This window comes from Lacerta agilis, chromosome 12, assembly GCF_009819535.1.
Source record: "Lacerta agilis isolate rLacAgi1 chromosome 12, rLacAgi1.pri, whole genome shotgun sequence".
Classification (NCBI taxonomy): Eukaryota; Metazoa; Chordata; class Lepidosauria; order Squamata; family Lacertidae; genus Lacerta; species Lacerta agilis.
The window spans coordinates 35,842,278-35,911,429 of record NC_046323.1 but is presented as its reverse complement, the minus strand read 5'-3'; the positions used below and the strand labels follow the sequence as shown (position 1 = coordinate 35,911,429).

The window sequence follows — 69,152 nt, the reverse complement described above, 5'->3', positions numbered from 1 at the left end:
GTAGGCTAATGGTTCTGCTAATAAAGAAAAATGTCTCCCACACTTCAAAGTTTCTGGTGGTTTAGTAATCATTGATTGCTGGGCACATTCCAAGGAGCATTTGGATTATACAGGAGGAAAACCACAACAGAGCAAACCACTCTGGCAAAACATTGGTATCCAATGACGTCAGCCGCAATGCTGCGCTAACAGCTACTTTACTAAATATAAGACGGGCAAAGACTACAAGTGGAACATTTGCAAATAGTGAAGGAGGGAGCTATAGACCTACTTTCCTTCACCCTGCCTGCTCCTTTGATGAATCCTGACTTATGCCCACCCTATTCCCTTAGCAGTTGTTCTTTTTGTTTATCCAGCCTATCTAATTTATATGGTAAATAAACAGCTTGGGCAAAGATGTGTCATCTGTGTTCTGTAAATACCTTGCACAGTGTTGCAAGCAACTGAATGTCGAGCAGCAGTTGTCATATCAGCAAGGAATGTTACATATTGTTTTGTGATATACCCACTTCCACAAAGGGCAGCAAGCTGCTGGAGCCACTGTATATTGCAACCATTTTCTTGTGTTTTACAAATAAAAGTATGGGCCCTAATGAAAGGAAGGGAAAGAGTGAAACTTGCATTACAAGAGGTTTCTGCAACAAACTGTTGCATTGTGGATGTAGTGTTCTCTTGTCCAAGAATTCAGCAATGCCCCTTGCATGGATACTCCATTCTATTCCCTCTCCATCTGATCTTCTATTTTCCTGCCCTCTGCCTGCCAGCTAGCATGAGCATTATTAGCCATCATTGGGCTTTTGGTGTTCTCCCCTGCCCCAAATATCATGTAGGTTTCATTTTCTCTAAAGGTTTTTATGTGCTTCTGCAAAGCCAGGGATTTCCAGCAGGCTCTTCTTCAGTGCATCTGGCTTTCAACCAGAAGGTTGGTGGTTTGAGCCCACCCAGGGATGGCTATGGGCAAGATTCCCTCGGGATCCCTTGCAACTCTACAATTCTATGATTTAATGCTGATGCCTCTTTTTGGACATGGATGGTGCTGTTCTGGCTACAAAAGGACTGGCATCCGAAGAATTGGGCTTCCTATTAGTATATATAAGGATGACTATATCCAGGGCAGTTTAACCATATTTTTTGTTTCCTAGGTAACAACAGGCAAAAATATGATTAACCATTATCAAATTGTGACTTAATTATTACATAATTAATGGAAAACCATTATTATTTATTTATGTATTGAAATTTCCTTGTTGCAAAATTGTAGAGACAAAATTGTATGGACTTAAATAATAAAATATGACGTGCCTAACAAAAAAATTGGTCACTAGGGGGATAAACTACTAAGCGTATTATTTTACAGTACATAATAATGAGATAATTACTGTAAACTGGTAAAATGAGTCATTCAGAAAATCAACCTGGAAAACAGGAGGGTAATAGGAGTGAGCTAATGAGTGGTGCCTGCTTATGCCATACTGCAATATATGCTGCAAGTATTTGTCATCTGTGTGTTGTTTCATTTGTATATTTAATAAAATCACACCATACAGTGTAAAAATTATCTTTGTTTTTTCTCTCCCCTTGCCACCTTCAGTTTTTGTGACAGCTTTTCTATTATGGCTGTTTGCCAGATTATATTATACTACTGATCAATATTCATCAAGTGGAAAATGATTCTAAATTATATTTAATTATGTAACCTTACAAACATGCTCCAGCACATCATCCAGTTGGTGCTGACCTTTAAAGCCATAAACAGCCTCGGTCCAGTATACCTGAAGGAGCGTCTCCACTCCCATCATTCTGCCCGGACACTGAGGTCCAGCACCGAGGGCCTTCTGGTGGTTCCCTCACTGTGAGAAGCAAAACTACAGGGAACCAGGCAGAGGGCCTTCTTGCTAGTGGCGCCCGCCCTGTGGAACACCCTCCCACCAGATGTCAAAGGAAACTACCAGACTTTTAGAAGACATCTGAAGGCAGCCCTGTTTAGGGAAGCTTTTAATATCTGAAGGACTATTGTATTTTAATATTTTGTTGGAAGCCGCCCAGAGTGGCTGGGGAAACCCAGCCAGATGGGTGGGGTATAAATAATAAATAATAATTTTATTATTATTATTATTATTATTATTATTATTATTATTATTATTACTCTTTATGTTGCCACTTAAATATTCCAAAATCTATCACATATCCTTCTGAATTTGAATTTGAATACAATGAGGCTGCCATGTCCAACTTGTTAAAAAGTTCATCTGATTTCAGTAGAAAAGCTGAACACCCCCATTCACATCAGGAGAACTTTAAAGAAATTAACTTTGGATATATATATATATATATATATACACACACACACACACACACACACACACACACACATATAGTTAACAGTGCAATCCTATACATGTTTACTCAGAAGTAAGCCGCTCTTTGATTACAACAGGGCTTACTTACCTGAGAGTAGAGGACTGCGCTTTCCTGGGAGTCTGAGTCCCATCAATCTCAACGGGGCTTAGTTTTGAGAAGACACACACAGAACATCAGTGCAACAAAAACTTTTGGGAGAGGCTGCAATTCAGAGGTATCAGGCTGGGAAACATCACTGTCTGCAATGTGAGAACTATTGCCAATCAGATTAGGCAGCACAGAGCAAGATTAACCAGTGATCTGAATTATGATAAAGCAGTTTAATATCTCATAAATACTGTTCCATTAGTGGGGGCAGGGAATGCTTTCATCCTTCTTAGAAACTAGGAATCGCTCTGTGTGGTGCTATAAATATGTCCCAGGGATTCAATAAATGGTAAGTTATGACAAATAACAAGTGTCCTCCAAATTCCAGTTAGCTCTTGCTATTCCTGTGCTAACGTTCCACTTTGAAATCTAGCCCAGCATCCTGATCTCATGGTGGGCAACCAGATCTGCTTGCGGGAAATCTGCAAGCAGGACATGAGCGCCAGAGCACTCTCCCCTTTTACAGTTGCCACCAACTGGAATTTAGAAAGCTTTACTACCTCCGACCGTGGAGGCAGAGCGTAGCCATCATGACTAGTAGCGATTGAGAGCCTTATCCTCCATGAATTTGTCCAATCCTCCTTTTAAAGCCACCCAAGTCAGTGACTCTGACTCATGTCACACCAGGTGAAGTGCTAGCTCAATTGGTGGAACATGAGGGTTGTGGGTTTGAGCCCCACGTTGGGCAAAAGATGCTTGCCTTGCACGCAGTTGGAGCAGATGACCCTCGTGGTCCCTTCCAACTCTACAATTCTATACAACAACATCTGGAGGGAGCCACGTTGGCTTCCCTTGTCCTAGTCTACTTGAGAGCTGACCCCATTGAATGCAATAGGACATTTTTCTGAGTAGACATGTATTGGATTGCACAGTAAGGCTGCAGTCCTAAATACAAGTACTTGGGGGCCAACCCCAGTGGATCCATCGGGACTTACTTTAAAGTAAACATCCCTAAACTATCTTCCTTTTGGGTAACATTTCTAATGCATAATTTGATCCATCAGTCAAGTAGATGGAAATAGTACAGTGAGGCCTCTAGCAAGCACACGTCCTAATAGGTGCTAGAAAAATATCCCTATAATGAGAATAATAATACTTTGAAGACATTCTACTCCACCAAGAATGAGAAGGCACACCCTCAACTCTCCTGGCCAGCAAATAGTTTTGAAAGTTGGGATGCTTTAATCATATAACACTTACATTGCTAAGTGATGTATGTAGGTTAAAAACCCCCCAAGACAAACGTGTTTACATTCATGCATAGCATTTTAATGTACTGTAACTATAATTGTGTTTATCTGTCTGAGTGTCTATAGAAACTTTCTGTCCAACATGAATAACTAAAGTCAGTAGCTGCTGGGAAATGGTTTGTTTCTGGTGTGAAATATGCTTCATAAATTTCACTGCAATCATTAATATTAATAGTTAGCACAATATTTCTCTGTGACTTGATCGCTGTAACTGATTGCTATCATGCTGTGCATATTGGGTGAGCTGGTAGTGTTCAAGTGTCATATTCCACCTTTCTCCATACATAAATTATTATGAAAGTATTATGCACTGCCTATGATCACTGGAATCCTCTCGCTGCCTCCTGCTCTGCATTATAGTGGGAGATATTGGAACCTGTTTGCTCTGCAAGAACTCATGGAAGTGCAAAGGGCAAGGTGGAAGAAAAGGATCTATTACAGGCTCAGAGTATAGTAATCCCACCCATACCTTTCCTTATGTTGTCATAAACTATTGTACAAGCTGCTGGCTATAATGCTAGACCTTCTCCCTCGCTGCTCACAACCCCAAAATGCAGCGCAAGTGGGTCCTGCAACAAAATGTTGTATTGTGCCCCCAGACACTGACTGCTAGCTAGGCAGGTCCTCTGGGAGCAGGGAGTGTGGGCTGAATATGGCCACAACTTTTTTGGTTATAATTATATCAAAATTTGATGCAAAGGTCCACTTATCAAACAGCCTGTCTACTGGAATAGGCTGGAGCTAGTCTACCTGCTGGACCCACCAAGAGGTGGTTGCTGGACTCTGGGTCCCACCAGTGTTGCCCATAGATTGTGGTTCCTGCTGGCCACCTGGGTATGGGGGAACCTGCCCAATCCCCTGAGGCATTCAGTTCCTACCTCCTCCAGACCACCTATAAGGATTCCTTCACTGCCTATGGATCCTGCCTAATGCACACCCCACCAATGAGTCATGAGAGGCTCACACAAAAACCACAACCAGCAAACATACCCTTGCTATAGGAAAGGCAGAAATATTGGGGATAATTCAGACTAAAATTCCCAAGTGTCAAAAAAAGGTTATTTATGTACCGTATTTTTTCGTCTATAAGACCCTCCCATGTATAAGATGCTCCCTATTTTGGGGGACTCAGATTTAAGAAAATGGGAGGAGAAGTATCTGTGTATAAGACGCCCCCCCCCCCAGTTTTGACATTATTTTTTAGGAAAAAAACCTAGTCTTATACACGGAAAAATATGGTATGCTGCTACTGTGGAAATAAATGGAAAATGAGCAAGGTCCCAAATAAAGAAGAATGGCAGATTTAAAGCTTACAGATTTAACATATAGAATAAGAGAACAAGAAGAACATGTGTTTAGAGAAGATTGGAAAATGCTTATTGAATATATGGGGGGGGGATTGTGTATACTTCAAAATGTTGGCAGCATTAAGATAAATTCAACAGTGTAAATAAGTTTTGATGGATGTAATAATGGGATACTGAATGGTTTAGTTTCTATAAAATATGCAGGGATTTATGATATGCAAAATGAACCATGGAAAGAGAAGAAAGGAAGTCATTGATATTTCAAGGGTGTTTAAATGAGTATTTTAAATTGTAAAACAAAATTATACAAAAATTACACCCCAAAAAAAGGAAAGGCAAAAATATAAACTGCAGTGTGAACAAAAAAATAAAAACCTCCCGGTTCCATTAACCAGCCACAAACTATCATCCAAGCAAGAATAGTTACAACGGAGAAAGGGTGGGTGGGGAAGAAGGCTGTGTCATGGCCAAGGTGGCTGAAAGAGCCTAGGCATGGACCAGAGGAAGCAAGTCTTCCCTCTGGACCAGGGGTCAGCAAACTTTTTCAGCAGGGGGCCAGTCCACTGTTCCTCAGATCTTGTGGGGGGCTGGACAATATTTTTTGGGGGGGAATGAATGAATTCCTATGCCCCACAAATAACCCAGAGATGCACTTTAAATAAAAGGACACATTCTACTCATGTAAAAACACGCTGATTCCCGGACCGTCCACAGGTCAGATTTAGAAGGCGATTGGGCCGCATCCGGCCCCCGGGCCTTAGTTTCCCTACCCATGCTCTGGACCATGCCCAAGCCCTGCCCACTGCAGCACAGCAGACACTCAAATTATCCTGCCCCTCTGACAGCCTTGTTCCAGGCTTGTAGCACAACTGTGGCGCTCCGTGGAGTGGCAACAACTCAGGAACTGTCGCGTGCTGCTGTTGAGAATTAAAGCTACTCCATCCCATTCATTTCTCTCTCTCCCTTTATCCCATTCCACTTGCAAATGCCAGTCAGCACTGTATGGTCACTTTGCATTCTCAGTCCTTACTTGCCTCTTTGGGGAGTTCCCAGCCCCTTAGCGATTCCCCCCACCCATAAAGATGGTTTGTTTGCAAGCCCTGGGGTTTCTCAAGTCTATGGATACCTCTCTCCAGTGAAAGGGTTTTGGCTACCTAAGTAACTGCACTCACAGCCTGAACAATAGAAATGGCAGGAGCAATGCAGTTATAGCACCTAGTCCTAGACCATGGGTAGGCAAACTAAGGCCCGGGGCCTGGGACCGGCCCAATCGCCTTCTAAATCTGCCCCGCGGGCGGTCCGGGAATCAGCATGTTTTTACATGAGTAGAATGTGTGCATTTATTTAAAATGCATCTCTGGGTTATTTGTGGGGCATAGGAATTCATTTCCCCCCCAAAATATAGTCCTGCCCCCCTACAAGGTCTGAGACAGTGGACCAGCCCCCTGCTGAAAAAGTTTGCTGACCCCTGTCCTAGACTCACCTACAAGGCTTGAATGCTTGTGCCAGCATGCTCTAGTATGGAGGATCTGGCAGCAAATCTATTACTCTCCTTTAAATACTAGGGCCAGCATCCTGCCTCCCCCCCCCCCCCGCGTTTCATGAAACTGAGACCTTTCCAAATAGAGATCTGTGCTGGTTTTCAAAAAGTGAACCTCTAAATCATGTTCACACCCACGCCAGAAATTATTGCAGATATTATAGCTTTTTTACCCATTTCATTAATCATATACATTTGCATTGCTATAGTTACGTGCCTCTTTTGGAAGGAAGCAAGTAACCATTTTGTAAGTCACTTTTCCTCACAGGACACAATGAAAGATTAATAAATGAAATGTAGAAAAAAAAGACATTCAACACCAGTAAATACAGGAAGACACAATTATGTCATTAATTCTGTTTGCTGTATCTAAATTCAGACACTGCATGTAGACTCGTCCTAAGCTACCTTTAAGGCAGAAAACTGTGTCATCAGAACGTTCCTTGAATGGTTAAAAATGGGTGGTTATTCAAGCTTGGTGTAAGAAGGCCTTGTTTGATCTGCAAAAGATTTGCTGCAAGACTTCTGCTCTGGGTGCAACAGGTCTGAAGTGGAGTTCAAATCCCATGCAAACAATATAAAATAGGTGGTGTTGGGGGGAAGGGCCTAAGTTTGGTGACAGAGCACCTACTTTGCATGCAGGAGGTCCCAAGCTCAGTCATTTGCGCCCCACAAAGCAACGCTAACAAAAGAATCACTTTAGCACAGCAATGGAGGAACCTCAGACCTGGGGACCAAATGCTGTTGTTATAATGTATATAATATAAAGCAGACGTTTGGGGGAAAGATCCATTCATTGCTACTATGAGCTGAATAAAGAGCATGAAATTCACACTTGATTCCGAGTGTATTTCACCTGTCCTCTTAACATCTCTATCTGGCCCAGGTGACCCTGCACATGCCACACTCGCTTCTTCCTTAGCCACACCTTTCACTGGTCCTGCTTCACACTTTCCCTAGGTGATTTTGCTTGGTTGCAATGTGTCCTTGAGCTGTGGCAATGCCTCCTGCTTCCCTGGATGGAGGCATGTGCATTGCGGAGCTGGTTAATCCCCTGACATTTGGGTGGCTGCAAAATAGCTTGCTCTACCAAGGTAGGAGTCACATGCATTGCTCTGCCTACTTTTGCCTCCAGCCTCACCCACCCTTGGCATGTGGACATAGAGGGTTGTCCACAAAAGAACAGAAGCTGCCCCCTGACCACCCCTTACAATGCTTCTGGCTGTCAGAAGAGACCATACTGGGTTAGAGGCCAACCGGTAGCCTGACTCAATATAAAGTACCTTAATTCATAGTGTTTATTCTGTCTTGTCAACCACCACCTCAGTCCTGTCTGTAAAAACAGAACAAAAATCCTACAGGCTTGAGTAGGCCCAGAAACTGTGTTCGGTACTGCAATAACATAAAAAGATTAAGAGGGTTTCTTTGAGAACGTACAGAGTACACTCCCTCAAACAGATCGGAGGGTTTGAGGATATGACTCTCAACTTGCAGAGACTCAGACCCCAGGCAGCCAATGCGGAGCCTGAGGGAAGTGGCCTCAAAACCCACCCTCCATTTTAGCCTTAGGCACGGGAGTGATGTGAGGCAAACTCTGCATCTGGGAGGGTAAGGTAAAGTTAAAGGACCTCTGTCCAGTTGAATTCAACTATGGGGTGTGGCACTCATCTCGCTTCAGAAAGAGGGAGCCAGTGTTTGTCCACAGACAGCTTTCCGGGTCATGTGCCCAGCATGACTAAACTGCTCCTGGTGCAACGGAACACTGTGACGAGTGCCAGAGCACATGGAAACACCATTACCTTCCCACCACAGCAGTACCTGTTTATCTACTTGCACTGATGTGCTTTCAAACTGCTAGGTTGGCAGAAGCTGAGACAGAGCAACAGGAGCTCACTCCATAGCGGGGATGCAAACTGCCGACCTTCTGATCGGCACAGCGCCACCCGCTCCCTCCAATCTGAGAGGATGGGCAGAGGTGCCCCTGGGTGATTCTTCATACCCATTCGTGGCTCCATGAATGGAGGGGGAAAGTAGACAGAAGGGGGGGAAAGAACTCTGCAGGAAATAATCATTCCTCCTTCCTAGAATGGAGAGCAGCAGCCCCTCCCTGTGAGTGCGCCCTGCTTGTTGCCATGGCACCCCCATCATTAGCTCCTGGCTAGCGTTATTCCTCGCAACTCTGGAAGAAGAGGAAAGATGGCCCAGGCCCTGTCTCTCCCCAACCCCCCCTTCCATGAAGAAGAGGACATGGGCGCCACTGAGCGCGCACGGGCCCTGCAATCCACGCGGAGGCTGAGCATGTACCCCAACATCCTTGAGCTCCTGACAGTGTGTTCCAGCTTTGATGAGTTGGAGCTGGACTACCGGTAACGCATCTGAGCTGCCTGCAGGGGGCGATGGGGAGGACATGTGAGAAGGGAAGCAAAGTGAATTCTTCCTCTCTTCTCCTTCCGATGAAGCTCTGTGGGGAATTCTAAAGCTTGCCTTTATATCTCACCACCATTTTCTCCAAGTGGCTCAAGGAGGCGTGAAAATGATTCTCCCCCATTCTATCCTCACAACAATCCTGTGGGGAAGGGTAGGCTGAGAAACTATGACTGGCCCCAAGTCAGTCAGCTTCATGGCTGACTGGGGGATTTGAACTCAGGTCTCCTAGGTCCTAGTCCAGCAGTCTTACCGCCATACCACAATATAATACACCACACGTAATTGGGTCTGACTCTGGAGCAGATGATGCTGGCTATTCATAGCTGCTAATATGTGTTTTACTTTTTAAAATATTGGTTTTATTTATTTATTAGAAATATATACCGCTTAACAAAAATATGTAGTTTACATAAAAAATAATAAAATTATAATAAAATTTCCTTAAAGCTACATAAAAACCAAACAAAAGTATATATCAAAATGAAACTGAACAGTGTTTAAAAGAGAGAGTTAAAAATTAAAGAATCAGAGTCTAGGAAGTCTGGATAAATATAATTTATAAGAGACCTTTAAAGGTCATTACTGTCTTATCAAACTACCCAAGAGTGTGCATTCCAGAGGAGAGGTGCATATCTTTATCCTGTGCTCCATATTCTATGTTTGTGAGCCGCCCTGTGTTCCTTTTTTAAAGGAGGGGCAGGATATAAAAACTAGATGATAAATAAATGGACTGTCTGGAATGAGGCAGCTTCCCATATATTTCTTCAGGTTTTTTCCATTGAGTCTTGGAACCAGAGAATCGTCCTACCAGCTATCCCTCATTTAAGAATTAAATAGCACAATGTATTGCAAATCCTGTCATACTGAATGACTACATGGACACTCCAGATTTAATTGGCAACTCCATGCTTCCTTGTGGAATTCCTGTGGCATCAGGCTGTTAGTATGTCCCATTAATGCTGTGCACCAGAATTAGTTTCCTGGCATCTCCAGTTTATTCTCCCAGTGTAGAATGGTTTAAAACTGAATTGTATTTCTGAGCCACTTTCTGAACCAGGAAATGCCTCTATCATCCTTGCCATTAAAAATGGATGTTAAACTTTCTCGCGTTTCTATTTAAAGAACTTGTAGATATGATGAGACTTACAAACAGGGAACACTTGCATGTTGCAGAAATGCGATCAGGGGAGTGGTTCTGAGAGATGTTAACGCAGGAGGCTATTTTTAAAAATCGAACTGGCATTTGTCCCCATTTGTCCCCCTCCAAATGTGCCACGTTTAGCCTGGGTGACGTACACATTGACTCAGTCTCATTCTACAGCCAAGAGACTAAGCAGCTGCCTTGACCACCTGTTCCCTGTTGCTGGAAAATCCAGTCATGTTTAGAATAGCAGCCACCTCCGGAAGATTTGCTTGTTGTCATTTCACCCACCTTGTTCATCTGGGCTTCCAAAACATTGCCACAGTGGAAGTCCAGGGAAGGAAGGGGAGACCCCTATAGTACAATTGAAGAGTGCACATGGCAGATGTAACCACATGGCAATCCATTTGTGCCCCCCAGAGAAATAACATTTTGAAATCTAAGCAGGGCTCAGCTTGGTCAGTGCCTTGATGGGAGAATGCCTAGAATCCCCTATGCTTTGAAAGCGGGTGTGAGATAAAAGTGAACTCAATAACTCTGTGAGTGATGGGATTTCCTTCTAAAATTATTCATTATTGAGGAACATATATAAACCCTCTTTAAACTTTATACATACAAGTAGTGTGGAGAGTGGGGACTGTCACTTTTTTAATCTCCAAAATTTAGAGGGAAAACTCTGAAGCAGGGAACTTTCTGTACTTTGTGGAGGATACCCACACAATTTAAGACCTTGATCTGTGCTCTACATCAGGGGTAGGCAACCTAAGGCCTTCTCAATCTGGCCTGTGGACGGTCCGGGAATCAGCGTGTTTTTACATGAGTAGAATGTGTGATTTTATTTAAAATGCATCTCTGGGTTATTTGTGGGGCATAGGAATTCATTCATTCCCCCACCCCCCAAAAAAATATAGTCCGGCCCACCACATGGTCTGAGGGACGGTGGGCCGGCCCATGACTGAAAAAGGTTGCTGACCCCTGCTTTACATTTTGAAAGCAGCTTCCACAAGTAAAGGAGAAGAGGCTGCTGGATCAGGCCAATGGCCTATCTAGTGCCGCATCCTCTTTTCACAAATGGCCAACCAGGTGTGTGGGAAGCCTGCTGTCTGCATCTGAACATCAGAGAACTCCTCGCTTTTACAGTTTCTAGCAACTAGTATTCAGAAGCATCTAGGTTGGTGGCCATCATTGCCTCCTGTGGCAGTGAGTTCCATAGGTTAACTATGCTTTGTGAAGTAGTAATAATAATAATAATAATAATAATAATATACAGTCATACCTCATTTTGCATACTCTCAGTGTTGCGTACGTTCAGGATATGCATTCCCGCACCCCAGAAGTGTTTTCTGGAGCGCACGCAACTGTCGGATGCGCAGAACGCTTCTGCGCACTTTGCGCATGCACAGAACCGTTGAAATTGCGCGACTTCCAGTTTTTCGGGTTTTTAAAATGTGCGTTCCAGTTATGCAGTTACGGAACGGATCACGTGCATAACCCGGAGTTCCACTGTATTCCCCAGCCACTCTGGGCGGCTTCCAACAAAATATTAAAATACAATAATCCATCAAACATTAAAAGCTTCCCTAAACAGGGCTACCTTCAGGTGTCCTTTATCCTGAATCTTCCAACATTTAGCTTATTTGGATGTCCACGAGTTCGGGTGTTATGAAAGAGGAAGAAAAACTTTCCTGTATCTACTTTCTTGTTGCTGTGCAAAAATTTTATAGACTCCTGCTTCAGAAGTTCACCCTCCAGCTCATGAAGAATAGGGAGCGGAGCGGAGCTTCACATGCCTGTCCCCTCTCTTGCATTGCTTTTACACATGAGTAAAACACCTGAATGAGGCAATAACTTAAAAGCTTAATGGATAGTTTAGCAGTTTATTGCTACTTTAAGCTTCACATTTGTTTGTATAATATCTTTGCTGTTTCAACTAACTATATTTCAACAAAAAAATCCATAGGCACACGATTTCAGATAACCTGAAAATAGGTTTTGGGATCTCAGATCATGCTACTCAAACAGATACAAGTGAAATAGGAGATATAAAGGTCTTTATAGAAACGACAAGAATTTTATTAAAGGTAAGCTGTTTTCTGCCCATCTCTCAAGCAGAGCTTTGCTGGAATACATACATGGCACTGTAGCTGTTTACATGGGACGTGGGTGGCACTGTGGTTTAAACCACTGTGCCGCTTGGGTTTGCCGATCGGAAGGTCAGCGGTTCGAGGCCCCACAACGAAGTGAGCTCCCATTGCTCTGTCCTAGCTCCTGCCAACCTAGCAGTTCGAAAGCACACCAGTGAAAGTAGATAAATAGGTACCGCTCTGGCAGGGAAGGTAAACAGCGTTTCTGTGTGCTGCTCTGGCTTCGCCAGAAGCGGCTTAGTCATGCGGGCCACATGACCTGGAAAAACTGTCTGCAGAAGCAAACAAATGCCAGCTCCCTCTGCCTGTAAAGCAAGATGAGCGCTGCAACCCCAGAGTCATTTGTGACTGGACTTAACTGTCAGGGATACCTTTACCTTTAGCTGTTTACATAAAGTAGCTAGTTCTTATTTTGTGCCAACAGCCATTTTTAACCATTCTAATTTAACATCTGCATTCATTCTTGCTTTAGAAATCTTGGCTATTTTTTTCATTCCTTTTCTTGTCAATGTCCTTATTGCCACTTTTATCAACTGTAGATAGCATATGCAGGGGGAAAGTGAGATCAAACTGTTTATGAGGCATGTGTGCGCAAGCCATGGGGAAGCTAGGTTTGTCCTTGTAATGCTGAGCTGTAGCTTAGCACAGGTGTGACAAACCTCTTGTCTCCTCCAGATGTTGCAGGACTACAATTCACACCATCCCTGACCATTGGCCATGCTGCCTGGGATTGATGGGAGTTGTAGTCCAACAATATCAGGGTGCCCCAGGCTCCCTATCCCTGGTTTTTGCTGTTCTGTCCAAACTTACCCACTGAAACAGGTACGCAATTATGGCAGGTGTCTGGGTGTGATTGTATTGGGTTAAGATGCCCATCACACATGGACTGGCACAGTCTATGTGTGGTGCTGTTTGTTTAATGTGCTGAAGCAGCTTGTTTGTTAGCTCTGTTCTGTTCAACAGCCACATAATAAATCGTTTTGAATGAGTGTGCCATTAATCCTTTTGCATTTTCAGTTCACAAACACGCTCTACAATGATTTTGCTATGTACCAAAAGATCCTTAAAGCGCAGTATGAGGAAAGAATACAGGAAGAGGCAACCAAGCTCTGGCTAGCCATAAATGACAGGCTAAAATACATTGACGACTTTTACAAGCAGGTACAGGGCAACTTTCCTCATTCCTTTAAGCATTGAAGTGCTGAAGTGTAAAGGATCAATGTGTAATCTGTGTGAAGGTTTTGTGTTTGTTTGCTATTTGGTTAAAGCAGAGTGTGTGTTTGTGTGTGTGTCATATGCTGGCAGCTAGCAGTGCAATACAGAAAGCACATCTACACTGTTGATTTAAGTGGTTTACCCTGTAATTCCCTCGCTGGGCTATAAAGCGCTAGAGAACTCAGCCTAAGAACCAGCCCCAAACTGGAGCTCTTTTTTGTTGTTGGCAGAGTGGTGAGAGAGAGATTGTTGAAATTTTCCTTTCCTCTCTTTTTAAAATAAGTGATTACGTTTATATGTTTTTGTTTTTTAAAAAAATCAGCCTTTCAGTTTGGGCATGTGTTACAGCAATTGTCAGCACAATCCCGTTTACTGGTTAATCAAAAATAAGCATGAGCTGAGTTCCATGAGACGTAGTCTCAGGTTGGTGTCCATAAGATGGCTCTGCACCATTATTCTGCAATGTTCCAATTGCATCCAGAACAGTGGGATGTACACTACAGATATGATCCAGGGATTGATTGTGCTGAGCCCCAGCAGAGCCAGCACAGGCAGCTGAGCCCTAGCAAGCCCTGGGCATGGTCTGGTATCTGCAGGGTCCATGTGCAGTCAATGCTGAAGCAGCAGGGGACTGGACAGAACAGCTGCCTAGTCCCTGAGAACAGAATGCTGTGGGCTTGTGGTTCCACCTAAAGGCAATCCATTGTAACTGCTTCTACAGTACCAGTCACAACCTTTCTCCAGAACTTGTGTGCTTGGTTGTTGCAAGGGCTAAAGGTGTTGGAAAAGGCAAAAACAAACTTGAGGATTGTACCTTTGCTGCAAAGAGCGAAGATAATGACAGAATTGTTTTCCGTCCTTCCGTCCTTCCGTCCTTCCGTCCTTCCTTCCTTCCTTCCTTCCTTCCTTCCTTCCTTCCTTCCTCATTCTCTCCTTCCTTCTTGTTGCATTTCTATCTCACCTTTTTCTCCAAGGAGGTCAAGGTGGTGTACACAGCCCCCCCTCATTTAAGCCCCCTAAATAACCCTGCAAGGTAGGTTAAGGCTGAGAGGTAGTGACTGGCCCAAGGTCACCCAGTGAGTTCCATGGGTGAACAGGAATTTGAACCCTGATCTACCTTGTCCTAGTCTGGCACTCTAGCCACTGTACCACACTAGCTTGAATACGTCTTTTTTATTTTGAAATTTACAGTTGGGCAGCAACTTTTTTATTGGGACCAACCAAAACATCCTAAGAAAGGCACTGCCCAACAGTGGACTTTGAAACATTTCCTTACGGGCTTTACCTTTTACTGTTTTGATAATCCGTAAAAAGTTAAATCTCCCCCTTTAATTACAGAAAGAGCTGAAAATGCGATATAGCTACCAGCAACAACTATGTGATGCACTTGCAATTCTCAAAACAAACTATACAGTGAGTTTTTGAATAATCGCTACTGTGTATATTTTATTTATCTGACGCAGCGCAGGGTGCAGCACACCCTGGTTTGTTTGGTTAAGGAACTCAGAGTTGGAATGCCCCAGCTAAAAACCTGGCCCTGTGAGCCAGGGCACAAAAGAGCAGTTCTTGGGGTCAGGTGCAAACGTCATGCAAACATATGTGGTATCCTTGTGCAGGCTCTGGGATTCACCCCTGCTCCTGGGTGAGCTGTTCGTAAATAGCAGAAGCAGCTACTGGTACTGGAATGCAGGTGCTCCCCACCTATCCCATTCACCCATCTGATCATAGCTGTAGAGTTGGACCAAATGGATCATGTAATCCAACCCCCTGCAATGCAGGAATCTTTCGCCCCACCTGGGGCTCGAACCCATGACCCTGAGAGTCTCATGCTCTATCAACTGAGCTATCCGTCCAGACACATCCCTCCCTTCCCCCACACCCTTCCTCTGCTACCCCTGACTACTGAAATAAAACAAGAAGTTTGCTTTGTGGCTGTGTGCCCAGGTAGACTATGGTGTCCATTCCCTTGTTCTCCTCCCAAAACTGCAGTTCCCAAAGCTCTCTGTGAAGAATCTGGGAATTGTAGCTCTGGGAGGGGACTTGTGGGGCGGCCTACTGACAATGCTCAGCACCCTAAACTACAGCTCCCAGAATTCTTTGGGGGAAGCCGTGGTTGTTTAAAGCGGCACCATGGTGCTTTAAATGTAGGGTGCGGATGTAGCCAAAGTCAGGCATGATTTAGTGTTACAAAAAACAATCCAGCGGTTGTGAGGCTGCCAGCTGTTGCTGCGGTGCCTTCTGACTGTGATCAAGTGCTTTGTGTCTCTCATTCATGCTCCTCTTTCCTTGGCAGAAATATTTCTTACTTGACCCATCTGAAGAAGGTGGAGAAACCGTACTTTCAAAGCTACAGATACTGAGGGGCAAGCTTGAGGAGCAGGCTGCTACAATTGAAAGTTTGGAGGCAGAGGTAACAAGGCTTAAACAAACGTCCCCTGAAAAGGTAGGAGATATTCCAAAGCCTTTAGCACAGGGATGTGGGCTTCCGGACACTGTTGTTATTGTTTGTTGCTTTTATATCTCACCTTTTCCTCCAAGGAGGTCAAAGTGGCTTACTTGGTTTCCCCCTCTTCATTTAATCCCCACTGCAACCCTGTAAGGTAAATTGGACTTAATGGCCCAAGAGGTCACCCAGTGAGCTTCATGGCCAAGTGGGGATTTGAACCCTGGTCTCCCTGGTCCTAGTCATATCAGTCTGCCTCAGGACACCCATCCAGATCCCCATAGGAAGCTGCACTTAATGCAGAATGCTGCAGTACAATGGCTGACAGAAGTGAGGCCTTGTCAGTATATAACATCTGTGCTCAGAGATCTGCACTGGTTGCCGGTTTGCTACTGAGCCAAGTTCAAGATGTTCTTAGTTCTTAACAACTTGGGACCAATTTACCCATGTGTGCCCACTCAACCACTCTGATGGGCGGAATTGGCACTACAACAGGGACCACATAATACTCGTTCCACATTTTTAAGGACACAGTCGTTTAGTGTGGCAGTGTGGGAATGTTGCAGATAGTAGGAGAGGATATATTGATTAAATATTATCCTTCTTCACTCACGCTAGTGAGCTAGTAACAGAACACATTCCCTTGCACATTGCTGGAAGCAAGTTGATGGATTCGTTAGAATCGTTTGAGTTGAGCAATCCAGTCTGGCTTGTCCAGATTGGATTGTTCCTGGTAAATTTCCCCTTTAGTTCCCTCTTAAAAACAAGGATGACACAACAGTCTTCTTTTAAAAGTAATGATAAAGTTTACTTACATTCAGTTCGCAGTATTGTCCTGAAGGCAGGCTTTAATCTTGTAGTTACAGTTAAAGTTGTAGAGAAAATAAATCTGAGCTAGGCCTCAGACTTTCTATCTTGTGGCTTCCCTCCTCTGTAAGGATGAGCCATGTGCTGCTGGCTAAGAACCAGCAGAGGAGTCTGAAAGTTGAAATGGAAAAAAAAGGTGGAAAAGAGTCAAAATAGGAAGATGGCTGCTTGACTGGCCCTTTTATAGGGTCTGCTAGGGTCACGCCCATCTACCTGGTCACACACAGGGGGAGAAGGCTCCAGAGCAGGTTTGACAGGAAGTCCTCCCTGTATGGAGCAACATGCCCCTGTGTGTCCACTCTAGGAAACAGGAAATGTTGTATTTGACTGCTACAGTGAATGATATATCCCACAGGCAGCACCCAGTGCTGGATTACCAAATAGGCAGAGTAGGCATTGGTCTATGGGCCCTACGCCTTTTAGGGTCCCCACAACAATGGATCAAAATAATATTAATTTGATCATGAAATAAAATTACAATCAAGCTTTCTTAGTTCAGTGTGAGGGGGAGCCTGAGATTTCGACGGCCATGGAACTCCCTGCCTATTGAGATCAAGCCTCCGCTGAACTCCTTTTGGCACCTGCTAAAAACCTCTTTGCTTAGACTAGCCTACCCAGATGCTTAGAAAGTTAAGGTAATTTTAATCTTAGTATTTTAACTTTTGTGTGTTTCAAAGTATGGTTGCAGATTTTTCTTGATTTTCTTGTTTTATCTTTATGTAAACCGCTTTGAGTTTGTTGTTTTTTTAAAAAAATAATAATAATCAAGCAGTGTATAAATTGTATTAAATAAATGAAATAAAAATAAATAGGAGTAGCTGGTAAATGTTGTTAGTGTAGAAAGGCAAATGTATTTCCCTCTAGGACTGTGAGTTGCTACAGGGGGAGCATTGCATAGTCATAGCTGTTCTTGTGTTATTCTGATGATACTCCATTATGAAAGTCTCTGGACTGGGTTGTCTGCATGGTGAATTGGGTCTCAGTCCTGTTTCTAAACAATAGATGATTAAATAGCAAATGTACCCTAAATCCCATCAAATTTACTCCACAAGTCATACTGGGGTTTAAAGATGAAATTTTTAAGCACCGTCTCATAACATACAGTTTTGCAGTGGGTAAATTGCAGCATGAATTTAGCAACTCAGAAACTACATAGGGTGATAAAGCTTCAAAGCCTCCAAAGGTTAACGACTTAGGTTTTGACGACCATCCACATTCATATTTTGTATCTATCTTCTAAGCCAAAAAAAAACAACCTGTTGCTTTGGGCATATGGTAGGAAGAGCCTCACCACAAAGCCTTCCTCCCAATCTGTGACAAATAGCTGCAGAATGCTGCAGAAAACCCTCCCTTTGCTCATTTTGATAACAGAGTGTCCTTGCTGCAGAAAGGCTAATTGTTTTATTTACAGTTCTTATTTATGACAGATGGTGGCGCTAGAGCTATAGATTCACCATGCAAAGCCCACGAAACTGAAGCTACAACACAACTAGATTTTAGAGAACTGTCTCTTACAAACAGACCGCATTTGATTTTAAAACATTTTTTTCAATCTGTGTAAATAATAGATTACAAATAGTTGCTGTTGTTAATTATGATGGTGTTGGTGACAAGCATTGTTATCAGTATTATTATTATTATTATTATTATTATTATTATTATTATTATTATTATTAATGTCTCCTTCCTCTCCTCCCACCACTGCCCCCTATACTCTGGCTCTGCAGCAGATTTGGGGTGTGTGTGTGTGGAGTGTTGCTGTAGAGAGCGGGAATCCAATTTGCTATATAGTAGAATCATAGAATTGTAGAGTTGGAAGGGACCACAAGGGTCATCCAGTCTAACCCCCTGCAATGCAGGAATCTTTTGCCCAACGTGGGGCTTGAACCCATGACCCTGAGATTAAGTGTCTCACACTAGTAGTAGCAATAATAATCTATATGCCTCTTTTTAGCCCAAAGGCCCCCAAAGTAATATGCAGCTGAATTCAAGGCAATAAGATAACAAGATAAAACTAATTTCAGTTATGATCCTTTGTGGCTCACGGTGCAGTGAGCTGCTGATACGTGAGTTCTGCCACAGCTAAGGAGCTAGCCTCTTAAGCCTCTTAAGTCCTGAAACATTTCTTTAAAAGATCCTTTGAAACTGTGGATTTACTGTGTAACCACATAGAGTGGAACGATGTCTCAGGGGACTTTTGACTAATTGTTTCTTTGTACTGCGTGATGTTTATTAACACCCTCTGGCAGATCCTTAACTGGAGAAATCCTAGAGGGTTTTGGGAAGTATTTTGGGGAGTTAAATAAAACAAAAAGGAATCGCTTCAAGTCCAATGAAGCAACTGGTAAGTAAGAACAGTTTTCTGAAACCCATGGCTTATACCGAGGGTGGGGTGGGGAGCGATGCTAGGGACTCAACTTAAATTGTGTATCTGAAGAAGTGTGCATGCACACGAAAGCTCATACCAAGAACAAACACAGTTGGTCTCTAAGGTGCTACTGAAAAGAATTTTCTATTTTGTTTCGACTATGGCAGACCAACACGGCTACCCACCTGTAAATTGCCTGTTGTGAGCCCATGTGCTTCTGGAGGGTTATATACCAATTTTAGCTTCAATAATTGCTTCTGTTGTTCAGTCGTTCAGTTGTGTCCGACTCTTCGTGACCCCATGGACCAGAGCACGCCAGGCGCCCCTATCCTCCATTGCCTCCCGCAGTTTGGCCAAACTCATGCTAGTCGCTTCGAGAACACTGTCCAACCATCTCATCCTCTGTCGTCCCCTTCTCCTTATGCCCTCCATCTTTCCCAACATCAGGGTCTTTTCTAGGGAGTTTTCTCTTCTCGTGAGGTGCCCAAAGTACTGGAGCCTCAACTTCAGGATCTGTCCTTCCAGTGAGCACTCAGGGCTGATTTCTTTAAGGATAGATAAGTTTGATCTTTTTGCAGTCCATGGGACTCTCAAGAGTCTCCTCCAGCACCATAATTCAATAATTGCTGCTGCTTCCTAATTAATTGTAATTATTTCTAAAGAAGAACAGCTGCAGATTAATATAACAGATGACTTCTCACATCTCTGCATTTTGGCCACTGATTCCTATAGACTTGAATGGGTGTCAAGTGCTTGATCACTGTGATCATTGCCTACTCCTGTACTTACATGATCATCAGCACTTAGAATTTATTTTTTTTGCTTTGAGCTTTTTTATTTTGTGTAAAAGCCCAAAGTTTACACAGGTGGACAGTATACAGGTGGTGGTGGTGGCGGTGGCTTTTTATTGTAAACTGTGTTTTATTATCTGTGCCCAGAGAACTTGGTTAGATTAGATAGCATACAGAGATGATGAAGATAAAAATACAACCTTGAAACAATCCCTTTGATTTCAATAGGATTAACTCGACAGCAAAACTCTGTGTACAGCAATATATGAATATCCTACTTCACATCCCAACCCTAAATATATTTTACTTGGAGTTAGTCCCATTTTGTTCAGTAGCACTTCCTTTTAGCAAGTGTGTTTGTATTTTAACGTAACTTACTCAGATTCTCCTACAAATTATTCAACTTGTTCAGTTCTGGTTTGCAACCAGTTAAGCCAATGCAGCCACTTCACAACATGGGAGAGAACTGTAAACCATTCCATAGTCTGGGCTGATCATAATGACAACATATACCAGACATAGCAGCATTCTGAGCTAGCATTCGACACCCAGTTGTGTTCTGATAGAAACACCTTGTGGTTGAGACAGCCATGTGGACCATCCTGGGAAATTATTTGAGGGGATGAGTGTTGTTGTTCAGTCGTTCAGTCGTGTCCGACTCTTCGTGACCCCATGGACCAGAGCACGCCAGGCACGCCTATCCTTCACTGCCTCTCGCAGTTTGGCCAAACTCATGTTAGTAGCTTCGAGAACACTGTCCAACCATCTCATCCTCTGTCGTCCCCTTCTCCTTGTGCCCTCCATCTTTCCCAACATCAGGGTCTTTTCTAGGGAGTCTTCTCTTCTCATGAGGTGGCCAAAGTACTGGAGCCTCAACTTCAGGATCTGTCCTTCTAGTGAGCACTCAGGGCTGATTTCTTTGAGAATGGATAGGTTTGATCTTCTTGCAGTCCCTGGGACTCTCAAGAGTCTCCTCCAGCACCATAATTCAAAAGCATCAATTCTACGGCGATCAGCCTTCCTTATGGTCCAGCTCTCACTTCCGTACATTATTACTGGGAAAACCATAGCTTTAACTATACGGACCTTTGTTGGCAAGGTGATGTCTTTGCTTTTTAAGATGCTGTCTAGGTTTGTCATTGCTTTTCTCCCAAGAAGCAGGCGTCTTCTAATTTCGTGACTGCTGTCACCATCTGCAGTGAAGGGGGGATGAGGGGATGAGTAGGAATCCCCATATGTCAGGGTGGAGACAGCCTCCCCAGGGGCCTTCCAGAGAGGAGGAAGGGGCAGATAGTATAGATCTGGAGGGCACAGGTCACACCCTAGGAGAAGAAGAGGGAAGAAGTTGGGAAATAATGCAATACGAGGAGCAGGAACCAGGTAGCATAGAACAGGCAGAGCCTGAGCAGAAGCTGACTGGCACACTGTCACTTGAGAGTATCCCATTACCTGTTCCCTCCCCAAAAACCAAGTTGAGAATAGCAGAGAAGAGGGCTCAACAGTTGGTGGCACTTAACAGCCGCCGTAGGAGGGAGGAGGAGTCTGAGGAAGTGCCGAGAAGAGGAGGTGGAGCTTCACCCGAGGCAACGTCAGATAATGAACGGTGTGGATGAAATTTTGCCCTGGTAATTCTAATAATAAAAAGGAAGTGAAAAGCTCACTTTTCCCCTGTCTCTCTGCTTTACTGGGTAGGCAGCCAGTAGCCGCCGACAGCAACCTAACACCAGGGAGATCAATAAAATTAATTGAATAATAAAATTAATCAAATAAACCAGACTCTTTGAAAAGTTGGTGCTGCACAGAGCACAAGTCCGAGTGCAAAGGACAGCCACCCACTTTCACCTGCACTTGAATCTTGAGGCCAGCCTCAGCTTGGTGGCAAAGTTGCACTGCTAGATTGTAAGCAAGCTTAAGATTTTGTGATGGGGCTTCGCATAAGTATAGGGAAGTGGGGCCCTACCACCAGGCCTGCCCCCAAAGTTGTGTCCCTCCTTCCAGTTCCAACCAGTTCCTTCTTGCATGGATGATCTCTGGTGCATACCTTGGCTGCATGAAGGTTCCCATCTTACATGTGCTGCATGCATAGCCATGGGTAGGCGGGTGGGGGGAGCTTTGTTGACGGATGTGACCCCATTCCTCCTTTGACACATCTTGTGAACACCCCTGGTTGCACAGGGCTTCTGATCACATAGAGGAGCTCTCACAAGTACAGGTCGTGAACCATGCAGACCTTCCCTCAAGACATAGAGGCCAGGGGGGATGGATCAGGGGGACGGATAGGTCGGTGAGGTGGAGCTGGTGGACAACATCCGGCTTGCCTTTACTCAGATGGTGTCAGGGTGCTGCCGATGGCTGCTGGCTCACCGCCCAGGAAATCAGATGCAGAGAAAGAGAGAACTTTTCAGTTCTTTTATTTCTACAGGATCTCAAGAAGACACAGGAAGAGCACCTTACTCTAAAGTCCATGTTCCTCATAGCAAAGCTCCACCCCCCTCTGGCTGTTAATTCCTATCATTCAGACTCCTCCTGCTAAGGGCAAACTTCCTTTGGGCTCTCTGTTCAGCAATTTGCATAGAACGTCTGCTTCTCGGAGAGGGAGAGGGCTCTGGTAAACTGTTCAGAGACAGTGTGTCACTTGGCTGCTGCACAGATTCTAACACAGCTGACTCCTGCCTCTGTTCAATGCTACCTTGCTCCTGTTTTTTCATCACTCATTATTTCCCAACTTCTGTCTTCTTCTTCTTCTTCTTCTTCTTCTTCTTCTTCTTCTTCTTCTTCTGTGTGACCTGTCTCAAACCACAAGTCTAGGTCTATACTCTCTGCCCCTTCCTTCTCTCTAGAAGGTTCTTGGGGTTCCTCCACCAGTCCTCCTCACCTGCCCAGTCCCTGACAGATGGAGCCATTGCATGCAATACACACGTGGAAGAGGCGGGCAGGAGGGAGGGAAGGTGGGAGACCAAAATCTGTGACGAGCACAACCAGGCCTTTCTCTTCATACACAATGGATGCCTGTTGAATGCGTGTTTTACCTGATCCAGCACAACAAGCAAACAGGGAGATGGTTCTGCTCCACCAGCTTAGGGCAGGGTGCCACTTCAGCTTCATTGGTACAAAACTCTGCAGCCAACCAACTGAAGCTCCCCCCCCCCCCCAAGAAATGAAGCTGCTAGAATTGTATCTGTTGGAGAGAGGGTGGACAGTAGCAGTTTTAATGAAAAGGAGAGTCCTCCCTCCCCAAATCCTCAAGGGCTCGCAATCTAGCTGGCTAACATGAACACCAGCCATGCACAAAGGAGGACAAAGAAACAAAGGAATTGGGACTTTTTAGTAGTGAAGGGTAAGTGAAGGGCCTCTGTGGATGCTCTGTGTATAATAGTGCAACAAACACACAGCTGTTGTACATCGTTACTTCTTCTTCTTCTTCTTTTTTAATGTCCTGAGATGGCAGAAGAAACCAAGAGCAGGGGGAAATACCAAGAAAATGTGCAGAAGGAATATCTTTCCTGGGGATAGAGTTGCTGTTGCATGTTGACCATGTTTTCCTAGCGTTCAAATGTCAATCCCTTGTTGCTGAAAAACACAACTCTCCTGCTGATCACCAGTTAGTGCACCTCTTGCAATAATTTGCAAAGTTTGGTTCAGAGAGTTTGCCACGGATACTTGTCCTGTGGCTGGAATGTTCATTCCCCCTCTTCAGTACTGAAGTAAACCTCCTCTGTTGATGGCAGAGGATGTTGTTGCTGTTGCTGCTATTGCTGCTGTTATGAATTCAGCTTATACAGGGCAGTTTTTAAAAATGCAGGTGATTTACTACATAGCTGTCATCAATAGTTAAACATCACAACAATATTTTTTTAAGATCCATTCTCAAAATGTATTGCAAAAATATCGCCAGCAGCTCAGAAGCATCACTAGTATGAGCCCATAAGAACCAGCTCATCATATTTCAGCAAATTCCCTGGAAAAAGATGAAAGTCCTGGTGCTAAAATAATATTAATGTCAGCATCTGGCAGGCCTTGCATGGGAGAGCATTCCCTACAAGAGGGGCAGCTGAAATGGCCTTCTCCTTTGTCGCCACCCTCAAAAATTCCCATGTCAGAGCCCACCTGAAGAACATACTCAGGTGCCGATCTTAGGGTCCAGGAATATCCATGTCAAAAGAGACATTTCATCGAGTATTTGCATCCCAAGTTTGAATATTGTTTAATAATATTTTATTTGAAGGACGAGATTGGCTTAGGCCCTCCTCTTTCTAACTTTCCCTCTCTCTTAGCTCACTGCTTTCTTCATGTACCAATGCCAACTCGGTTTAATTCAACATGAAGTGAGGCAAGACATTTCAGAATATAATTTTCCGAGAAAAACAATTGGGGGAAATTCACCTCTCCCTTCAGAAATATTCAGCAAAATTTCTTCCCACCCACGCCACAGTTTTTCGGCCCTAAATAGCATAGAACAAATTGGGCATTTCCCCTTAGCTCTAAACTGGGCTATGAATTGTACTTACAGCAAGCACAAAGGTTGGGAAACTATAGAATTTATTACATTTTAAAAGTGTCACCCTTCTTTAAAGAAGTGTCTTCTGTTGTATCTCACAACAACCCTATGGGGTAGATTTGGCTGAGAGAGGGTGACTAGTCTAAAGTCACCCAGTAGGGTTCATGACAGAGTAGATATTTAAACCCAGATCTCTCTGGTCCTAGCCCAACACTCAAGGCACTTAGTGTGGAGGGGGGCAGGCTTGGAAACAATCAAGATAAATCACATTTAGGTATAAATATGTCCCAGGCAAAGTCTGCTAGTTTTCTTTCTTCTTTATCTTCAGATGATCTTAAAAGGAGAAACCTGCTTTCAAAACTAATCAAAAAGACTCGTTTCCTTTAAATAATTACTAGCCATAATGTTACTAGCTTTGGGACTTTTTTTTCTATAAGGATATCAGAAATCCACATGATATTCTAGTGGCCATTGCAAAGTCGCGTTTCAACTTTCTTCTGAGAGCTTTTTTCTATCTTGTTGAAAAGAAATATGCGGCAGTAAAAATCTCGACAGCCATTTGACAATCTATGCAAATGTGCTAAATAGCTTTGAAGCAGACAAGAAGAAAGGGTGGCTCTCCCAATAAGCTTGGATGCATACGAAGTCCTTTCCATAATGAACGTGGCAAGATTTTAACAAAGGGCATGCATAATAAAAATGTAAATGAGTTTGCTTTACCAAAAGTATAACTTTAAAGTCTTTTGTTGCGTGCTGTCCTGGAACTTTCCTACAAGGTTATCACTGTTCGCATGGAGATTTAAACCAGAGTCTTCAATGGCGTAAAAAAAAAAAAGGAAACCCTTGGACGGCCTATGTGTGACGTGCATGCAAAGTTATCTTAATGTTCAGAATATGAATTGCCTCTGGGTGGCTCCGGCATGAAGCAGAAAAACCAACTGTGTTGGTATCAGGCTGCCTGATGGACTCCATGTGGCTCCCAGCCTGGAAATTTCACCGATTTGACGTCTGATGTGCTCCTCATGGCAATGGCAGTGCTGTCACCGAGAAACGGCACAAAAGCGACAAGCGCCCCCCCCTTTTCTCCTTAGCCGCGCACTTTGCAACCCCCTGGAGTTGCCTGCCCATGGCTTCTCTTGCCTGCCTAGTTACGGACAGCACTTCATAAGCACAGAGAGAAGTGTGGGTGGATAGGCCCCAGCTGCCTTCCTGGATGCAGGCCCCACATTAAATTGGCCTGAATGATGAGGGCAAACAAACAGTATGATATGCATTATTCCTGTCAATAACGTGTCCCCATGTGTTACAGTCTTTGTATGTAGGGTTCCGCAGCCTTTCTTCCGGAAAGTTCTATTTAGTCCCCTTAGTTTCCCCTCCCATTCATATTATAACTAATATGACAGGATTCAGAAAAAACGATATGATAGCTTGCATTGTATAATTACTGTGTGCCGCCCCGCCCGCCGCGGCATATTTACATTGAGTGTTTGTGGTGGTGTTTTTCCTTTTATGCCTCACGATTTGAAAACAGGCGGCTTCTTAATCTTTCAGGTCGTACATGATTTAGTGATTGAAAAAGAGTTGCTTCAGCAAGCAAACTCGGAGTTGAAAGGAGAAAACGCTAACCTGCTTGACAAGCTTAAACGCGCTCAAGAAGTTATAAAACTCAAAGCGAAAGAAATGTCTAATTTAGGTAAACTTTCCTTATAGAACAAGAAACTGATTTTATTTTATTTTATTGAAATTTTGTGGAAATTATTCGGAGCCTAAATTGAGCCAATAAGCATAGCATGGTAATTCTTGTTTTCCCTCCCACATTTTCTCTGTAATTTGAGGTGGTCTTGAACTCTTTCAGAAGTAGTAGAGAGTAACCTTGTTTCAGTGTATGTTTTCCTTGTATTTACCATGGGGGGGGGAGAGAAAGGTTTGTTATTTACACAAATGTTGAGACTTCTTATATTTACAGTTCCAAATGATTATGTTGTACTGTATTGTGAAAGAATTTTCTCTTCATTTTAACAAATATCTATTCTTCTAATAAAGCAATAGCTCATACCTGCTCCTATGTAGTACCCATCTGACGATGAAGTATATTTCTATCCATGTTAGTGAGGTGTATAATAGACATTACAATAAATCTGCTGCAGGATAAAATGCTATGTTTTGCTAGTTATTTCAAGGCAGAGCTGATGTCCCAGAGCCTTAATTAGTTATATATTTTACCAATTCCTCTTTTAGAAAAGGCTTGAATTTATGACATCTTAAAATGTGTGCATATTTCTTTTTTATTTCATAAAATTTATATACCGCTTGAGTATTTTTTTTAAAAAAAACCCATCAGAATATAAATATGCAAATGCTAACATGCTTTTTATTGTTGCATGCTGGAAAGTCAGAAATCTCAGAGTATAGAAGGTTGTTTTTTATAAAAAAAACAACAACAACACTTTTCTTTTTTAAAATATATCTTGCCTTCTGGTCTTCTAGGGGTTCCCAATGCAGCTAGCATGCTTTACATTGGTAAAGTGCTTATTTATTTATTTATTTAAAAGTAAGAACATCCATCCTAACAATAAAAATGAAGTCTTTACGACAGCATTAATTGGATTAAGGGGGATAAAAACAGCAATGCCGTTGGACAAGAATAAAGCACGAAGCCAGAATTATACTCAGTGCTTTTTTTCTTTAAAAATATTTAGGGGTACTCTCATTTTGACTCAAGAAAACCACCATTTTATAGTTCATATTGGGAAAAATAAATACAGTAAATGGACAAAAGTACAAAGATTCACAAAATGTTTAGGGGTATGCATACCCCTGCATTCCCCCCCCCAAAAAAAGAAAGCACTGATTATACTAATGTAATTTCATCACCTCACATTATGGTGTCTTCTTCCCCCCGCCCCAAATGCTGCCCAATGCTCAGAACCTTGGTCTGAGCAATAAAGAACCACCTGCTAAAGCACTTTGTATTAGCTGTGACTAACAGCAAGGATGGGCAAGGCTAGTATTAATGAAAAGCAATGGGCGTCCAGACACACTTGGCTCTTGAACTTATTTCTCTCTCTCCCTCTCTCTGGCCAGCCAGCTGAACAGCAGGGAGAAGGGCTGCGAATGTCAAGGGCAGTTGTGAAGGTCACCGGTCTGCCACTGCCTCTCCATCCACCCTGCATTCCAGTGGGCTCACAGACTGACCTGTAGTGCACAATATGAATCTCTTTAAATAGCCATGTAATTTCATGGTCTGCTTTATCCCACCACCCCTTTTTCCCTGCTTCTTTCAGAGGCTGAAATAAAACATATGCAGGACAAAAGGCAAAACGATATGAAGACAATCGAGAAGGTACTGTATTCCTTTATTTATTTATTTATTTATTTATTGACAGTGATGGATTAACTCATAGAAAGATGCAAGAGCCTGGGAGTCATTTGCCCCCATATAGCCGAAAGGATGTTCAAAGGCTGGCCATCCTCCTGCCCCAGCTTTTGAGCTACGTTTTATATTAGCCGCCTTATTGTTCGGAGATCAAACAAGCTGGTGTTCTTCCTTTTAGAAAGACGCAGCTACCGAGGGGCTTGAACTGGGAAATCTCAGAGTCCCAAAGCTGGTAGTTACCTGGGTCAGGTGCGCAAGGGAACAAGCTTGTGAAACTTCAGTACAGTACCTGCAATTAGCAGGGACATTGTAAAAAAAACATGGATTTGACATGTCTGATATCATTCTGTCCAACAGCAAACTCAGGCTGCTGAGTGTCTGTGGTGAAAGTGAAATGGCTCCACCACAAAATACAGTGGTGCCCCGCTAGACGAAAATAATTCGTCCCGCGAAAATTTTCGTCTAGCGGGGTTTTCGTCTTGCGGAGCGGCAATGGGAGCCGCGCTCCGCAAAAACGAAAAGAAAAAAAAAAGACGAAATTTTTTCGTCTTGCGAGGCAGCCCCATAGACTTTTTCGTCTAGCGGGGCAGCCTCCCGCTAGACGAATGCTTTCGTCTAGCGAGTTTTTCGTCTAGTGAAGCATTCGTCTAGCGGGGTACCACTGTAACAGGGTGGTTTTTAAAAACTTCGTAGGAATGCAGTTTGAAAATCAAATGAAAAACAATGTTTTAAAGTCCCTCAAAAGGCCTGACAAGCAGCTGTGTAGTCTCAGAACTTACAAAATGTTGATATTAGCCGGGCCTATAGAGCGGGGAGAATGCAGAAGGTGGGGAAACTTTTTGAGCCATAGGGCTGCATTCGCTTGTAGGGAACTTTGCAGGGACCAGTCTCCTGAAGAAGGAATATTCAGGGATGCTTCAGGAGGAAAAGAAAGAAAAGGAAGATATTTCCCCTTTCCCATGGGCTTCCTATCGCTGCTGTACCAGTTACACTGGCTGCCTGACTATTTCCGACATGAAGGTTTACTAATCTTAGACAACACTTTGATTTTGGTGGGTCTACAAAAGCATGTTGAGCTATAAACCCTTACACAGCTCAGGAACTCAATACCTTAAGGACTGCCTCTCCCCATATTAACCAACGTGGACCCTGCTCTTGCCATCCAAGGCTCTTCTCTACGTCCCCTCCCCTTGAGAGGTTCAGAGGGTGGCAACATGAGAATGGGCCTGTTTTGTGATGGACCCTCCATCTGTGGAATGGTCTCCCCAGAGAGGCCATCATTACATGTCTTTAGGCACCAGGTGAAAACATTCCTGTTACCTGGGTCTTTGGCCATCAAATAATCTATGCTCTGTTAACACTGTGTAGCAGGGGGACTGTTAGTATGACTATTTTATTATTATGCTTTGTTTTTTGTTTTCATTATTACTCTCTATAAAATATATTTTTAATGTTGCACACTGCCTTGGGTTCTTTTGATAAATGGCAGTATATAAATCAAATAAGAAATCAAATAAAATAAGCCCCACCCCCACCACATGTCCTTCATTATTGTTTGTGCTCATGATGGTATATGCGATCCCACTTTCAATACTGTCTGCTCCTGCAAAAGTTTTGGGGATAGACATACTGCTTAGTTTCCTATCAGTGCATGTCCCATAGATTCCTGCTGAAATCCTATAACTTTTAAACCACAAATGTTAAAAGGTGTTTTGTTTTGTCCTCATTTTCTTGTGTTCCTCCAGATGGCTATAATGTGGTAACATTGGGGAAGCAAAACAAAAATAATAAAGCAGAACAATGATACGTGGATGGTACGGTGTGAATCCATCTGTAATGCACTATTATTGAATACCCGGGGGGGGGGGGGGACACCAGTCTAGAGGAACTCTTTGGATGCAGCTCACAGTGGTACCCTCTTATAATCTGAAACCTCACAATCATGTTTTACATTTTAGCTTCAGAACACTCAAGAAATCATGAAACTGGAACTTGATAGGGAGAAGCAGAGAGTTCTAGCTAAAGCTCTGGTAAGTTCCTAGACAAAAATATTAAGCTACTAAACATCATGTTTGCTGGGTCTTGTTCTGATATTGCATTATAGTACCTTGTGCATTTCCCCTCATCTTTCTCCTCCCAGTAATATGGCTGGAAAGATTGAGCTGGTGTCCCAACGTGAAATGGAGAATTCATTCATAAATTTAGGTCAAGCTCCATTGTGACCTCTCAAGCTTATCGGCATTATTATATAACAAAACGTGCTTCCCCGCTTTCTCAGCCCCCTTGAAAATGGGAGCAGAGATGGTGCGTGATCCTGAAGTTTAAAATTCCATTCTGAATATGTACACAAGTATCAGATTACAATCCCTTAACTGTTTATTTTACGTCTCTCTTCTGCTTTTGAAGACAAGTCCAAGGGTGGCACTAATGTTTGAACTTGGAAATTAGAATTCTACTCTGAGTGTGCATGCCAGATTTAGGTACAGTATCCTAATCTTCACTTCAGAAAATCACATTGTTACATATTCTGCATTTTTTACCTTCTCCTTTAAAAATGAGTGAGGGGTTCAAGTTGGTATTTAAATATGAAATACAGAATTACATTCATCATTAATGTACATACGGAGTCTCATTGTTATATCTGAGCGTCCACGGGTATTCTGTCCCAGTGGTCCCAGCCAGGTAACAAAGTTCTAGCCCAAATGGGGCTATGTACTAGGCATGTTAGCCGCTTTGAGACTCCTTCTGGTAGTGAAAAGCGGGATATCAAATCCAAACTCTTCTTCTTCTTCTTCTTCTTCTTCCAAGTGTATTTAACTTTTTCTAAGCTAAGTCTGCCTTCTGGGATCCTGTTGTCTTATAGAAGACTGTATTTTGTCTTATCTTTTAGGAGGGAATAAAGGGGAAAATACCAGGACAGTTATTACAGAGGCTTTAGCAAGCCTGAGCAACGTATCCACTGTGTAATTTTAAAAGGGAATGTTACTCTGCTAATATTGTTGCATCCCTGAACATTCCCACATGTATCTGCATAGCCTACAAGCTGAATGTATATATCAACATCTGGAACTGTATTACTGAAGCTTTTTCTTTGGTAGTAGCAAACTATTTGGGACCTTAAGCTGCCTCTGTGTGGTGACTGGAATTGGGAGACAACTTGTGGGTGTCTCACTCCAGCACAGTAGCAGCAGAGCCTGGGGTGGAGAGCAGCAGCCACAATTTTCACTCCACAAACCTGCCTGCAGAGAATGGGAACACATTCAATGTGGTTCTCATTCAAAGGCAAACTTACCAAATTTTTAAAACCCTATGTGAATTGAAAAAGAACTACTGGTATCCTTCAAAATTCACACGTCTGAATATTGCAATCCTGTTCTCTGGCCAAGTAATGTGTGCAAAAATGTCTATACAAGGGTAAACTGTGCATACAAATGCATATGTTAGTGAAAATAGCATACACAAATGCATTGTAATAGAGGAAATTGTTTTGAAAAATGTGTAAATTAGGGGAAATTTGACACAAGAATGTGTATAGTAGGAGAAATTCACAGAAAAAAATGTGGACTACTTTTCAGGCAGGATCTTTTTAAAAATTTGCAAACTGATGTAGAAATGTGGAGCAATGAACTTATGATTGGAAGAATGAGAACCCGAGAGCAACCAAATTGGACATATTCACCCATCGCCAAGCTTTCCTTTCTAGTTCTTGAACTTTTATAAATAATTTATTCCCACGACCATGTTGAATTTTCTTTTGTCTTTGTATTTTTAAGGAAGTAAAAGAAGCACAAGAAGCTGTAAAAATGGTACAGGCTGCTGCTGCCGCTGCTGCTGAACCAAAGGTGATTTTTACTTTCTTTGTTGTTTATGTTCTTATTACAGTACTTAATGATATGGGATGTACCTGATATACATTGTATGGTGTGCTTGACTTTGGGGCTGGGAGATGGAGGTGGAGAGAGGATTGGAATGAGTATCGCCTAAAAGCACAGCCAGTTGGCTGGCTGGAAACCTCACACACACAAACAAAACACCCTGCAACCAACCAGTACCTTGGGGCCTCTGATCTCTCGCTCTGCCAGCAAAAATAAGACACCTATCCACACGACACTGATAAAAAAGCTCCACTCATATACCATGTAAAGAATGAAAGTTTAAAGTCTCCCTCACCTCCTCCGCTTTCCGCCCTCCTAATTTTTTTTCTTTCTCTGTTTTCTCCTCTCTTTCTCCCTCAGGCCCACATTGCCTGCAACAAAAATGTCTCAAACTGACTGTAAATGACATGTATGAAGGATTCTGTGATTTGGAAACAGAAACACTGAATGTGCTTTTGTTACTTATGGAAAATCTTACAATAAAGACTGTGTGTGTGTGTGTGTGTGTGTGTGTGTGTGTGTGTGTGTGTGGTGTGATAGAAGTTGTTGAAGAAAGCCTGCTTTCTGAGGGTCGCTCTTCTCCTCAGCCACCTCCACTGTTGCCGATTTGCTGCTTTGCAAATGGCACTGCCCACAGCTTGCCTTGTGGCAATTCACTCGCGGCCCATTTCAGTCAAAGTCTTGGTTGCCTGCCTCAGTGGCACCAATGCAACCTAACACTGTGGGACGCAGAGCTGCATAAGGGACGGCCAGACAGCAGGGGCACCTTCCCCGCAATGGCAGGCAAACTTGGAGAGAAGGGAAAGGAAGGAACAAAAGAAAGGATGGAGAAAGACGGATCTTCCTTGCGAGGGAGGGAAAAGCGAGGCGAGTCTCCCTCTTCAGTTAATTGGTTTACTTGGTGAATGCATTTATCAGCAGAGATGAGGAGCCGAAGGACCCCAATGCAATACTTCTTCTCTTGCTCTTGGTTCCCTCTGCAGATGAGACTCGCTTGCCAGCCCAGAGCTAAAGACTTCTGAGGCACGAGACTCCCTGGAAGCCCCACCCTCTGAACTTGACAGCCTCAACCTCAATGTTGTTTATTAGGGTTGTTTATTAGGTGGCAAGGGAAAGGCGCTTGCACAAGTAACATTTCAACCATGATTTTTCATGATTGGGAGGTGGCCCCCATTGCCCCTTACTGGTATTACTGGTGTCACGGCCCCCCCTCCGCTGTGTCACCTCATCCTCCTGTCCTTGCCGTGAGGTGGTATGGGCAACGCTCTGTGCTTTCCCGCCTTCCTTTTCCTCTTTCCTCAGTGGGCAGCAGTGGTGGCAATGCCCTCCCTCTCCCTCCCTCACAGCTGGCACAAGGGCAGAGCGTGCACAGGTGTCTCTTCGCAGCCATGAGGAGGAGGAGGAGGAGGAGGCACTGCCCCAGCCCCAAAGGCCTGGCCCAGGCGCAGTTTGCCTCCCTGTGGCTTTAGCCTTGATGAGGGAGCCTGTTGTCAGGGCATCTGGTTGCGTCCCCTCAGAAATTCCCCTCCCCCGTGCCACTGCTTTTAGGTTTTTTAAGTGAGGAGGAGGAGGAGGAGGAGGAGGAGGAGGAGGAGGAGGAGAAGAAGAAGAAGAAGAAGAAGAAGAAGAAGAAGAAGAAGAAGAAGAAGAAGAAGAAGAAGAGTTTGGATTTGATATCCTGCTTTATCACTACCTGAAGGAGTCTCAAAGTGGCTAACATTCTCCTTTCCCTTCCTCCCCCACAACAAACACTCTGTGAGGTGAGTGTGGCTGAGAGACTTCAGAGAAGTGTGACTAGCCCAAGGTCACCCAGCAGCTGCATGTGGAGGAGCGGAGACGCGAACCCACTTCACCAGATTATGAGTCCACCACTCTTAACCACTACACCACACTGGCTCTCAGTGAGAGGTTCTTGCTTAATTGTTCATCTTCTCAAACTCTAGTGAGGCTTCCAAAGATAGTTTTGTACGCAAGGCATGTATCTTTCAATTGACCTAGTATAAAACAAATATTTCCATGAGATCATGTGACTCAGAGCCTTATCTGTTGTGGTCTCTGTTCCCTGGATGTTCTCAGCGGTGCTTAGCTTAAACGTTGGATGCAGTGGGTGCCTTTTAAATAACAAAATGTTACTTTTATATTCCTTCACAAAAGACAGGGTGAATTTAGAGCTGATAAACACTGACTAAAGGTTATTGTTACCTTACATCTGCCTCATATTTCCAATAGTGGCACTCAGCAAGCCAAGTACTCAAAAGTTAACATCTAAATTCATTTATAAATCTCCCTGGCTCTTTGAAGCTGTATTGCCCGCAAAAGGTATTTGACGTCCTTTATTAATCAAACTGATATTTGGGGAAGTGTGACATTCAGTGGGAAAGCCGCACATGCTGAGATTAGCTGATTCTAAAAACTGTTCCAGAAGAAAGGACAGAAATATGACCAGTTAATTATAATGTGCAAATAGTTTCAAAATATCTGTAGTTTGTACTGATAAATATAAAATGCAGTGTGTTATCAAGCTTTCTGTTTGCTGTGCTTTAGGAGGCAAGCTAGTAACCCCACGCATCAGTGTCATTAAGCCCTTAAAAACTGTTCCCCAATAAATTACCCTGCAGGATCATCAGTTGATAAAGTATAAAGCCTACTGAAAGCAATCTGGCTTAGGTGAGTCTTAACTCACTCGCTGTGTGGATTTCAGTAGGACTTAAGCATCGCTAACTTTCCCTGGATTAATTAAGGGTTAATTTTTTGGTGGGGGGGAATCTACGTGATTAATATTTTTAGACCAACCAACAGAGCAAAGAGATGGTAGTGACAGCTGGAAACTTGGAAGTGTGGCTCATCCGTAGCTAGGGGTGCAGGAAAGCAGAAATTTCTGTTCCAACATGTATTTGTCGCAATTGACAGTTTCCATTGGGATTATGGGAATTGTAGTTCAACAACATCGAGGGGGGCACCATGTTGGCTACCCCTGCAATAAGGAGAGTTTAAAAAGTGGAACATCGTGGCCATTATCCGAAGATCAGTAAGCTGAAGGGAGCCTCGGGTTTATATTTCTCAAACAGCTCCACCATGCCACATGGCAAAGCTTATATTGTTAAGAAATGTTGATGTATATTTTATTACCTTATTATTTATTTTATCTATATACCACCTTTATCTCCCAACCATCTCAAGGAGGTGTACATGGTTCTTCTCCTTCGCCCCATTTCATCCCCTTACAACAACCCTGTTGATGTGATTTAGGCTAAGAGATGGTGACTGTCCCAAGGTCACCCAGTGAGTGTTACGGCTGAGTAGGGATTTTAACTGTGGGCTCTCAGGTCATAGTCCAACACTCTAACCATTACACCAAAACTGCTTAGAGCTTTTGGTGATTCAACGGTATATAAATCCTGGTAAATAAATCAATAAGAATAAATAGTAAAAAAAATTTAAAGTTTCTTATATGATATGAGAGAGGAGTTCAAGGGGGCTGCTGTTTAAAGGAACTGGGAATAAAAAAAAAACCTACTGGGCATGACCAAACCATTTGGGTGCTCCTAAAGTAGCTTTTTTGGATCCTAGCCATCCTGTTGGAATTTTTTTATATTTATTTATGCATGTATATATTATTAGATATATCCCACTTTTTATAACCCCTAAGGAGCTCAAGGTGTAATACATGGTCCTCCCCTTCCTCAATTAATCCTCACACGACCCTGGGAGGTCCATTGCTACTGTGGCCCTGGGAGGTAGATTAGTCAGAGGGACAGTGCCTGGCCCAAGGCCACCCAGTGAGAGCTTAGTGAAAGAGTGAGGATTCAAACCTAGTGAGGGCTATCCCTGTGAGGTGGCCATGGCTGCTGATCTGGTGACTGCATCTTGAGTGGGGTTGTCTATCCAGGGCTGGAAGTGAGAGCTGCAAGGAAAAATGGAGCAGAAGGTGTGAGTGAAAGTGAAAGGAAAATGATAACATTGGTCAGATAATGCTGAGGGCAATGCCGCCTGAACAGTTTCAAAGTAAGAACTATATTATGAGGCCATAATAAAATTATGGATCAGAACATTCCTTTATTAGCATATACCATCCTTATAATGAATTTAATGGTTGACTTGACAATGCTTTGAATTATGATTAATAACTTGAAAAGGCGCACTAGCTAGTATCCGACATTAGTCATACTCAAGAGTCGACCCATTCAGATTAGTCACCATAACTGACTTAGGTCCATTAATTTCAATGGGTTTACTCTAAAAGTTAGCGTGATACAACGTTTCACTACTACATGAATGCCATATTCTTGAATAATTAAGATGCTGCAAGGAACCATTCCTTGTTGCAAGCATCACCTAGAAATAATTGGCACTACCTGCTGTTGCACAGCAATGGGGCTAGCAGTGATTGGCCTGGCGTAACCTGCTTGTCGATTCCTAGATCAGGGAACTGATTCCCCTCTGTCTAGAGCAGCCTTTGCCAGCCTACTGCCCTCCAGATGTTTCAGCAGTTGGGAGCTGAAGTCCAAGACATCTGGATGTCACCATGTTGGCAAAGGCTGGTCTGGAAGCACCTGAATGATGAACAGATCCCTGGGCTGAAGCTCATGTCATGCACACGCATGGCAGCATGGCAGAAGCTTCCCTATGGTTTGGTCTTGCAAAGCTCAGGAGTGTGAAAATATCTCAACCACGTATGTAGGACTGACTGTGTGGGTCTTCAATGCACTGCTGTGTGCCAATTGTGAAGAGGGGGGCAATCTTTAACCCCAAAGAATATACTAATAACAGGGAATAGGATAAGGTATGGATTGCACTCACCTCTTTCGCTGTTATATCATGAAAAAAGTATTGGTGCCGATCAGAACCTCAGAGTCCCTGGGCTGCTCTCCCCGCACCCCGGCATCCCTGCTTAATTTGCTGATTGTGTCCATTGCTACTGTGGCCTTTATGTGAATAAGTCAGCAAATAGCACTATCTATCTGGGTTATTTTGGCTGGTATTCAGAGGCATACTGGAAGGCACCCAACAAGGTTCATAAAGCAGCATGAGAGAAAATAGAATACAATTACTGTTAAGCACATATGCACCTCGTTCAATATTTATCGTCTAACACAGATTTGGCGAAGTCGCTTGAATTGTAGGCAGATACAGTGCAGGGCACCTGCAGCCATTTCAAAAGGTTTGCAAAGCCTTGTATTTGTATATATCTGAGTTGTGTTTGCGCAAGGAAATTTGCTCTTTTTTTAACACGAAGATATAAAAAAAAGCACAAGAGGATTCCTGCGTTTCGCAGAAAGTTCAGTCAGCTCTAATGAAAATCTTACTTTCCGCTAACTACAGAAAACTGATTATATATTTAAGAAAAAGAAATGGGTTTGAAATATAATATAATATAATAACCTTATTCACCTAAGGACCAGTTCTTAACCTACCTGAGAGTTTCTCACATGTTTATAATAACAAATTTTACAGTTTTGTTTAACTCTGAGCAATGCCCGCTATCCAAAAAAGGCTAGCATAAGTATCTTGACAAATCAGAAACAGGCTGCTGTGTACAAATAAATAGCTCATATCCCTCATGCAGTTCAAGTCCATATTTCCTTGACAATTTCAAGTTGCGTGTTTGATGCATGTTGTTAAAACTTTAAGGCAATGTCCATATAAATGCTATTTGTTGCTTTATTGATAAATTTCTGTATTTGTCTGTGTGTGCTTGCATACATTAGAATATTTTTTTATGTAAACTACTTAGAGATTCTATATATTAAGTTGTGTAAAATATAATGCAATACCAAAACAAAATACAAATAGATGTGTTCTGCATTCCCCAGTAGCTTTCAGCATAATCCTATACATGTCAATTCAGAGAAGGCCAGGTGGGCTTCCCTTGGGAGGGCATTCCTGATTCTGAACGCCACCATGGAAAAGGCCCTGCTGCTCGTGTCTACCTGCCATACTCCCTGTTTGCAGAACAAGAAGAAAATAGATCTTAGTGGTGATGGGGATACCTCAGAGACAAGGTGTTCCTTGAAAATCTCAAAGTGTGGTGTCCATAACTCAGGTTCGTTTATCGCTGTTGTTATTTTTTCACAGGTGCCCTCAATGCAAGAAGGAAAGATAGCAAAGAAGGGAAAGAAAGGACTGAAAGGGAAAGTAGTAAAAGCTGCTGCTGCCTTTGCTGCCACCGCCACCAAAGAGGCCAGACAAGCTGCTGCAAAAGAAGCAGAATTGTTGGTAGGTCTTGGTGATAAGGTATTGCTTTAATACTCTTGAGCTAACGTAACTTGGGGGAATAGACACCAGGCCATATAAAGGTGAGAGTTGTGGTTTGTTTGTTTTTTAATGACACTTCCAGCAGAAGCACACCTGCATCCTCACCTGATATTTTTCATCACTTGTGTGTCCAAAACAGCTGGTGTAACCCACACACCTCATCCCACTAGCACCCCTAAGAAGAGCACCACATCTGGGTGCTTCCTCAAGAATGCAAGCATGCCTTTGCTGAGATTTTCACTGCCTGTGCTTTCCTTCTTTGACTTTCAGGACAGGTAGACCAAGACTTATTGGTTGTGCCCGTTCCAGCCCTTTGCTCAGGGGTCGCAATCCTACGTCCAGACAGTTTTTTATGGAGAATCCAGACGATGGTGTTGTCAAATCTTTACAAAAGATTCCCTGCTGTTTTGCTATACTTGGGAAACTTTGGCCTGCGGGCCTAATTTGGTCTGGCCCAAGTCCCAGTTTGACATGTGATGCCATTCCCCACAAGCCACAGCCACCCAGCCCCCAGGAACAACCAATAACTTAAATAGTTCCAGTTACAGGTGGGTAGCCGTGTTGGTCTGCCATAGTCAAAACAAAATAAAAATTTCTTTCCAGTAGCACCTTAGAGACCAACTAAGTTTGTTCTTGGTATGAGCTTTCATGTGCATGCACGAAGAAGTGTGCATGCACACGAAAGCTCATACCAAGAACAAACTTAGTTGGTCTCTAAGGTGCTACTGGAAAGAAATTTTTATTTTGCAAGAACTTAAAGTGAGTTCCAGATTGTTCCTTTGCAAGCAGGCTCCCTGCAACCACTGATCCTTTGCCAGTAGGGCTCTCTCAAGTGACCGGATAAAGCAGTATACCGGTAGATTCTAAGTGCTTCCTCTAGGCACAGCATTCCCCCCCTCCTCTGCAGAGGAACCCTCATGCTAAGTTTGGCGATTATATCTTGAGAGGTGGCTGAACCTATAGAGAAGAGATGGACTGACAGGCAGACAAACCACTTTCCAAAATATATAGTATATTTGTCATTGCAAGATATTTGAGAATGTATCGCTATAGAAAATTTGAGATTTAAGTCATTGATTGTTGGATTGAAAATTAATAGCAGTGGCCAGCTATTATAGTTGTGTGTGTGTGTGTTTAGTATACAGTGGCAATCAATGCATGGCTCTCTTTTGTGATACACTTGAACAGGAAGATGAGAAAAAAGCCTTACAAGAAGAGATAAAGAGGCTTAGAAAATCTGAACGAGATGCCAAGCTGCGCGTAAAGAGGTATATGCAGAAGAATTTGCTGTGTACACAAGCATTTGTCACATATATTATAAAATTTGTTAACTTCCACACTCACAAAACATACCAATGCTATTTTCGCCTCTCTGTTTAGACTTGAACAGGAGTTGAGTAAATCGAGTCGATCTTGGGAAATGAAGTTCGAAATTCTAAAGAAAAGGTATTACAGTATTACATCCAAGATGATAAAAGGTCTGGAAACCAAGCCTTATGAGGAACAGTTGAGGGAGCTGGGCATGTTAAACCTGGAGAAGAGAAGACTGAGAGGTGATAGGACAGCCATCTTCAAAACTGAAGGGCTGCCACATGGAAGATGGAGCAAGCTTGTTTTCTGCTGCTCCAAAGGGTAGGACCTGAACCAATGGTTTCAAATTACAAGAAAGGAGATTCCGAGTAAAGGTTAGAAAGAACTTTCTGACAGGAAGAGCTGTTTGGCAGTGGAACAGACCCCCTTGGAAGGTGGTTGACTCTCCTTCATTGGAGTTTCTTAAAGAGAGATTGGATGGCCATCTGTCAGGGATTCTTCAGCCATCATTCCCAGATTGTAGAGGGTTGGTCTAGGTGAGCCTTCAGCTCCCTTCTAACTACAATACTTTGATCCTATACAAACAATTGTGGGCACTCTCTACCCACAGTTAAACATTTCTCAGATCCATTGGATCATACGGTTAACACAAATAAATATTTTGGATTGGATCCAGAACTATGTTACTTGAATTTATTCCCACTGAAATTGATGGGAAATAAGTTATGATTTAATCTAAATCCCATTGGTTTCAATAGGAAGTAGGAGCAACTCGGTCTGGATCTACGCTTCTGCTACTAATACTTATAGGTGCGAGAGAGAAACCGTTAAGTGGATATTGGTGCAACTAGCCATATACAGGGGTACCTCGGTTTACGAACTTAATCTGTTCCGGAAGTCTGTTCTTAAACCGAAACCGTTCTTAAACCGAGGCGCGCTTTCCCTAATGAGGCCTCCCGCCGCCGGTGCCCTTCCACCGTTCGGATTCCATTCTTAGACCAAGGTAAAGTTCGCAAACTGGGATACTACTTCCTGTTTTGCGGAGTTCATAAAACAAATAGTTCATAAACAGGACTGTTCTTAAACCGAGGTATCACTGTATAACCTTAATTTATGTAAATGAAGCTTCCACAAGAAGATAATGAAAAAAGCTGTTGTACACCATCCGTATTGCATAACTGGCATTAGGAAGCGCCTGCTGCTTAAAGGAAGTCAAAACCCCCATTGGGTACATAGAGGCTTCTGTAGCTCTTTGGGTCCCACCTTAATCCTTGTTTGAAAATAAATGTTTGGGGTTTTGTTTTTTTTGTTTGATTTTGTTTTTGGGAAACTGCCTTTAAGAAATACAGTTTAAACATTCCCATTTATCTTCTAGCCTACATGCCATTAAGGACGAGATGTTTCTTAGACAATCATTGCGTCAATCAGCAAAATTTAGACACCCTTCACTGGCTGATAAGGTATGTTCAGATAAGCAGCCAACTAAGGGCAGACAAATTGTTAGGTACTTTAAAACTTGGGACATGGGCACAAATTTTGCATAAAATTTGCATATGCTAATTCACATGTTTAGATGCCTCTGGGAAATTAAGTTGACGGTTGGCTGAGGCCTCTCCTGCTGCCCTGTAAGGAACTTGTTTTTTTAAAAAATGGTTAATGGAAGGAACCCCCTCTTTCAGACCTCTGGTGTTGGCAGGGATGAGGAATACATAGGGTATATTTTTCTGTTAAGGACTGCATTTACTTGGGGGTGATCTGGGCAGGGTGGGGAATCAGATGCCAGCCGTGGGTAGGGCCAAAGCCATAAGTGCTCATGAAACCATGATTTCTGAACTGGGTTGGCAAACCATAACATTGAAAGTACTGTGATCAGCAGTGACCATGGTTTATAAATAACAGAAATGCTTACCCTGTCTCCTATGCTCCTTCCAGACAGCCCCTCCTCTACACATCCAGCACCCTACAGGCAAAATGTCTTCATTTTCGAGCAGCTTGTATATGCAGTATGCTCCTCTGGTATGTAGTTTGATGTGTGTCTATAATATATGTTGCTTCGCTTCAGTGTCCTTCTACTCACACCTGCCTACACATTCCAAACAGGTAAACAGGCCCTCTCAAAGGTGATATGGCTTTGGCAGCAGCCTGTACACAACCCCCCTTTGCCCATGGAGCTCCTGATCCAGGAGGGGATTCTGAACTTGGGCACATAACTTGAGAAATAAATTTTATTTATAATTTTATTAGTTGTGTATATATAAGATGGTGAACAAAACTGCTGGTTCCTTTGGACAGTTTGTGTGCATCATAAGCATTGATAGATGCCTGCAGGCACACACAAATGAACACACACTGTCCTTTTTTATGTGAACAAAATATGTTGTTACTGAATCACATCATTGGTCCAACTAGGGCTGCACATACACCAGGCTTCCTCAACCTCGGCCCTCCAGATGTTTTTGGCCTACAACTCCCATGATCCCTAGCTAGCAGGACCAGTGGTCAGGGGTGATGGGAATTGTTGTCTCAAAACATCTGGAGGGCCAAGGTTGAGGAAGCCTGATATACACCATATATTTAAAGTGCATTTAAAGCACACACACACAAGAATCCTGGAAACTAGTTTCTTAAAGGTGCTGGGAATTGAAGGGTAAATGATAGTTCCCAGGATTATCGATGTGACAGGGTGCTTTAAATGTACAGGGTGTGTGTTAATTATAGTTGTTTAGTTCACACTGAAATGGAGAATGCCTGTATGTATAAAAATTCCATTGAAGCTAGGGTTGCCATATTTTGAAGAGCAAAAAAGAGGACACCCAAGAGAAAAAGACTCCATGAAAATTAAAAGCGCCGGTGGGGTGGGGAAGGAGGAAAAGAAGGAGGGAGGGAGCAGGAGTGCAGTCTGGAGGGAGCCGTTGCTTCAGTCCCAGGCCTCAATTCACCCTGCTTCCTTTCCTTCCCCTCCGCCAGGTCTGTACCCAGCCTAGCCCCGGCCACCACTGCCATCTCACCAACAGCCCCTCGTTGCCCTGCAGATGCTCCAGCAGAGGAGGGGACAGGGTGGGGGGAAATGCTGGGAAGGAGGAGAGACAGGGAGAGAGGCAAGCCAGGCAAAGCGGGAGCCACCTTGCCTCACATCACTCAGCAACCAGAGCACAAGAAAGTGAGGGGGGGCAACCAAACAAAAAAACCCCCGCAAAATTTTGTCGAATTCTATAAATCCACCCGGACAGAATTTTTAAGCCTGAAAAAGAGGACATCTCTGGGAAAATCCGGACATATGGCAACCCTAATTGAAGTGTACTGAAGCTCTCTGAGCTGTAACAGGTTGATGTTCTTTGCTAGCTTTCACATGAGTGTTTAACCTTAGATCATGTGATTAAGGCATTCAGTTGCAAATCTCCATTTTGAAAGGGAGTTGCTTTTGCATTTTGTTCCCAGGCACAGTCAGAGAAACCTTGTGTTAATGAAGCCTCTCCAGGAGCTGTATAGCCTTAGGCTGGATGCAGGCTAATGCAAGCTATGGGGGAGAGAGCTTTGATTTTTGCTCCTGTCATAATTATGTTATGTATTTTAGAAGAAGAACCTATACTTAGATAAGCATATGCTTTATGGAATTATCTGGGTGTATCATTGATCGTTTTTGTATGTGTTTTGCAGAAGTTCTGGTTAGTAAAGTTTGAATCGGGCCTTCCAAAAGGAGTCAGCTTTTATGCATCCAGTTGCTTCATGCTGAGCAATATTAATATCAGCAATAATGTACATAGCCTAGCTTAGTACCACAGCGCTGCCAGGTATCAAACAGAAGCATTTTCCAAGCCTGCTGCCCAAACATTGATGCTAACATTACGGGGGAGCCCTGGCCTTTGTAATGTCCTCCCTTAGTTACTGCCTTTAGGAGGTCATGATTTGGTGAGAGTCGGACCTGTGGATTTCATTAACACACACCTTTTACTTTCCCCTTCCATCATTCAAGCACCCACTTAGCTCCTTTTAAGTAGAGATGTCCAGGTGTGAACCAGGGACCTTCCACCTGTAAAATGTTTGTGCTGCCCCCCAAGCTATGTGCTTATAGGAAACTGCCTTATTCTAGATCAGCCCAGCATTGTCTACTCTGACTGGCAGCAACTATCCAGGCTTTCAGGCAAAGGAGGTCTTTCCCATCTCCTTATTCCTGGAGATGCCAAGGACTTACCCAGAGCCTTGTGCCTCCGAAGCATTTCTTCTACCACTGATCCAAGTCCCTTCCCATAATCAGGTTGTGTTTATAAAATTGCTGATACCAAACTCATTATTTTAATAGAAAATTTTGCAATGTAGGAGGAGTCAATGCATTTATAGTGAAAGCTAAGTCTGGGTCTTTCTAGCGTGAGATTTCTCAGAATGTTCCTGTGTGCAAGAAAGGCATTTTTGTGTAAAGAATGGTATCACAATTCATATTATTCATAACTGCCATACTTCATGATGCTTAAGAGGTTTAGATTTATGTTACTTACCATCTTGGTCAACCACAAGATGCAGTTTAATTAAAAGGTTCCTTTAATTTAACTGTGCAATGGCTTTTGAGTGACTTTAAAAATAAATATTCCATGTTCAGCCCAAGATAGGTTCTCAGCCAGATTCAGGTTCAAATGAAGACGAAGAAGGCATGGATACTGAGAAAATTCCAGTTCTGATTAAAATTCCTAGCGCTTTTGAAGCTGGTAAGTAATGACATAATTATATGTTGCAGAAGCTGTTTATCTTCAGTTAAACACTACATTTTTCCTGTCTTTTCTCTTGCTATCAAAACTGGATTATAGTTCCTTCATCTGAGGGGGGAGATGTGTTCAAAATTATATAAACAACGGGACCAATAAGCTTTATTCATTTAAAACTTTTATCCTGCCCTTTCAAAATAGTACAGAAGGCTGTGTGAGAAAGGTAGTATCATAGCCATTCCAGAACATGTTAAAATATATATAACAATTAAAGCTACCATCCACATCTATGTGGGAGTAAGCACCACTGAGATCTGTGCAGCTTGCTTCTGAGTAGACCTGCATATGATAGACCTGCATAAGACTAAAAGAAAGTGTTAGAAAAGATATGGAAACGAAGTCAGAAAATAAGATTCAGACAATAAGTAGGCACTAGAGACTGAGTCAGAAGAGTTCAGTTTCATTTTATTTCAGGAGTAGTTCAGCAACAAGTAGAGGACCAAAGGTTCCCAACCGCTGAGCTAACACCTGGCAGGTCACATCACACAGGTTGTGTTCCCATTGGCAGGCGACAAGCTAAAAGCCAAATTCTATAAACATAAGAAGAGTCTAATGCATCAGGCCAGTGGCCCATTTCGTCCAGTATCCTGCTCTTACAGTGGCTAACCAAATGCCTGCAGGAAGTTTCAAGCCGGAACTGAGCACAATAGCACTCTTCCTCTCTTGCTGTTTCCAGCAACTGGTGTTGCACATTTCCTTTATGGGGTGTTAGGGGTGGGGTAATACCTCTGGTGAGGGACGTTTGTGCTCCTTCTGGGGTACTTGCCCACCTTTGGTCACCACCCTGAACTCAGCTCTAACCTGTGGCTCCTAGAAGCTGTCAGCATCCAACAGCAGCCACACCCTGGGAATGACTTGGACTGGCCTGCTAAACCAGGTGAGGGTAGCCAGAGGGTCTCAAACCCTCAGTGAATTAGGGACTTCCCCTGCATGTAAAGACAGGCTCCGGCAGATTGAGCAGATGAGACTAATAGTGGATCCAACGGTCAAGTGGGCAGTTTCTGCATGTGTTGTCAAGGGAAGTGGGGGACATTTGGGGCTCATCAGCCTGGGAAGGTAGTGCATGTAGAAGAAGGAAATTTCCTGCCTTGCAGGATTAGTTCAAAAGAAGAAAAGGCTAAGGAAATCTAGAGTGGAGTCCCTAAGATGCTGAGGTGGCACCTTGAATGTCTCCTTTCAGCAGCTCCCGTAGCCAAGCTGGTGCCATATGTATTTCTCTGCTTTCTCTTGGACCACATCAATGGGGCTAAAGGGGGGGGGGTGGTCTTGTCATCTGGGCAGCCCAAAACCTCCACACACACTGCCCAGGTTTGCACCCAGGGGAGGTTACTTTGGTGCTGCTAACACAGCAGTTTGAGGTCACCCCCTCTAGGCACACTCCATTGTCTCTTGAGACAGATGGATGCAAACAAATGCCTTTACTTACAAGCAAATCTCATTAGGAATATAGGAAACTTATCTTACATCAGGCCATATTATTTGTCCATCTGCCCAAGCTTTGTCTACTTTTACTGGCAGTGGCTCTCTGGTGTCCTCAAGCTGTAGGCATTTCATATCACAAGCTGCTGGAATTGAACCTGAGACCTCCTGCTTGTGCTCTTCCCCTAAACTGTGGCCTTTGTCAGGGTAGCCATTGTAGTGCCTTCCAGATGTTGCAGGACTGCCATTCTCATCAGCCCCAGCCAGCATGGCCAGTGGTCAGGGAAGACGGAACTTATAGTCCAACACTATAAGGATGCTACATTATCTATCCCTCACCAATACACACTTACCTGAGAGTAAGCTTCTATGTTCAGTGTGCTCACTCTCAAATAAATGTGTTCACAGGATTTCAGACTTAGCTCCTTTTCTTCCTTCCTGGGCCTTTGCTCTATGTAATTGAGCAGTGTTGAAAATGGGATAGCAGTGAGCATCTGAGCTCTTCATTGTGTGATAGAAACCTCAGTTTTGTTTTATGTACTCAAGGAGACTTTTCTCACAGTCTGGTAGAGAGGCACTATTTGCACTGTAATCTTTAGAGACAGTCTTAATGAGCAAGAAAGACACGAACCCCTAAGATAAAACCACTGAGGAATAGTGACTCTTTCCGTGGCTTGTCAGTAGGGGAGAGCTCAAACAGAAATATCTGATGCACAGAAGCAACTCCAGTTTTCCCCCTGATAGATTACACTGTTTGTTTCTATTTCAAATTACTTTGTCAGCGCAAGAAGAAGGGGGTTAAGAGGAAGGTCACTCTTAACAGACAGTCACAGTGAAGGGAATGACAAGGAGTTTCTAATAAATTTGAAATCCATATCTCAGTCATTATTGTAACCCCTTTGAAGTATAAAACTTAAAAGTATTAAATCATTCACATGGATTCCCAACTGATCTTCTCAAAGGAATGTTTTCAGCAGGTGTCAGTAAGGAGAGAAATGCAACACTGCAAGCTTGGGGGGGGTGAAATATATGATTTAACCAAAGTTAGGCTGTCACTTAAAGTTTTGATGATATCCATAAGAACAATTATTTTTATCTATTTAGAAAGATGTATAAAATGCTTAATTTTAAAAAAAAACTTAAGAGGTGTACATAAAACAATATGAAACAATAATCAATAAAACAAAGTTAAAGTTAGAAAATGTTAAAAACAAGTGTGCATAACTGAAGTATATGTCCAGATAGCCTGTCTGAGGTAAATGAGTATTTAGCAGGCATCTCAAAAAAAAAGTGACGGTGGCAGCCTAATTGTAATAGACAAGGCATTCCAAAGCATAGCTGCTGCCACACTGAAAGGTTGACTCCTAGCAAATGTGGAACAGGTATCAAATGGCACTTATAAAGCCAAACTTAGCTGCCTACTCAACCAGTTTGATCTGTGGAAGGACAGGGTCTACTTATTATATGGGACACCAAAAATAGTATTTGGCCAGAAAGAAATCTGTAAGCTGTAAGCTGTTCAGGCCAACACTGCACCTAACAGAAGTTGATTAGCAGTGTTTGTGCTCCATAGAATTGAATGTAACCCCCCCCCCCCAAAAAAAAAATTCAAACCAGCTCCTATCTCAATAGTTCCAACTCTGTGCTCTGTTTCTTGATCACACTAGAGTGTTGTGGAAGGTTGGAGTGAGACAGAATGGTCTGACTCATTCTGAATGATGACATATCATATCTCTGTCTACATCTGCTCAAACACATTGGCTCAATTATCCAAGCGCTATCCTTTTGCTGTCAAAATGGCAGCCAGCCACACACAAGCAGGAAATATGTGTGGGCTTGGGGAACTCCAATATTTGCAGAATTATATATTTAAAAACCCCACAAATCTTTAGGGGGAAGTCCATATGTGGGGGGGGGGACAACAGCCCAATTCAGACAGAGCATGCTCATAACGCCAACTGCCTGTTGGCGGGAAAACAAAAAAACTGCATAGGGTGGAAGAATGGAATGAAGCATTCTGGGAAACCCTGCACAGGAATGACCCCCCCACTGCAACATCATGTTGCAGTTACCACTTCCTTTTCTATTGCTTATAGGAGCAACATCATGTATATAACTTGCTGTCTAACATCCTTTCCGTCTGAATTTTCAGTCATTAGTTGGTGTTAAGCTCATTTATATAAATGGACCCGATATGTAGGCAGTAGAGACTGGTCAGTCTGCCAGCCCCCACCTGCCTGTCTTCTTACTGGTATCCAGTCCTGGCTGCCACATTCTTCTTCTTTAGTCTCAGTATTGACCTTGGGGGACTCAGCAGAGAGGAGGATGGGAACAAACCTAAAACTAGTTGGCACCACCTGTGACTGGTGCTTGCTCCACCTACCTTTGGCCTCCTTATCTTCTGCCCCTCCCCACAGTCCCTATGGGGACCAGCCACCTCTGTATTTTGGGGGGGGAGTGTACCTAACTTGCACAGCCACCCTAACAACTCTGATTGTGGAATGATTCTAGCAGGGGCAGCTAACCTGCACTGAGCAGTGGGTGTGTACTCTTAAAAGACTTGGCAAAAATTCCTCCGTTCCCCAGCAGCTCCTACCTCCTAATCCATTTGTCTGTGGTTTCCGTTCGCCAACAATATCAGCTCAACATATGCTTTAAAAACAGGAAACAGAGAGAACAACTTTTTCTATTTAATCTGTGTCAAAATAAATCCTTAAATTTTTGTCAAAGTTTTCTGAACACCTAAGAACAGTAATTACTAATAAGGCCGCATATATACATATACATATATAAAAAGTGTGTGTGTGTGTGTATATATCACTAGTGTAACCAATTGGCTAGTAAAAAATGAAATCAAAATCAAACATCATTTACTTGCCAAAGACTCTAATGAAAGTAGTGGGACTTGAAAACTCCTGACATGCCAGTACCATCGAGACTGAAAGACTGATAAAGCTTTGGCTTCTGGTTTTTCTTTCTGAAAACAGCTTGCTTATTACATAAACTGATCTCTTTATCCCAGCGCAGGAATGTCAGATCCTGGAGCTGCAGTGACAGTATCTTATTGAAACATTATAGTGATAACTTTATCAGCAGTGTGTGACACAGGGTGACTCCAGCCCACAACATGTGCCTTTGTCATAGGTGTCTACAAACATTTCAGATAAATTGTTTCTTTGGTCTGGAAAAAAAAATCCAATGTCCCTTAGGCTCTCTCCTCTGCATATCTTTCCTCTGCATGTAACTTTTTTTCTATATATATATATATATATATATATATATATATATATATATATTTCCAGTGATTAGAATTTGCTGAGAGATAAAAGCCAGGCCGAATGACCGAAAAAAACCAACCCCCAAAAAACCCTCACACGTAACATTACTAGTGACTCTTTAAATGGAATTTTTCATTCAGACTTTGACATTAAACTAGAAAAGCCTTTTGGCTGTGACCATACAAGCATAATAAATTGTGTATGTTTGCGATGCTGAATGAATCTTGCCCATATGCTGCGCTGCAAGGCTACATGAATGAAGCATTTACCAAATCAGGCCCACCACATTAAACAGAAAAACAATCTTTATTCATGGTAACTTATCAGTTTCAATTAATCAACCTTAACAATGGAAATTCTGATGTGTTCAAGCAACTTGAAAGCAATAGGTCATCTCCAGGGCAGCCATGTTGTGTCTTTGTGCCTATGGCTTCAAACAAAGCAACATCTCCAATAAATGTCCACATACAATTCCATATTGGCAGCATAGCTGCTTTTAAACATCTAAGCACACCTCTGTCTCTAATGTACTGGCTTTGGAGATATGCACTGAGTTTGCCTCGGGTTTTGCTGTTCCCAAATATAATTGTTTTCTAGTATTTTTTTGGAGCTCTGTTAAGTTCAAACAAAGGAAAAGACATTTCCATTGGGTGACCATCCTTTCAGTTCCTCTGCTGCTATGTGAATAAGCATTGTGCAAACCATTCCAATGGTATTGAAAGGGGGTAACCATTGGTTTGATTTGGTTACACGGTTTCCTAAAGCGCTCCCTCCCACTGCCTTAGGGTCTGTGAAAGGTCCGTGACCTGTTTAGAACTGCCAAGTGAAATGTCATGTCGCCCCTCCCAAAGGGGAGTATCTGCATTCATTTGATCAGTATAAAAAATGATTGGGGATGGCGAGATCAGTGCTTTTGAATTGCAATTTATAGCAGTTTACAAAAATGCACATTGTTGGAAAAGAAAACATGGAAGTGTTTCTTTCTAAATTGCATTACCTGTGAAATGTCATTAGTCTTTTTAGGATATTTGCATCCAATTTTTACTATGAAAAACTCAAGAGAGGCTTGAAGTGAAGAAACAGGCTCCCCCCCTCCATTGTATTAACTCTTACTCCCCTTGTTCTTATTTTGTATTTAATTTTGGCATCCAAGTATCTGGAAACTACAGTTTCATGCAAACTTCCTGTTTTATTGCTGCCTTCTTTATGATAATAGCATGTGGCGCTGATTTCTCCAGCATGACATGATGATCATATCTTCCTACATAGAGTTTATGCAAAATCATTGTTTAAATACATTTGGGGCTATGTGTGTGTTTTACGAGAGCATCTAGATTGATATTTTCTCTTTATTCAGTCCCCATACTCTGAGATCTACGGATGAAGAAAGGTATATAAATTTAATAAATAATAATAATACTCTTCCCACCCCTCCCTTTTTTTTGTAAAAAGCTTTTCAAGATATTCAGGCAATTTGTAAGAAGTCATTTGTTGCATTGGAAACCTGTTCACTCTGTGACCAGTGTTTCATTTATAACTGGAGGCACAGCAGTTGAAATAGTTTGGAATCCCATTTTAGGCTGCCTGTATGTATACATATATATATATATATATATATATATATATATATATATATACACACACATTACACAGAATATTCCCTATTTGGAAAATATAGGTTATCTTAATACATACCTAATTTAATTGCATGCACGCACGCACACACACACATGATAAATTCTGTGTTATTTTCCTGAACCAGGATGGAGAGCTCACATTACAGATGTGCCAGAAGTAGGCAAGTTTCAGATGGGTTGGCTACAGCTAACTTCTGCCCTTTCCCTGCCCTAGAATGAGAGGCTTACTTGTTTCGCCTCCCAACGGAGACTGAGGCTGGTTATTTATAGGGATTCTCTCGGAGGCGCCATGGGCACCTGCTTCCCAAACTCTGGAAGGTTCAAAGTAGGACAGCAGTATTTCATTAGCTGGTGCATTGGTGACGTCACCTGATTAACTGCTAAGCCTCAAGACGTCACTTTCCGCACAAGCAGCAACATGTGGGTGAACAATGAGAGGTTTCCACAGCAGCTGGAATAAAAACTAACATGTAAATTAATGTGGCACGTGAAAGGACAGCATTGGCTCCTTTTCTACAGTGTTCCCCTCTGCCTGAGAATTTTCCGCTGGATCCACAATAGAGTTGCCACCTTTCTTTTTTTCCTTTTTCTCTACTCTGAACAGCTGCATCGTGGCAGAGGTTCAACAAGCGTAATAACTTTTATCTCAGCATGACGGGAAAGGCTGCACCCATTGAACTTCTGCCTTTTGCGCAAATCTCATTGAGGCAAAGGCTCTGCCAGGGAAATATAAACCACCCTGATTTTACCACATTGTGTAACAGGCTGTGCCTCTTGAAAAATCAGCTCTGCCTGTCTCCGCTTTAAGGACAACTTTTCCAAATCCCCTCCCCTGTGCGAATGTTTGAACAGGTGAAACAGCCCTCATTTCCACTCCCATCACAAATGAATTCCTTGTATGCAAGTCTCCCTTGCTTAAAACAGAATGTGTTTCCATATGTGTTTAGTGCTCAGGTTGACAGTTGGCACAATCCTATACATGTCTACTCAGAGGTAAGCCCCACAGACTTCACTGGGACTCACTCCCAGGTAAGTGTGCATAGGACTGCAGCTTTAAAGATAGTGTGTTTCAGGGTCTGTCTTCAGGTCTGCATAGGATAGTAGCCTTTCATTATGTGGTGCCTATTAGCCCTGAATTATCTGAATTCCATTGGGAACTGCCTTCTACTGGGTTTAGACCATCAGTCCATCTAGCTCAGTGTATTGTCTACCATGGCTGGCAGGGGCTCTCTAGGATTTCAGACTTGTTTCCCTCCCAGCCCTATCTGCAGAACCTGGGACCTTCTGCATGAAAAGCATGTGCTCTACCCCACAGGTGCACAACTACCACTAGCACTTAACACAACCCTTTATTGTTTTTGCTGCAAGAGGCTAAGATGGCTAGTCACCTGGAAACTGCAAGCGAGCAGTTAGAGGTGTGCAGCCCAATCCTATGGATGTGTTCATGCGAGTGAGTCTTGCCCCTTTAAAAGCCAATGGAGCACCTCCACGCCATCAAAATACTATACCATTTTGATGGCCCATTGATTCCAGCCTGTTTTGTGTGTTTTTAAATGAAATAGCAGCACAATCAAAATGAGATAGATAAGAGAAAAATACCAACAAAACGTTCAAGAGAAGGGCCTGAAATCTCTCTGATGTTCTACCAGGTCTCCTCGTGGCCCTGGCTTAAACATGGCAGGTAGCATGGAGTTGGGGTTGGGTTGTACTAAACCCGTCATGAAATATTCCTGGTCTTAGCTCATGAGGTGATGTCCTGTCTTGTGGCAGGTGGGGAAGCATCTGGTGGTGTGTGTATTGCTTTGACGGTCTGTTGTCAGAGGTTTTCAACCTTTTTGAGTCCATGGCTCCCTTGACCAACTACATTATTTCTGTGGCACCCCTGTGGGGCTCAGGAGCCCAGTTATGTCACCCCTTGCCTGCAGAGCTGGCAGCCTCTTTCCCTTGTGGAGTGTTACCTCAGCCTCCTCTCTTCTCCCCTCTCCTTGGGAGTCCTCTGTGTGGGAATGTTTAGGAGTGTGGATGAGTATATATTATTTTATACCGGTATATATCATCCCAGCTTGTGTGAGCAAGCTCCAAACTTAGCAGAGTTACATTCCCTTCTAAAACACAGCGGAAAACGGTTGCATAGGCTTGCTAAAGCCTCTATAAGAAATATATATTCCTGGTATATTCCCCTTCTTCCCTCTTAAAAGTAAAGACAAAACACAGTACTAATTATAAGATATAAAAGAGTTTACTTACAGTCATCCATGAGTTACAGTACAGGCTCAAAGAGGCAGATAAGCTTAGATAAATATATTTACATGTGGTGAAACTGATTCCATAGGGGAACAGGCTTCACCTCTGCTTCTCTCAGCTGCAAGCTGAGAGAGAGCATCCTGCTTGTTCAAAAGACGAGGCAAAATGGAGAGTGATCTTTGGGATCTTGTTCCCAGGTAAGACCACACCTACTTCTGGTTCCTGTAACTCAGTCCAGGTAAACAGGAAGTTAAGCCTGGAGGACTGAGTTACCTTCATGCCCACTCTAGCAGTGTTGTGTTTGGCTGCTCTGTGTTTACATCCCACACTCTGGGCAGCCGCTGCTGCCGCCCCTGGTCTCTGAGCTACCCTTCCTCCTGCTGCTGCCGCCCCAAAAAGAGGTGCCTCCTCACACTGACCCAAAGGGGCCTGGGACTTGTCTGTCCATTTCCAACAGCAAGGACTGGTGGGCAGGCTGGCTGGGCTCCCTTGCTTGCTTGCTTGCTTGCTGAAGCTGCCTCAGCTCCTGACAACCAGCACCCCCTGACCAGCCCCAGAGGCACCATTCGCCTGCGGAGCTTATAGCCAGTGTTGCTGCAACAAACAGCTGTGCAAGCCTTTGGGAGGCAGAGATGCAAGAAGGCATCAGAGGAGAGAGGGAAGGAAAGAGGGACAGATGCCAGTGTTGCCCGCAGCACCCTGGTCTATGTAGTAGGTGCTACTGTTTTGGTTTGGTTTTTTAAATAGTGTTTTGTGGCACACTAAAAGCTAATAGATTTGTGTGGGATTGTTGAGGGTGGCAGCAGGGGCATAGGAAGGGGGGCGGTGGGGGCGGTCCATCCCAGGTGCCCTCACTGAGGAGAGTGACATTCGGCGTGCCGCCCGCCCACCCACAACTCCCAAGCCTACCCCAAGCTGTTGGGGTAAGGGGGGAGCTGTGCCACTTTGCCGGCAGCATTCCCCCCTTCCCCCTTCATTTTGACAGCTTGCGGGAGGCTTGGGAATCACGGTGCGCCAAATGTCCGGCTTGCTCCGTCCCTGGCTGCAGGGCGCACGCACCACTCTGGACACCCAAGCAGCTATCCCATGCCTGGGAGGGCTCCCTCTTTGCCACACACCCCTCGGGAGCACGCCCACCCCTATTCTCCACCGCTGGGTGGCAGGAGAGGATATATTGTTTATTAATATCCTTCCTAACTTGCGCTAGCAAGTTTCTTCACTTAGCAGAGTGCATTCCCCTTCTTACACAGAAGAAAGCTGGTTGCAAACTTGTGTGAGTTTCTTAAAGACAATAAGCAATTCAATCTGGCTTGTCCAGATTGAGGTATGTTCTAATATTCCTGGTAAGACCCCTTTTGAATCCCTCCTAAAAGAATAAAGACACCACAGTCTTATTCATAAGTAACAAAAAGGAGTTTTACTCACGATCAGGCAGAGCACAGTGTGATCCCTGAAGGCAAGCTTAAGGCTTAAAGTTACAAACATGTACAAACAGGTTTACCCCATATGGAAGATGACCTGGGGAACTGCTGTGGCAGCCAGCAGTACAGTCCAGGTGATGTAGGAAGCAGGCAGGAAGAACAGGAAGGTCGAAAAGAGAGAAAGGTACCAGCGTGACTTGGCCTTTTACCAGGTCTGGAAAGGTCACACCCACCTACTAGTCACATGCAAGGAAGGATGCTCCAGGCCAGGAGGAACTGGAATTTTCAACTGGCTGGACCAAATATTCCCTTGCATGTCCACTCTAGCAAAACAAGGAATGTTGTATTTGACTGGTCCCAGTGGATTACATCCCACAATTTGTTGTGGTGGCAGAAGGTTGTGTGGACTTTATCAAATGTGTGAAGTGCTCTGTTGTGCACCAGAGCCCACATCAACAGATGCATGAAGTAGTATCCTCTCCTTGAATCTGATGTAGACTCTGGTCCACACTAAAACTTATATGCAGTGTCTATTCAGAAACAAGTCCTGCTTTCCTCAGTGGTGCTTACCTCCAGGTAGGTGATGCAGTGGCATGCAAGCCTTACCCTTCAGGGTGCAGCAACCCTTTCTGCAGCAGACTGATGTGGTTTAGAAGGGCTCATCAGTCCAATGAACAAGGCTGTGGGAAGGCAATATGCTAAATGCTGTTTGTATCACAGTCTTCCAACGGTGGGAAATAGCTGTTTGTAACTCCCTCCAAATTGACCTGTACGGAATTCCAAGGTGCAGTTTCAAGCTATCGGTGTCCTCTCTCTTCCTCTTCTCAGCTTCAGAGTCCGCGGATGAGGAAGAGTTTGAGCAATTGCCTTCATCCCCTTCATCTGTACGCTGATAGCTGGGATAAGAGCCACCTGTGGGAAGAAGGCGAGAGAGAAAGCAAGAGTCCCCCTCAACATCTGGTCACATGCAGAGGATGTCCTGGACAACTGCCCTGTCCAGTGAATGCTTTCAGTTCTCCTACCAATCCCAAACCATCTCTCCTGAGTAATGGAGTCCTCCCAAGATGAATAGTTTCTACTGCACACACTTTGTGTGCAAGTTTATCCAGAGACTTGTTTTAGGGTTACTTTATTCTGCCTTAAAGAACAAGCAACCTTAAATAAAGAGTTAACTTGAGGCACATATTTCTGAGCCTTTACATTACACTGCAACTGCTTTCAGTTAAAATGTAACTAGAAGTTGGTCCTTAAATTCAGCCTGAAGACTGCAAATCCAGTTTTGGCAAGAAGTAAAACCAAATCCCATATCATCATTCTGCAATCATATTAGAATATGTTTTCTTTAATAAACTAGGGTGGTGGGGTTTTTTTTTGCAGAAAATAAAAATTTTCGCCCCTACATTGTATGTTTAACAATTTTACACTGCTGTTCTTAGTAAATATAATCCCAAGGTTGGGTCATTCACATTATTTTTTTTGCCACACGAATTCCTTCAATGATGCCTGGCAACTAAATATGTGAAACAACTCAATTGAAAAGTGACTTGAAAATTCTGTCTGTGGTGTGGCTATCTTCGATGGCGCATTCATACATCCAAAGAACCAGATGAATGGCATGATTGGGCGAACCAGGCCTCATCTTCATTCTCTTTCACGCGTGGACATGACATATCATCACGTCTTTTGGGATTAGATTACCGGTAGTTAAAATCTTATGGTAATGTTGGTAACCTTTTTATGGCAGCCTGTTCAGAATCAAAGGTTTCTTTAATTATTACAAACATAGGAAACTACTTTACATAGACTCTGAATAAGACCATTAGCCTTTCTATCACATTATCCACACACTGACTGGCAGCAGTTCTCCGGGGATTTAGGTAGAAGCCTTTCCCAGCTCAACCTGGAGGTACCAGGAATTCCATGTGCCCAGCCAGGAAGCTACCATCCTTATTTCTTCCTAATACCTATTACTGTTTTTAGCTTTGTACATTGGACCAAACATTCCCTCGCATGTCTTCTCTAGCATTAGAAGGAACGTTGTACTTGGCTGCCTCTCATGGATCACATCCCACAGTTCAAGTGGGTAAGGAGCGTTTACTGCCCCTCAAGCACAACCAACCATCCTTCACACACAAACAGAATGCCAACAAGAACCAGCAGGTGAAACAGGAGGTACTGCGCTCTTTTAAGAAGTGACTTCCTCCATCCCTTAATGCCAACCTTCTGAGAGCCAAACGGTGGGTACAGCCACAGGTAAAAGTGGTTAGAACAATGAATACGATACATAAAAAGAGGCATCGTGGGGGTTTAAGGACTCATTCCAGCCAACAGGGACAGTGAGGGGTGTGGCTTGGGAAAGGGGGTGTGGTGCGGGGATAATCCCAAGAGCCCAATCAGAGGGATCTAGAGGGCCCATTTGACCACCACTGACCTCAACCATCTACATTCAAATCCAGTTGCACAATGTTAACAATTTTCACCAATTGTTGGGACTCCAAGCTCCAAGTCCTCCACTGAGGACCCCCTAATAATGAACCCTGAGCCTGGATGGTGGTGAATTGATTGGAGACTCCCTTGTGTTGGTGGGGAGGGAAGTGCTTCTCCCCCACGCTCGACCCACACAATGGCCCCTATGCAGCAGCCCTTGCCATTCTTCAGGCGTCGGCTCCTTTTGCTGTGTGCCCCACAGGCGCTTCCAAAGGATTGTTGCCCTAGAAACTTGGTTTCAGCCTCCTGCTATATATCAACAAGCTTGTTTTAGCAGTCCCTTGGCTGAATTACAGTTACACAGTTTGGCGCTTCTTTCAAATTTCCTCCCATCACTTGGACCAAAGAAAGGAATTTTTTTCCTCCTTTAGAAATGAATTGGCTTAATTAGTAAGTAGATTAATGGCAATGGCTGGTGAGTTGGTTTCCAGCAGAGTTTCACCAGAGAGGGTTAATCGGAGTCAGGGCTGGAATCTTTCCCAGAACTGGCTGCCAGCCATTTTTCCACCAACCAATCAACCCCAGAAAACAAACGCTCTAGTCGCAATACCTACCCGAGAAATAGAGCTGGTGGGTTTTTGCTTTGAGAGGCACCAGCAGCAAAAGCCGCCCAAATAAGCGATTTTGCCTAATGTTATTCCAAGGGTAGGGGGAAGAAGGGGGGGGAACCCCCAGACCAAATGTGTTACAGTCTGAGGAAAGGATAGCTAGAGGGTTGGGCGCGGAAATGAACGCAAACCTCGTCTGCCGCCTAGGGCAGGTCACGCTTTCTCCGTCGTCTTCCTAATTTGTAAAATTTGGATAGGGATTGCATGCGATTGTGAGGACTGATAGATTAGGAGTCCGAAGCCTTGAATTGTACTTAGGGCGTGCATAACCGCGTCCTTCTAAGATAAAACCTCGTCCTTTGATAAGTCCCACCAACTTTAACTAAGCGTAGGGGCTGATTCACACATGCATGTACACGTCCCTCAGCACCGTATGAATCAACGTGGGTATTTGCGTGAACGCCCTCTGTTGGAAAGCATTGCGTTTGAAGTGATGTCAGCTGATAGGCGTGTTGACTTTTTGTGATGGCTGTTCCACACGTGCAAGTAATCCTCTGAAGTAATGTATACACTTGACCTTACTTTCAAGGCATCCCTACTTAGCCCATTTCCTCGAGGGAAGGCTTGGAAACTGCATCCAAAGTGTGAGAGTCTACAGATGGACGCAGCCACTCACCCACACGATCCCTTTGCTGTAGGCTTTTAGCAAGGCTTTTGAGTTTCGCTGGTACTTGGTTAGAGAAATCAGTATGTTGCATCCAGCTAACCTACACTAAAAACAAATCACTCTGAGGAATGAACTATAAAATGAAGCAGGATCCTTCCTCGTTAAAAAAAAAAAAACCAACAACACCAAAATATGGATTGTTAAACTGGATCCATTTCCCCTAAATATGGAACAACCACCACAAAACTCCTTAAAATTGAAGAGTGCACAATGAGAATAGGCAACATTCACTCTTATTTTTCCCATACTGATAAAAATGCATTCATAATTTAACTGGCAGCTGCAAAAAAAAAAAGTCTTGCAAAAAGAAAAAGAAAAGAAAAAACCCTGCTGAGAAATGCATATAATAGGAAAAACAGGTCGCCTGGACAGCAGTGTAATTAATGCCAGAAAAGGCCAAGCCGGTTTCATAGATTCTCTTTTGAGGATATCAAGACGAGACCCAGTGAAAAATGACGCATGCTTTAGCATTTCAGAAAGCTGGCAACTGGCAGAGCTCCTCTTTCCTTCCCCCCTTCTCCACTCCTTTTTCTCCTCTTTAACTTTCTGCCTCCGAACAAAGGGGTCGGCAGAACTAGCTAGGTTGTAATGATTTCTGTGTCCCTAGCCTATTAAGGGCATCATGGAAACATATTGTATCGAAATAGTTTGGAGGAGAATACTGGGGATGAAAGAGAATGGGTGCTTTGATCAGCTCCCTGGGGTCCTGAGTGCGCACAGACCGGCTTGCAAGGTCTTATTCAGCTCCAGCGAGACACACTTACAAGACCATTCAATGTGATTTGCATATCTGTAATTTATCACATTGGGTCCCCCGAACATTTTTTTTTTGCAAGGTAAATAAAAGTTGGTTTGAATAACAAATATCAATCATCTCATAGAGAGAGAGAGAGGGAGAGAGGGAGAAGGAACCGTCTGCGCAACCCACACTAACGCTGAAGAAGTCTGCAAAGAGAGGCAAAGAAAACTTTTAGCCCAGCAAAGAGAAGTTCAAAGAGTCCGTTAGACAACAGGTTCAAGGCTAGTAAAAAAAAAAAAGGGGAAGCTTTTGGCAACAGTTGCCACCCAGCGCTGTCCTGCCACTAACAAAGCTTTTGGGAACCGAACTCGTAAAAAGAAATCGTCCCCAAGCACCTAGGAGGGAAGACGATGCATGTGCCTTGCCCTGCAAAGCGAAAGATAAAAAGCACCTTGCTTTAGGGGGAGAAAGTGTCTTGGGAAACTCAGAGAACGCCCCTCGCCTCTTTCCATCTTCCTTAATTTCAGACGTCCCCTGTTAACTGGTTGTAAACTTTTATTGGAGACCGAGAGGAGAGCATTCCTGTTTTTAATCGCTCTTTCCTCCCCACCCCAGCCCATAAGAGACATCAGTAAAAAAATAAAAAGGCTTTTGGAGGGAAGAGGATGAGATTCCTCTCCAAAACAAGAGGCAAGTTAACAGGCTGGCATTGTTCGGCGCTCTCACAAACTTCAGCGCAACAGCAAATAAGAATCTTCAACTTGACCTTGGAAAAGGGCTCCGCGCCTCCAGCTAATCTATCAAGCCACCCCCAGTGACAATGATGTATTTCCAAGTATTGTCAGATCATGAAAAGATTGATAAATTCGCCGCTGCACACCCAGACGGAGCGCTCCTCTTTGCAAGAAGGAGGCACGCTGGAAAAAGTGCGCCTCCTCGTCCGCAGGTCTTGGGGAGGGAAAGGGGCGGGGGGGGGAAGCAAGAGCTGAAAGGCGCTCAAGGGAAGAGAAACGAGCTCCCTTGAAAGCAGACCGGTCATATTTCTTGGAGGAGCACGAGAAAGCTGGAGACAATCCTTCTCATATTAAACGCAATATTTCTTGGCTTTGGCGAAGAACAAAAGTCATAGCAAGACGTCTTTGTGACTAATTCAGTCAAAGGGCCGGCTCTGGTTCCCCCTGCAGAAAGGTCACTGTCGTTGTGTATGGTCCACCAAGGGGGGGATTTCACAGGGAAAACGGAGCCAGCTGTCCCTGTCACACTCCCCGCACTGGGGGAGCCCACACTGTGCATGGTTGTTAACTTCATTCTACACACCTGCAAAATCTACCCATTTCCAAGACTTTTCAAGGGGCTTTTTTCTTCTTCTTTGGAACTCCCTTTTTTGTTTTTTTGCTTTCTCCACTTTTGACAACAACTATTCAAATTTTTCTTGAAAGCGCTGGGAGGGAAGGAAGAAGGGGGGCGCTTTCTCAGCTTCGGGTGGGTGCCCATTGAGCGCCTAGCCAAAGGAGCTGCCTTCCCACAAAGCGAAGTTTGACAAAGTCCCAAATAACTTTGCACCGACGTGGAAACGGCCTGTTGCTAACGGAAGTGCCCTTTAGCCAAAGCGCGAGCTGCAAATCGCGAAGGCTGCTGCCCGGGCAGGCGCTCTCCCGCTTCCCCTCACGCTCTCATTTCACTCTCGGCTCTTCGCATCGCTCCAGCTCTACGCCAGAGCCACGAACGGCATCACCTTTCACTCCCTTGTCCCTTCTCCCTTCCTCGCTTCTGCACCTCAAAAAAAGAAAAACACTCAGCAACCCTCCAGGGGCTTTTCAGATTCGTCGGGGCTGAGAAAGGCTCGAGCTCCCCAGAAGCGATCGCTTTAATTGGAAAGGAATGTAATGCCCGGCCAGTGGGGCCACTCTCTTTCCCAACTTCGGTCTAGAGCAAAATGAGGAGATTGGCGAGGGAAGGAGTCCCCTGGCGGGGTTTCCAGTCATGGGAAATGGAGGCTGCTTTGAGTGCCTCTGCGACCAACCTCTTGCCCCCCACAGACTCCGGGTTCTTCCCCCGGCCTGGCCGCATCCTTCCCGCATCCCCATTTACTCTCCTCGAAAGCAACGCTTTCGGCATAGGCCTCGCTAGGCACTGGAGGCCCGTCAAGGCGCCATTGCGCCGAAGGCGACAAGAACAACCCACCTGCCTTAAGGAGAGGGGGAAACAGCTCCCCAAAAGGCCATTCCCCAGAAAAGGCGGGTGGAGGTGTGCCTTCGCCTGGGGCTAGCAAGCCCAGGCTGCCTCAGGGAAGCTTTGCGCGGGACAGCAGCTCGCTCGCAGCGTGACAGGCGCTCCGCGCAACCAATTCCCTCAGAGCAGGTGCGCGGCAAGGGGAGGGGAAAGGAGCTGCCGGCGCGATGAGCGAATGATCCGGGCGGTTCAGAGAACCCCAACAGGGCTCCGGGGTGCGGGCCGAGGTCAGGGACGAGGCACCCTTTGCCTGGGCGCCTTTGGCCCGCGAGACGAGCGGCCTGGAGGCAGGAGTGGGCGCGGAGCTGGCAACGAGCGCCAGCGACACAGTTCCTGTCAGGGGAGTCCGGTTCTTCTCCCTCTGACAGGCGCTTGGAGGGCGAGTCGCGGGGCCGAGGCGACGCTCGCCCCATTGCCTTCGCCTCAGGGTGTCCGCAGCCGCCAAGCCGCCTCCTGCTCGCGAGCCCACGCCTCAGGCCGCCACGCCTTGCTGGGGGTCCCTCTTGGAGACCTCCATGCGCAACGAAGCCAGGGCAGGCGGACACCTCTTGTTGGAGGTCTCTTTGCCGTCTCCCGGGGCCTCGTGGGCAAAAGGAAGGGGGCTGGCTCTGCGGCAGGGGGTCCTCTGCTCTCTGGGGTGCCGCGAACGGGCCTCTCGCCGGCTCCCCGGAGCCACAGGCACTGAGGGGAGAAGAGGGGCGCATGCGCCTCTCCAGCCGGGGACCCTCCCCAGGCGCTCGCTCCACAGTTTGGGGAAAGTTTGGCCAAGCTGCCCAGAAAGGCGCCTCGCCCTCGAGCGACGAACGTGAGGCACCAGAGAGAGCTCGGCAGAGGCCTCTGGAGGCTCCCCGGCTCCTGCTGGGGGCGAAGTGGGGCCGGGGGGGCGCTCGGGGGGGTGAGGAGCGAGGCTTTTAGGAGGCCCACCAAGGCCCCTGCGCACCAATCTGGCGGCGCGCTCGGCTGAGGAGGCTGCTCTCTTGTGCAGCCGCGCGCGCCTCATTCGCCGCGCCAGCCACTCAGGCGCCCCCCTCCCCCCGCCCCTTTGTTCGCCTTAAAAGTAATGCTGCGAATTAAAAGAAATGACAATGTTTTCCCCCTGCTCGCAAGTCCCGGAGAAGGGCCCTTGAGCTTGGCAAAAATCAGGCGAATCATTCAGCGTGCCACCCCGCACCTGTGATCTTGGCATTGAAAACCCCGCAGACCTATTCCCTATTAAACTTAATTATTCCCCCCAGGCACACAATGGTTGAAATGGAGCAGGTTGGAGTCTGTTTATTGGTCGTAAATGTTTTTCTGAAGATCTTCTGAATCTCATTGTTAGCTCGTTGTTTGAGTCTGCCCTCTTTCTTTCAGCCTAGAGTAGCCTTGGACTTTTCAATTTTCAATCGTAACATCTGCTTAATCGTACGGATCAAAATATGGAGACACAAAACATATGTAATGGTGGATTTGTTAAATCCTGGTAATGAGTTATTAACAAGGGAAAACAATAGGCCAGGATGGTGAGAGCCGTATGGTAACAGAGTCACTTTATGCAACGCCTGACGTTCCCCTTCTTGATAAATGGAACTAAGGTCTGAACGCCAGGTGATAGCAAGAAAATCAATGTCTTTAGAGGCCAGCACGGAGACTTTTTTTCTGTGTGAAAAATTAGGAGACATAAAATGTAATTGGCTGATCAAGGAGGGGGGAAAGTAGTGGTCTTAAGTTTAATTGCCAGTTGAAGGCTGAGCAAAGGCAGACAAAAAAAGGGAAAAAAGAAGCAAGACTTTGGGCCTGTTTGTTTGCTAGCATCTCAGCTCCCACTGCAAGTGCATCATTGAAAATGTGTTTTATTATAACACATGCCATGCTTTACAGTTCCCATATTGTGTCAAGACAATGCTTAATGGTACATTAAAGACAAGCAAACCATGCCAACACGTCTTGGAGACATTGTAAGGGCCTCTCTCTCCCTTTGCTTGTTTTAGGCAGCTGCAGCTCAGCACCCAGAAAAACACAAAAAGAACAAGTTTGAAATACCAGGTGCATCCGAGGGAAACCCGACAGGGATTGATATGTTATAGCCCAGGACATGAACCTAGCAATAAAGATATCATTTCGATTGTCTGCGGCTTCCACGCCATGTAAAAGGCAAGAGGCGCCCGGGCAGCCTGTTCTCCTGGCAGCAAAGCTTTCTCCCTTCCCCAGCCTCCTTTCCTATCTCCCTCGGCCAAATCCGAACACCTGTTGGCCAGACCTCACATCCCGTCGTGGGAATCGCTGCCTCCTAATGCTTCCAGGTCTCGAAAATGCAATTTGTTGTGGAATGAGCGCGGGCCCATTCCCACAGGCCTTGGGGAGGGGGAGAAAGGGGGTGGGGGTGGAAAGAAAGAGATGGGGAGAGAGGGATAAAAAAGGGAGGAGGAGGAGAGGAGTGAGATTTACCAGGGACACTCAACTGGTGTTTGTTCATCCTGGCAGCTGGTCCTCGGTGCCACTGCAAAAGAGACCTTAATGAAAATGGGATGAGTTCATGCCTAGCCGAGGTTTCACACCCCATATATTATAGGGGCCTTAATCCTAATATTGGCGGATTAGAAGGCCTGGGAATCCCAAGGGAGCAGGTTCTCAAGTCTCCCTGCAACCCTGACTTTACTTGCAGGAGGAGAGCCACTTATTTTCCCATACCTTTTCCCCAAAGAGATTGATGCTTCGAGGTTTTAATGGTCTCTCTGCGTCTGCTTTGTATACGACGAAATGGCCTTTTCAGTGGGATTTAAGGGGCATCACAAATGCTGTTGGCCTCAAGGGCGAGGACAACTTGGCTGACAAGAAGCAGGAAAAGTTTAGGAGCTAACTTTAATAAATAATAATAATAATAATAATAATAATAATAATAATAATAATAATAATAATAAAATGCCTGCAGCTTTTGTGCCTGCTTTGGGTATTTAGAAATAACAAAATAAATAAATAACCCGAGGCTGCGCCTTCGCCCATTGGGGAGGGGAGGGGCATGCAAAGGCCACCATGAGGCCAGTCCCGGAGCAGTCAGGGTTGGTCTGGGTCTTTCATAAGCAATATAATGACCAGTATCGTTTTCATAATTCCCACCATCATACCCCCCCCCCATTTGACTGGCAGGCAACTTTGAAAGGACTGTTTCTAGTTGTAGATCAGTTATCGTGTGGTCAACCAGATCTCAATAATCTTGCTGGAAAAACCTGCAAGTGGATTATTTTGAAAGCTGGATCGGTTTTCTCTCCACCCACCCTGCTTCAGCAACAACAAAATAAATGCTGCTTACTTCCGATCAGGCAGCTGAGCGCTGTGTGTTTGAGAGTGTGTGTGAGAGAGTGTGGATGCATAATTCATTTGAATACAAACCCACCAACCCAAGGGGAGGGGGCACACATCTATGAATATTGTTATTGTTTGGGGGGGGCGAAGAGGGGAGGCTGATTTCAAAGGCTTGAATTGCTGTCAGTCATGCGAGCCCACACGCTGGTTCCTTCCAGTGCCAAGCAATATTTTCCACGCCCCCCCCACAACCACCCACTGCTAGGGTTCTTCCATATCTTGATAGTTTTCTGCTGCAACTTCCAAGCCAGTATGCTTTGGGGAGCAGAAGGGTCTGAAATGGAAGTTATGTAATAATAATAATAATAATAATAATAATAATAATAATAATAGCAGCAGCAGCATAATTGCTGCAACTGGGCTGAATGGATTTATGAGCGAACGCCCAAGAACCTGTCATCCTCTTTGAAGCCGGCCTTTTAAAAGGACTTGCCAAGTCAAGACGGGAGACTGACAAGATAGAGACCCTGGTGTTTTCCCCGCGCAGGCCGGCTCTTCCGCTTGATCTGCACCATACTAAAGGAGGGTGATGAGGCATTGAATGACAAAAACCACACACACAAGTGGCACGGCCGAAGAAAAGGTGCCCCTTAACAATGCGTGTAGTGTTTGAATTGTGCAGTGCCACAGCAGTACGTCCAATCGAGTACACACACACACATACACACACACACACACGGCCAACGGGACCGGCTCTTCCCTAACTTAGTTCCACGACTATGCTGCAGTCCGAAGACTATTTGACTTTATAATGAGTGTAATGCGATTACATGCCTCCTGGAAGCGTTTGTGCCAAGGCGACTTTCTGTGTTTAATGAGGACCTAATACAGGGCAAAATCGAATTAGAAGTTGGGCTGCTTCCCGCCCTCTTTCTCTCGCCCGCGCTGCAAGAGCCTCGCTCCGTCCAGGGACGCTGCTGCTGCTGCCTGTACATTTCTCCAGCTCGTCCTCGTTTCTTCATCTTCTCCTTTTGCAGGGAATGCGGGAGGGGGGAGGCGGGGAGCAGACTGCGTGGGGAGGGGGCTTTGGCCCCATCTGATGTGGCCAAGTGGGGCTGGGGGGGGGGTAATTGCTCTTGGAAGGGATCCACGAGGCCGGTCGGGCCGACCTATCTAGGTTAATGCAATTAGGCGAGAGCCGGAGCGCAGGCCAGGCGACCATCTTGCTCCCCATAACCCCAAGTTACCGGAGTGGCGGGGGGGGGGGGCGATTATCCACCGGGGACTCCGCGCGGTTCCCATCCGCTCGGCTGAGCAGCGCAGCCCGGGGCATCTCGCAAAGGCTCCCGGCTCAAGCTGCAGGCCTGGGCTGGGCATCTGGGATCTTCTCCCCGGGGGGATCCATCCTGCCCACCCACCCGGCCCGCCAGGCCTCGCAAGCGGCGGGTACCACGGGAAAATCAGCACCTGCGGCCGGGCAGCAGTAGCTCAGCGCGGCCAGAAGGCTCTCTCTCTCTCTCTCTCTCTCTCTCTCTCTCTCTCTCTCTCTCTCTCACACACACACACACACACATTAACTCCCCCCCCCATTCCTACAGGTGCAGAGAGGGGTGCTGCCCTCGTCTAACATCTCCTGGGCTCCGATCCTCTTTGTTTTTTTATTTATTTATTCCAAGAAATAATAAAAAATGACCTTTTAAGGTGTTTGAGGGCTGCCGCTCAACACAGGGCTTCTTGTCAAACAAGCCACTTCTTCCTGGCCAGGGAGACACCATCATTCCCCGTTTTCACAGAATCATAGAATGGCAGAGTTGGAAGGGATCCCAAGGGTCATCTAGTCCAACCCCCTGCAATGCAGGAATCTTCCTCCATCTCTGCATACCCTGCTGCTTGGGTGTGAGGCGGGTTGGGGTAAAATGCTTATTTAGGGTTATTTGCCGCCGGCTGATGTTCATTGCTCTGAATCGTGTTTTCGGTATTTGAAGATGCACACTAATCTGGCCTCCATCTGGCGTTAAATCACGTTTATCCCTATTTCATAGATGAAAAACTGAGGCTGAAAGTAAATTGTGCTGCTGCTGCAAGGATTATTATTGCTAATAATGATGATGGGTTTAAATCAAAAGTACTTTTGAAAATTGGTGCATTTTAATTGATTAATCAAAGATGTGCATAGTACATAATCTTAATGAAGGTATTCCTTAATTAACATGCCCTTTCAAAGGACAGTTAATTTTTAGAAGGAAATGATCCCCCACAAAAGGAATACTCTCTTGCAATAAGAATTTTGTTTAAAAAAATTCAATACCCATCAGTATTGTGAAAAAAATGGATATGAATGCATCCTCCCCATTTGCAGCTGACACAGCTAGAAAGGTTCTGCAGCCTCTATGCTGTTCAAGAGGTCTGTGTCTTTCCTTGCTCTCAGTCTCATAGATCCATTGATGGGGAAGGGATTTTAATTTGCAGCACAGCCTTACTTATCTACAGATTCAAACCTTTGCATTTATTATTAAGAACATAAGTGGTCCTGATAATACCAAGGTTGCAAGTTCGACCCCCATATGGGGCAACTGCATATTCCTGCATTGCAGGGGGTTGAACTAGATGATCCTTGGGGTCCCTTCTAATTCTATGATTCTAAGAAGAGCCACTAGATCTGGCCAGTGACCCATCCAGGGCAGAATCCTGTTCTCACAGTGGCTAAGCTTACTCAGCATGCCCTGTTAGTGCTTTTTATCTCACTTATTTCTAGTGCTATTTGTCCAAAATAGCATCCAATATATAGAGGCCCCACCTGCACTATATATTTAAAGCAGTATCATGCCACTTTAAAAGTCATAGAATCCTGGGAACTGTAGTTTGTTAAGGGTGCTGTGAGTTAGAAGATCCTCGTTCCCCATCATAGAGCTTTTTAATACATATTTGCATTTATATCAGTCCCAATAAATATTTTTCATCTCACCTGGCCAAGGCCATTTATGAACCCATTTGAAATTCATGGTTCATCAAAACTCATTAAAAATTATAACCAGGACATTCTGCTGTCATAAGTAAACAAATATATAGGGAAAAGTATCACGGTAGAGAATAAAAATGTAACTGAAACACTAAAATTAATGTTACCCATTCTCTCCATGGTCTGTATATGTCTCCAAACTTTTTTTGAGTTGAACATTCACTGAAGAGGGCTTTGTGTGTCAGAGGGAGAGCCAGACCCATAGAAATTTTGTAGGTGAAGCTTTTGCCAGGAAAGGTTGCAACACGAGTGTAATCCTATCCAGATGAGTCACTCTACTCTAGAATAAACTGGGATTAGGATTTTGCATCATAGATGTGGCCACAAAACTACTGATAGTAAATGCAGGATAAATCTCCTATTGCTAAATGTACAATAAAGGTACAGACCGATTCCCATCTCAATGCAACTTCTCTTGGGATCAAGGGGTTTTTGTCTAGTTTAAAGTTATATCTGAACATTTATGCCCCCATACACACATTTACCACCCATTCATGCACACACCCCTCCAAATAAAATCACCTTCAGATTTAATCAAAGTTTATTATTAATAAAATATAACTGGCATATTCGACAAATCATAATAAATTATGTTCACATTTTCTGCGATGTATGTTTCTTTTTCCAACAAAGAATTGTGCCCAAAAGGTGCTGGTGGATAAATCTCAAATTAATTGCATATTTTTAAATTAGCATAAATTATATAAATTATACATTCAACTGTCAAAGGACAGTTCTATTCCCGTAACTCTAAACAGTAATAAATAGATAAATAAATAAAAAGTTGATTGCCATTAGAATACCTTTCTGTAAAGTACCTTTGAAAAATATACGCCTTTAAGTACACATGTACACTGGTAATAAAGATTATTGATATTTACAACCCAGTAACTTTCACATTTCATGCTACAAAGTCAAAGGGGGGTTCATTTTCTATGTTGTTTAGGGAAGGCTTGCTGTTTAATTTTCTAGGGTCTTCAGGGGTCCACACTTTAGCAGTCCTAATAATGTTTTGTTCCTTCAGCTGTTTCTCGTCAGTCCAGGAGAGAGAATGTCCAGCCAAAGGAGGAAGTCCATAATCTGGGTCGCTTGGAGAAGGTGATCCTGGAGAAAAAGAGAGGAAGAGGGGTGAATCACAATCGCAACATTCTCACCGAATGCAGGAAAGAATCAACACCTGCGCCAAAGCGCCCCGTTTTCTCTCTAGGCTATTGTAGCGCAGGACAGCAGCAGGTGCTCTGCCTAACCTTGGCGTTCAACGCCTGTTGCGTGCAGCGGCAACTCACACCGCCTTGCGGTTATCTATCTATCTATCTATCTATCTATCTATCTATCTATCTATCTATCTATCTATCTATCTAATACAGAGAACTCTTAATATCTGCATCCCATTCCCCCACCCCCACCCCAAGGTATTTTTCTCTACCGGAACTGCTCCTGGGTGCTTGGAGGAAAACACCAACTAGGAAGCGCATTCCTTTAGAGTGCGAAAGGGGTCAGGAGAAACTTTTAGCATAGCACATAGGAGTCTCCCTTGAACCAGCCAGATTTCTAAATCTTTTCCTAACCACAATGAGGAGCCTTGTATTCGCGCAAAAGGCGCACATGCCACTAGCCCTCCTGAAGCTAGGGCGCACACATGAATCCGTGCGCTCGCTTGGCCGCGCGTGTGGTGTGTGTGTGTGTGTGTGTGTGTGTGAGAGAGAGAGAGAGAGAGAGTTGCCTAGTGGTGGCGGCGATTCCTTTCCACCCCCTAGTTGTCAAGACCTGAAGAGTTTGCGGGTGCGGGTGAGAGGAGCGCACTTTAGAAACAGCGAGCGCCTGCTGTCTCCACGAGCGCGCGCTCCTTCATCTTTATCTTTCCAGGACTGCTTGCAGTTGCATTTGCGTTTGTGTACAACAAATGTGCCTGTGTGCGTGCGGGTGATAATTTCTTCGCGCGCGTCTGCGGGTCTCTGCGCGTGTGAAAACACCAACCATAAAACTCCGAGACTGGGTGCTGTTGTTGGGTATGTTTGCGTGCCAGGGTTCGCTCGTGCGCCTATG

General features: G+C 44.3%; 2 protein-coding genes across 2 annotated transcripts in view; one reads left to right on the top strand and one right to left on the bottom strand.

The window, feature by feature from the left end:
- The first annotated feature begins 8,801 nt into the window (after window positions 1–8,801).
- On the top strand, window positions 8,802–54,989 carry C12H10orf67 (chromosome 12 C10orf67 homolog). The gene is made up of 16 exons (XM_033165955.1): window positions 8,802–8,971; window positions 12,134–12,254; window positions 13,335–13,478; window positions 14,871–14,945; window positions 15,826–15,975; window positions 26,051–26,192; window positions 27,784–27,842; window positions 29,834–29,905; window positions 31,649–31,717; window positions 37,826–37,966; window positions 39,194–39,273; window positions 39,386–39,451; window positions 40,692–40,776; window positions 41,249–41,332; window positions 43,911–44,016; window positions 54,901–54,989. Exons 1-16 carry the CDS (start codon window positions 8,802–8,804, stop codon window positions 54,963–54,965), a joined length of 1,629 nt encoding a protein of 542 aa, XP_033021846.1. The 3' UTR covers window positions 54,966–54,989.
- A 12,851-nt stretch (window positions 54,990–67,840) lies between these two features.
- PTF1A (pancreas associated transcription factor 1a) overlaps window positions 67,841–69,152 on the bottom strand; it is a 2,464-nt gene continuing 1,152 nt past the window's right edge. The window contains exon 2 of the mRNA XM_033165533.1: window positions 67,841–68,210. Coding sequence (XP_033021424.1) covers window positions 68,008–68,210 — 203 coding nt within the window. The 3' untranslated portion in view covers window positions 67,841–68,007. The remainder of the gene's footprint in view (window positions 68,211–69,152) is intronic.

Coding starts and splice junctions, on each gene's coding strand:
- C12H10orf67 (XM_033165955.1), top strand. CDS start 8,802: ATGGCCCAGGCCCTGTCTCTCCCCAACCCCCCCTTCCATGAAGAAGAG. Junction 37,967..39,193: donor CAAAAGAAGCAGAATTGTTG/GTAGGTCTTGGT, acceptor ACACTTGAACAG/GAAGATGAGAAAAAAGCCTT. Junction 41,333..43,910: donor ATATGCAGTATGCTCCTCTG/GTATGTAGTTTG, acceptor TTCCATGTTCAG/CCCAAGATAGGTTCTCAGCC.